A 72,089-nucleotide genomic window follows, 5' to 3' on the forward strand; every position below is an offset into this window, starting at 1 on the left:
TAGGAGTACAGATCTCCAATCGAGAATTCCAAATCTATCTCTGCCTCTTCACTGGGCGCCTTCCCATTCAGAGACATGATGCTTTAGAAGAGTTACTCAAAAATAGAATTCAAAAACTCAAAAACCAATAGTATGCAGTGGCGTAGTGGTCTGCACTCACTAGTGATGTACACCAATTACTGTGGGTCAAGTACAAATACAAGTTCAAATCCCACCGCCTGACCACCAATGTTAGAACTGGGGGTCTCTAGTTGGCAGAGGCAGGTACCACTGTCCAAATAGGGACCCTTGCTTCTAGTCAGGGCAAGGAGATAACCCTCTTAGATAACCCCTGCTCGCCCTCTAGGTAGCTTGGCCTGAGCAGTCTAGGCTAACCAGAGGCAATGCGTAAAGTATTTGTACCAACACTCACAGTAACACAGTGAAAACACCACAAACTGATTCCACAACAGTTTAGGAAAATAAAGATATTTATTCTAAACTACACAAGACCAAAACGACAAAAATCCAACATACACAGTTCAAGGATATGGTTTCAAAAGAGTTCTTCAGGTTGTAATGAAAGTTCTTTAAGTTGCGTTAAAATAATCCACAGACGCGTGAAAAGTTCACAGTTGCGTCACGTTTACTCACAGTACCTTTTAGATGCAACAAAGTTCCACAATCAGGAAGCTGGTGCGGTGGAAAACAAGCGATGTTTACTCCTGAGACCCTGGGGAGGCGATGCGACAGCCCCGCTGCAGCAGCGGGCGTGTTGCGACGAATCCGGTCTGTATGGGGAGGAAGGCTGCTTGCGTGGATTCCGGTGCGTAGGTTCCGTAGGAAGTCTGTTCTCACAAAGGCACGATGCGATGATCTCGTAGGGGCTGGGACGATCTCCGGGGCGACGATGCGCGGTCCAGCGGTGATCCTCTCTCTCGCAGCTCCTCGATGTGATGGTTCTGCGACGATGCTCGCAGCGACGTGATGCGGTCCGCAAGCAAGCGGTGCGGCGATCTCACCCAGCGACGACAGGCTCTGCGACGACACTCGCAGCGATGTTCGATTCTCCCGCACCGGTCTGGTGCGTCCCGCAAACGAAGGATGCGACGGCTCCGGCAGCGGCGTCAGGCGCTGCGCCGATCTCGACCTTCGTAGCGGCAGGAAACTTCTCGCACTGTCGGGGATGCGCTCCGCAAGCGAGCGATGCGACCCTTTTCAGCTTCAAAAGTCTCTCAAGCTTAGTTTCAAGCTTCCCAGCTCAGGTTCAACTTCCAGAGGCCCCACAACTGGATCAAGCACTCTAGGAAGGACAGAACTCTCTCAGCAGAGTTTAGGGAAACTGGCGGTGAAGTCCTTTTGTTCCTGGGACTTCAAAAACAGGGAGCCAGCTCTTCTCAGGCCCTTGGAGATTCCTTCAAGACAGGGGACACAGCTCACAGCAAAGTCCTTCCCTTCTCCTTGGCAGCAAAGCAACAGTAGGTCAGTCCAGCAGAGCAACAGCAGGACAGTCTTCCTTCTGCAGAGTCAGCTTTCTCCTTGGCAGAGGTTCCTTATTGATTTCCAGGATGATCTAATTTTCTGTTGTCAGGGGTCCTGTACTTATACCCCTAAAGTCTTTGTTCTCTCTGTGCATGTGGGCCCTGAGCCCGGTCTGAACCAGTTCTGGGTGGATCCTGAGCACTTTGTTTTGCTGGCTGCATCTTTCCGTTCAGAGTGAGGGGCAGGGTCCTCAGCCGCCCAGCAGGAGGTGGAGCCAGCATTGTGGAGGCAGGCACAGCCCTATTCAGCCCAGGTGCTAACTCCTTCCACCACTCAGGTTGCAATTGCATTCATTCAGCCTAGTGCTGACTCATCCAGCCTCTGGGGGAATTCCCCAGCCCCTGTCACTCACAAACCAGACAGTCAATACACACACAGGCCCAGGCACACAGAAGGGTCAGACAAGAGAACAGCAACTTTCTAAAAGTGCTGTTCTCAAACACAGGATTTAAAAACCACCTTTCCTAAAAGATGTATTATTAAATTCTGAGTTCAGGGATACTAGATACTTATGTCCTATCTTGTTCCTATGGGAAGAAATGCTGTTAACCACTGTAGCCAGCATCCCCCATGTTAACCTATGGAGCAAGATAGCCTTACAATAGTGAAAAATGAAAATGGCTGTGATTCACTACCAGAGCATGTCACCTGCACTAGTACATGCTCTACCTTTCACATACACGGCATCCTGCCCAGGGGGGTACCTTGGGCCTTCCATAGGGGTGACTGATGTGCACGAAAAGGGAAGGGTTAGGCCTGGTTAGCGGGGACGCGGACCAGGAGGACATGGCAGTTCTAAACTGCCCGTAGGCACTGCAGTGGCAGGCCCCAGACACCATTTTAGAGCTACTCCTGTGGGTGGCACAATCAGTGCTGCAGGCCCACTAGTAGCATTTGTCATCACCAGCCCTGGCACACCCAGTGCACTTTACTAGGGACTTCATGGTGATACAAATATGCCAAACATGTATATCCAATCAGAATAACAATTTACATAGGGAGCACTTACACTCTGGCACTGATCAGCAGTGGCAGAGTGTCCAAAGCATCTAAACCAGCAAAAACGAATCCAGCACAGCATCAAAAAATACAGGAGGCAGAGGCAAAAAGATAGGGGTAACCACGCCAAAGATGCCAGGTCTAACAGAGAGTATACGTTAATAACTGCAACCGTGGTAAAAAATCGCCTCTACTTCCCCGTCTCTATTTGCCACCCTCCCCCCCACCCCGCCATTGGTGTGCTGGTGCGTATATCAAGAGCTTGCGGTAGGAAACCCATCTCATCAGTAAGGAGAAGCATGGTGAAACAAAGTTATTGGGTTGGAAGCTGAACATCCTCATCGCTATCTGATTCATTGGAAGTGTTGTAATTGCGCAGGGCCTGCACCAGCGTCTCCCATTCCTGCGCCGCTTCTAACGCCTTCTCATTCTGTTTGCGTCTCGCCAATTGATACCTCAGGGTGCTCTCCCCAGTAGCCCATTTCAGAAGTTCAGTGCGCCATTTCGCGCTCGTAGGACCAACTCGTGCTTTCCAATGCCTGGTTATCTCCCTTTTTGCTAATAGAAGTCCCAGGTCGATAAATTTGCTGGAAAGTTTGTTTTTGGGAGTGTGGGGGAACCAATGAAGGATCCCGACCGCAGCATCGAACACCAGATCCCTTCCAGTGACCTCCTTGAGCGTATCCCCTATCATCGACCAATAGGAGAAAAGCGCCGGATAAGACCACAACATGTGTATGAGAGTAGCTGCAGGCGCTCGACATCTGGGGCAAGCCGCCGAGTCCGAGGCAAAGTATTCCTTTATTTTCTCCGGGGTCAGATAGGCCCGATGCAGTATGTAAAAATGTACCAGTTGAAACCGGGCATGGCGAGTGCCCTTCCAGGCGCGGCGCAACAACTGAATCCATGCAGTCTCCTGTATGTCCTTCCCTATGTCAGCCTCCCATCTGGTTCTGAGTATCTCTAGCGGGGGTAGCCCTTCAGTAATCAGCCTGGAATATAGGCATGTCACTACCTTGATCGTCCCTAATGACATCATCACATATTGGCACACCGCTGACGTCGGGGGTTCCTCCAGGCCGTTCCGCCAATACGCCTGAATCGCCCGCACAACCGCCGCGTGTAGGAGGAAATCTCCACGGGGAATATCAAAGCGGTCCAAGAGCGCTTGGAAAGGTAGCAGCACTCCGTCTTCATAGAGATCGCCCATCACTTGTAGACCCGCCTCTTCCCAATACCCCAACCGGGACCAGTCACCCCCATGGCGCAAGGCGGTAAGCATTCCCAATGGGATCTCTGGAGCATATGGGCGCTTCAGCTCTGCACGGTTGTGTATTCGGTCCCAGCACGACCTTATGGTGCGTTCCTCATGCGTGAGGTCCCGCAGGTGCAACCGTTGTCGTAATACAATGTAGGATATGACATGTCTGGGCATGCCGCACCCCCTCCCCTCCTCCGGACCTCGAAATTCATGCGCCACCTCCTGCGTGTAAGTCTGCAGTTGGGCAGCTAGATAGTATTTCTCAAATCCGGCACCGCTAGTACCCCGTCCGATTTTGGTCTCATCAGGGTCTTGAGCACCACCCTCCGGCGGCCCGATCCCCAGAGGAATTCCACTAACATGGAATTTAAGGTCCGGAAGGTGGTCGGACGGATCCAAACCGGGAGCGTCCGAAAGTAGTACAACAACCTTGGGAGTGCCACCATCTTCAGCAGCGCAATGCGGCCAGCCAACAAAAGTGGCAGGGTGGCCCAAAAGCCCACAGTCCCCCTCAGTGCCCGAATGCAACGAGCAATGTTGCCATCCAGGATATCCGCCTGATCATGATACACGTACACTCCTAGGTATTTGAGGCAGCTGGGCTTCCACCTGATCTGTCTAATGATGGTAGGCTGGGGCTTTCCCCGACGGACCGGTAACAGGCAGGTTTTCGCCCAGTTTACCTTTAGGCCGAGAGCTCCCCAAAGGACGTGAGCGCCGCGTCGGCCCCAGTCAAGGCCTCACCGGCATCCTCCAGAAATAGCAATAGGTCATCGGCATAGAGGGATATAAATTGCTGCCCTAACGAGGTCCGCAACCCCTGGAAGTAGGCCCCAGTCCGAATTGTTAACGCCAATGGTTCCACCGCGAGTGCAAAGAGCAGGGGGGACAGAGAGCACCCCTGTCTAGCGCCCCGTTCTACCGGGTATTGTCGGGAGACTAAAGGGCCCGATCGCACCCCGCCCGCTGCCGAGGCGTACAGCACCGCAGTCCACCGTAGAAACCCCTCTCCCAGGCCAAAATGCACCAGGACCCTGTGAAGGTCTGTCCACTCCAGGCTATCAAAAGCCTTTTCCAGGTCTATCGATAGAATCATAGGGCAAGGGGCTTCAGTGTGGGCCTCCCCTAATAGCCGGAGTAAGCGACGGATGTTCATTGTCGTATTACGTTTGGGTATGAATCCCGCCTGATCGACATGGACCAGGGAGCTCATGTGGCCCAGCAGTCTCGAGGCCAGAATGCTACTCAGTATTTTGTAATCAACCGTAAGCATCGAAAGCGGTCGGTAAGACGCTGGGTCATTGCCCTCTTTGTCCGGTTTGAGAAGGGGAACCACCAAGGCCTCACACATCGACCCGGGAAGGCGCCCCAAGCGTTTCGCCTCTCTATATACCACCAGCAACCTAGGGGCCAGAAGGTCCGCGTAGGTGGAGTAGAATTCCACCAGGAGGCCATTCAAGCCTGGAGATTTATTTCTCGACATCTTTTTTATGGCGCTACGGATTTCTCCTAGCTCTATTTCCCTCCCTAGCTCTTTCGCCTGTGCAGGCTCTAGAGTGGGGATCGGCAGTGAGTGTAAGTACTCGTCCACCGGGGCGGTGTCACATGTCGCCCTGCTATGGTATAAGTCCTCATAGTAGTGTAAATAACAATCAAGAATTTCGGGCTGGGTATATACCTCGTCACCCACCGCAGTGCGCATGGACATCGTGGGGGTAGTGCATCTTATGGGATTGGCCAGCCAGGCTAGGAGCGCTCCCGACCTGTCCCCCTCTACTAGTGATCTCGTTAAGTAAGCCTTGTGGTCGAAACAACTGAGTCGTTCTACCTCCACGGCTACCGCTTCCTTTGCTGCCAGGGTCTGCCCTTGCAGTTCAGGTTTGCCAGGTCGAGCAAGCTCCATCTCTCGAAGTTTCTGATCAGCCTTATCCAGGTCATCCAGAATAACCCTGCGCATTCCCACCTTCTTTGTGATACAGTACCCCCGAACCACCACCTTAAATGCATCCCACTCCGTAGCTCTCGACCCAGCCGTGCCCTCGTTTTCTACAAAGTACTCAGTAATTTTGCTCTCTAGTTCTGTCTTAAACACCAGGTCTTCCAGGATTTCGGGACGTAGCTTCCAGGTGGGCACACAGGGGGTGCCGGGGCAACCACCGGAAATCCGCCAATAGAGGATTGTGGTCGGAAATGGTCCTGGTCAGGTATTCAGTTCTCATTGCCGCGACCACAATTTCCGCCGAACCTAGCAGCCCATCCAGCCGTACAAGTAACTCGTGCATGCCGGAGAAGTGAGAATAGTCTCGGGTACTCGGGTGTTGCGCTCGCCAGATGTCCGTCAGGCCCCACTGGGCCTGCCTCTCCCGCCTGCCTTTGGCTACTCGACGAACTGGAGAATCCGGAAGGGGAGGGTGAGATCGGTCGAGATCGACGTCCAGCACCGAATTAAAGTCCCCCCCTAGTAAAATGGGTCCTGATAAACAATGGGCCAAGGAGCCCGACAACGCAGAGAGGAAAGAGAGTTGGTCCACATTAGGCGCGTAAATGCAGCAGATGCTCAAGGTTCTGCCCCCCAGGCTGCCGGTAACTGCTACAAATCGCTCCTCTGGATCTATCACGGTTTTAGCTACTTGCAAGGGCACTCCAGCTCTCACCCAAATCAGCGCACCTCTCGCATAAGCTGAGTATGACGTGTAGTACACTTGCCCTCGCCATCTACGCTGTAGCGCTAACCCCTCTGACTTAGTGAGATGCGTCTCCTGCAGCAGCGCTATTTGTACCCCCCTGCGCACTAGGTATGCATGGACTTTGTGACGTCTGGACATGGTGTGCAGGCCCCGCACATTCCAAGTGATGCATTTTAGGTTAGATATATCAGCCATTGTCCCATAATGTCCTATTCCGTTTCCCCCGATAGTGCTCAAGCATGATCAAGTTTTCAATGAAATCCACACCAATGGCAGTTGCCCCCCACAACATAAACAGAACTCCCCTGAATCCCCTATTCCTGCCCCACCCCCCAAGAACAGGTCCCAAATAGTACCATCCAGTTCCCATCCAAACCTTACCCTTCAAAATCCCTTCCCTCCCAACTAGCCTTACGGTAGCCACCGCAGGCATGCCTTAAGGGCTGGGTGGGGGCTGAGCGTCAATAGGGGGGACCCCACGCCTCTGTACTACCGAGACATAATCGAGCCCACCCTCATTTTAGACCTGGGAAAAGGTGCAACCCCAATTCACTCCCCCCATCAATGACCGATTCCACCCTCGACAGACCTCCCCACACCCACCATCGCCATCCGCATCCGCAATTGGAATCACCTCACCCGGGATCATTCCTGAGCATCCAGCAGGCCCTCCGCCGAACCCGGGGTTATCACAGGCATAGTCACACTGTCAGTTTCTGAGTCCTCCCTGTCCGACAAGGGCCCACCACCACCTGTCTCCGAGTCCTCTACAGTCGGCCCACCCTGGGGGCCAGATATGTTGGAGACCAGTTCCAGCACCCCTCGTCTCTCCATCGCCGTCTCCACTGTCGAGGGTCTGCCCGACCTGCCGCGGCGATTCCGGATCCTCTTCGATCTTCGTTGACAACCTGCTTCCGATGTAGATTGGAAAGTTGACCCAAAGCCATCTTTGCCTGCCCCATACAGTTCAAGCCAGCTGCAGACATCATCTGCATTGTCAAAAAATTTGGTTGTGTCGTCCAGGATGATGCGGAGTTTCGCCGGGAACAGCAGAGAATATTGGATGCCCTCACTCCTCAATTCCCGCTTGACCGCCAGGAAGGGTGTGCGCTTCCGTTGTGTTTCATAAGTGTAGTCCGGGAAAATGTTGACTTGGCCATTCTCCACCTGATATGGTCCGTTTTGCCGGGCGGCGTTTAGGAGATGGTCTCTGTCCCGAAAGTGTAGCAGTCGCGCCACCACCAGACGTGGGGAACGGCCCTGCTGCGGCGGCCTTGCCGGCACCCTGTGGGCTCGCTCCAGGGTGTAAAAAGGAGAGAGCCCTTCAGGCACCACCACAGTCCGGAGCCAATCCTCTAGGAAGGCCACCATGTTGCCCTTTTTGATTTTCTCTGGGAGGCCCACCACGCGGATGTTGTTTCTCCTATTGCGCCCGTCCGCGTCCTCCGCCCGTCTCTCCAGGTCATCAATGCGGGTCAAAGCGTCTTTCATAGTGGCGGCCAAGGTCTTTTGCGCGGGTTCCAAGGTCACAATCGAGCATTCCACTTCCTTAACCCTGTCTGAAAGCTTTCCGTGATCCGCTCGAAGAAGGCCCAGACTTGTCGCCACCTGAGCGATGTCTTGCTGGAGGGCCGATCGCGTGTCCGCAATTGCTTCTAGGATTCTATCGAACTGCTGTTGCAGTTGGGGGCCCCCTGTCTTCTCCGGATCCATCTTGTCTTCTTTGTCGGTGGCCTCCGTATCCGAGGCCTGGGCACCACCTTTAGGGCCTCTTGGTTTCCCCATTGTCACCGTGTCTGCCAGCTGGGGGTCAGAGGGTGTCGAGCCGGGGGGGGGGAAGAGAGGCCCTCCCCACACACCTCAGATTGCGAGCTCGCTGCCAGCCGGGTTCCGGTGAGGCCACACAGGGGGCCCAGAGCTTTCGCCCGTCCAGCGGGTGCCTCTTATCACTCCTGGCACCAACCAGCAGGAGGGGGAAGGTGAAGAGCAGTAGCCAGCGATGGGCAGCGTTCCCCTCCCGGTTAGCTAGTTTCCCAAGATGGCGCTGGTCCCTGACAGTTCCTCCGGACCCAGGGGGCTGTCTGGATTCGAAGTTGCCGCTCCCGGTGTCCTTTAATGCCTTGGGAGGGGGCCCGCACGTTTCCGCGCTCAAGGGCTCCGGGTATGTCCCACTGCGGGTGCGGGCACCATTCACCGCCGCGCAGGCCCTCTCTTAATGTCCTCCGCCTCCCAGGGCACTTGTGGTGCTGGCAGTGTGAGTTCCATCTCGGCGGGCATCTCTGCGCCGGTCTCGCAGTGTTCTCGGCTGATCCGGCCCACGGCCGCAGCTGCGCTGTCCCAGCGGGCGGAGTAGGGGGTTGGATTGGTCCGGAGTCGGCTGCCTCTTCGGGTCGCGATCCGACCCAGGACTACGAAGACGGAGCGGGTGCCATCTTGTGCTCCGCTCCGCTCTCCCCACGGACCCCCGTACCTCTGGCACCAGCCGTTCTCGGGGTTCGCCGATATCAGCTCCGGGTCGGGTGCGCCGGCCCCGTTGGCGCTCTCCGATGTGGGGAGGCTGAAGCACCCGGAACCCTCCGAAAACAGGATTAATTCAGGCTCTGTCTCGGAGCCGAGCGTTTAGGCGACCTCCGCCATCGACGCTCAAGCCACGCCCCTCATGTAAAGATAGCATTGATTGTACAATATTTCAAAATTATCTGCAAAAGTTGAACGAAGAAAACGTTCAAAGTGCATGTTATGAGCCTAACATGTATGTACTTGCAGGAAGTGTTTACCTCGCTTCTGCGGAGGAAGGACCGGAGGAAAGCGGAAGGAAGGGAAAAAACGTGCATTATGGGTGTTGTAGTCTTGATTTAATTCAGTTGACCCAATTAAACCAGCAATCCTAAAATCAGGTTGCCAAAGGAAAGTCCAAGACTGAACACATGTCCTTGGCGTCATCAGGTAACCATATTAGGTATCTATATACATTTAAAACAACACTTTATTTATTATTATATTCTTGCAGATTTATATAGCGCAAACATGACCCAAAAGTAGGGGAGCGCCTACATGAGCACCAGATACGTTACACAAGGATACTTTATATTTATGGTAGGCACGGGGAGATTGAGTGATTTGCCCTGAATCACAGGAGGTGGACGTGACCCTGAGGCTCGGTCCTTGGTCCCTGCTCCAAAGTCGGCAATCTAGCTGGCAGACCTTCCTTTTGTAGGAGGAAAAGCGGGCGTTCGGTACACAGAATAGTACCTGTTTTATTTACGCCACTTTCATAGCGAGAACGTGGCTAGGAGGGTTTGAATGCTTTTGAGTAGATAAAATTACATGTACAACTTTGCCAAATTATCAGTGAGAAGGATAGACACTTGCCATAGTTTTAAGGGCTTATTTAAAGAATTAGTAAGGCTAATACATAAAATATATCATAAGTAAAGTTAGCCGCTATGCATCCTGATCTTAAGTACAAAGAACTCAGTAAAGTTCAATAGTAAATCCAGCATAGATTTGCCTGCAAAGAGTGAGAAAGAGGGTTCTGCTAAAGTGAGAAAATACTGTCCTTTTATAGGACTGCAGACAAAGGATTTCACACATTACTACACAAGTACATAGTTCGCAGGCTATGCATCAATGATCAACAGGCGACAAGAACGACAGGCGACAAGAATCATTTTACTTTAAAATATATTCAAGGGTTTCCTCTCATAAGACCAATACATTGGATTCAGAGGTCCTCAGATGTATCCAGGTGACGTGAATTGTAACACTGTTTACGGAGCGGTCTGGGACTGATAGGTTGTCCTTGGTTAAGGACATCTTAGTTACAAAGACTAGGAAACCTTCAATCTTTCCATGGGAAGCTCACAGTATTAGAGCAATGGCAACAACAAAAATTATGCGGTGTATCGCGACGTCATTTTAAATTGAAAGACAGTACAATTTCAATTTCTGTTTATGTCAGCACAATCCTGATTTTGGACATTAGGAACATAAGAAAAATTAAAACAATGTTCACGCTGGCTTTTGGGTAAAAAGTAACACTCTCATGGCCCTTGTGCCACACAAAAGAGCTATCATCTCACCCGATTAATGCCTCTTCCATGTGGCTCTTAGAGAAAATGTGTCTGGCTGCATCGGCCTGTGAGGAAGTTCCTACTTCCATGCGGGCCAACCTGCAGCGTCTTTTAGGTTTGCCAATTTTAAAGAATAATTTTGCATAGCAATTTGAAAGAGTTTGTCTTTAGTTCACTGCTTTTTTCTGCCTTGGTGAACAGTGCTTGCTAATTTTCGCCTTCATGGTTAACTGAGTGAGATACTTTGGGATCTCTTACAGGGAACATGTTTCTTCTAAAGTAATATCTTTGTGCACAAACCCTAACAGTTCATTCCTTGGACGACCTAGTACCGTCACCATGATCACTAAAGTGTCACTGCTGAACCTTCTCTGTAATTGAAGGGCCAGATGTTTGAATTCCTTGTCACAAAATCTGGCAGGAATTTGTGAACAGGAATTTGCTGCAAGTAAAGAATCTAATAAATGTATTGTAAATGTAAATGTATTGCGACTTATATAGTGCACGTATCACCCGAAAGCATCAAGGCGCTTGCCTTGGGAACCCGTCCTGGCTTTTCCCTGTGAGATAACCCTTACTGGGCATCCCCAAGGTGAAAGCCAGGCATCCCGCAGCGGGTGGGCCACCGTAGTGGAGATTAAGCAAGCTATTGCCCAGAGTTGCAGCGTGGGACCCCTGAATAGAGTAGGCACCGAAGCGAGAATTATCAAGTCCGTGGACATTTTTGGGTTCAGGACCCTGTCGCGTCGGGAATTGAACCCTCGTCCCGGGCCAGACCTCTGCATCAGGGTCTGCCGCTCTAATCAGTGAGCCACACTCCTCCACTACCATGTACTAAAAGGGCAGTGCAAATAAGTGAGTACAGGTCAAAACACAATACGAGGCCAGTACATGGGCTTTCTTCTGTTAGTTACAAAGAACCTAAGCCCACACGTAGGAGTAACAGCAAGGATGACAATTCTGTCTCCACAGCTGACTATCATCCAATTCAACAATAGTCCTCTCAATTATAACACTCATACATTAAAAAACCTATCTAGAACACCGAGCATGTTACCTAACCCTAAGCAAGACACATACAGCCATATTCATCAATCCCCCGTTTTGCGAGGCCCTAATAGCGAATTATAGCGATTTGCTATTAAGGACTCGCAAAACGGGATTCATGTAGGATTAGCAAAAATTATTGCGATTCCTACTGATTCCTTATTTGCGATTAGCAAATTGCTAATCGCAAATAAGGAAAAACTCCCCATTCATTCCTATGGGCCAAAAGGCCCATAGGAATGAATGGGGAGTATTCCTTATTTGCGATTAGCAATTTGCTAATCGCAAATAAGATTGCGATTTGAAGGGTGCCAGGGGTGTCCAAAGGACACCCTGTAGCACCCCTCAAATGTACATTTGAACAGGTGTTCGCACACACATGTCCAGAGGACATGTGTGTGTGCAACATGCAAAAGAAAAAAATGCACAAAAGTGCTTTTTACTCGTTTATCGCAATTTACCACGAAGTCAGATTTCGTGGTAAATTGCTACCAAATATTGCGAATTCGCAATTTCTAATAGGGTGATGAATTGCATTTAGGGAATCTCTATTAGAGATTCCTTAAATTCAATTCCTCGCAAATATGCGAGTTCGCAAATAGCGATTTTTGCATTTGGGATGATGAATCCCAAATGCAAAAATCGCACTCGCAAACGGCCAGATTCTCAGAATCTGGCCATTTGCGAGCGCAATTCAGGTTCATGAATATGGCTGATTGTTAATGAATACATTATTAAATCTGGTACAGCATGTCCCTCCCTTTAGTTATTTACAAGACACATGCACATGGGAAGATTAAATGCTGCAATACATACTTAAGTGGTATAAAATAAATTCAGTAAACTTTTCTAGCACGTTGACACTCTTTGAAGTATTTTAAACATGTCTCCACCTGGCCTATCTAGTGTATTAGCATCCAGTCCATAATACCACCTCGCACCACCTTATCAGAAATTGCAACATCTGCTGGAATCTGTAAAGAAGATGTATAGTTTTCAGAATAAATAGAATTATTTATATTAATTTCTGGTCCACAATCGATGACCTGGGGCAGTATTTAAGGGGGGGTTAGTCGGTATCGAGAAGGAGAGCTTAGACAATGATTTTAGGTAGGGAAGGACGTAGGGGAAAAATAGTAGTGTCCCATAGCTGCCCAACATGGTATGGGCTCTTGGTTAGGGCAATTGCTTTAGCCACCTGGGTACAACGAGCGCCCCAACGGGGCGACGTGTGAGACATAATAGGTTAAGTTACGGTAGGGTAGACGAAGGGTGCTGGCTATGCGGGTCATACCAGCCTTTTCGCTTGAGGGGGACACTCACCGGCAGGACAGAAAAGGTGGTAATCCTGGTGTATAGGGATGGAGGCAGAGGGAGTCAGACTAGTCTGCTCGCACTAGCAAAAGTGGGATCCTCGCGACCTCCAGGTCAGGTTGCAGGCATGCACCAGAATTGGGTCCATCAAGGACAGACAAACACTCCAGTCCCTATCCAAGACACGGGCAGTAGCGGGCTGCCAGACATTTAGTGGGGCAGGGTGCTAGACTCTGAGGAGAGCATGGGGTCAGAGCACTCCTTGGCCTTAACGATGGACGTAGGAGTGTTTGGCAACACCTGCACTCAGGAATGGCTAACCTCGGTTTCGCCAGGACAGGAATAGCCTTTCTCACCATCTGGAGCAGGTAGAGGAGAGAAAGGTTAGAACCTCAGTCGGGGGGAGTTTGGGCCATGCTGCCTCTCGCTGGAGCCCCCGGGGATGATTTTAGATTCATATGGGCCCAGAGGGCAAGAGGCAACTGTTGAAGCAATGAGGGGGGACCTAAGGACATTAAGCAGTGAGCTGGATCGTGTGGCCTCTGGGGGTCAGAGATGACACCTAGACCCATGTGGCACGGGGCTAGATCCCAGGAAGCGTGGGAAGTAGAGCTCTAGAGACAGCCGGTGCAAATAGGAAGAGATCCAGGGAGCTAAGTGGTGGGGGCTGTGGAGGCCACACCCAGGGCTGTGGAGGAGTTACAGGGCGATCCCGATACAGGAAAGGCGCAGGAACAGGACCTGAAGCCTCCAGTGCTAAGCGCACCATGCATAAGTCATACATACTCCAAGGGGTCCTTCTTGGGAACTTGGAGTACGACGGCGCACCGTTAGTCCTTAGGGCAGTTGTAAACCTGAACAACCGGGGGCTTGCCTATTGGCTCACCCAGCTGGGGAAGGTGTGAGTCACTCTCCCTTGTTCAGAGGGCGGAGTTGGTGGACGATAGGTTCACTGGTGGGAGGAGTAGATCTTCTCCCAGGTACAACACCGGGCTATGGCCGCTGGTGTTTCTCTTGGCTGAACTTCAGGTGCCCTGCAACGAGGGGTTGCGGGGAGGACGGGATCGCCTGTAAGATAACCCACCTTTTTATTTGCATATCAAATAAACCTGCAGCTTCATCTTTTCAATATCATTGTGTCTGTGTATTATTGTGGAATATTGTGGGGCTGTGGGCGGCGGTGTACCAATGGAGATACTGAGGCATTGGTAAATTGCTGCTCAATGAAATTTTGAATAATTCAAACTCCAGGGTGCAGTGTTTTGTTTAAAAAAAAAAGAAGAAAACACGTACTTCTCCGTCCCTGTAAGCAGGCCCATCCAAAGGTGTAACAGTGATAATCCTTTATGTATGCAAACTTCTGGCATCCTGGCATAATGTGTTTCGACTCGTAGGAGTCTTAATCATATGCAGCTACTAACAGTGTACATCTGATTGCTCTTTTAAACAGATTTTCCTCAACAAAAAGGGAGGACTACGATGTTCCAGCATTTCCTGTCAATGTTAAAGGGGTAATGGGTCAGATAGTTCAAATATTCCATACGGATTTTAGCGTGAAAACAGTGTCATATTTCCATTAATCACTGCTGTTATTATTGCCAAAGATTCCTTACACTTTTAACACTCTTTTACACTGTCTTTATTTGACATGTTTGTGCTAGCATCACCAAGACTACAACACCCATAATGCTTTGTAATTGCCCATGTAAAGTGTACAAAGTACCTCAATATCTTGAAATCGATTAATGTATTTTCAGTTACATGTACGAAAATGTCCCACAGCATGACTTTAGAGGTTACAACTCCCCTATTTGCAGAGTCATTTGACCTCTCTGTAAAATCAAAGAAAATCACTTTCTTTCACAGTAAAGGACTTGCATGTGATAAATTGTCATCAACACGTCGTGCAAGGGTTGAATACCTACACAAACCCTGGCTGTTCTACAGTGCTTTCAAGTCAGGACAGACCTCTCCAAAGTGGCCCTGCCAACATCACTCCGTCAGCATCCTTAGATTCAGCCATGGGCAACTCTTCATCATTATATCCATCTTTTTTGACAAGTAATTTTCCTAAAAGAGCTATCTTAGAACGCTGTAGAAATATTTAGCTTTTTTAATTAATTTCACCTTCACACACACACATGCATATACATATTTTCTTGGACTTTATATGATACTATACCGAGTTTATTTTAGTTTACATGACATAAGTAGTGAGGGACTCATCTACAGCACATGACTACAGGGAGATATTTGTACCCACAAGTCATCATCATCGATTATTGCACCAGACACATGTCCTGTACACCCATATATTTGCACAGTCAATTGACTGGAATTGATACCTTAATAGATTCGAAGAGATTTTATTTATCTCATCAGTATTCTGGCCATCATTGATTTACAAAAAAGATTTTAAATGTACACACTTGTGTGATTACGTTTAGTACTTTGCAGGAAAAACATGAAATATACAGACTTGTGTAATTAATTGATTGTATATTGTATGCATTTTTCTATTTTTTTTTTATTCAGATGTCATGATTAATTTAATGCACTGAGCAAAGGAATCTGTTTTCTCCAACAGAGGTCTTGTAGTAACGAAATGAGTCCCGTCAGTCTCCCTTCTATATCTATATGTAATCACTGATGTGGGTGATTTGTTTTCAGTGGAAAAAGGACACTGTTTACTGCTTTCTGGCTTTGACAAAGACCGGGATGGTAGAAACGCGTTAGCCACATTAAGCTTTATTGAAACAGTTCTTGGAGTGAGGGCATTTCGTGCGCTTGCTGCGTGAGTGCTTTGTTCATTTTATACGAGTTCTGTACCTCGCTGCCCGTCAGCGATCGCTTGGTGGAAGCGATCGGGTTGAATCCAAAGCAGTGCATTCATGTGAGGGTTTTTTAATTATTATTTTTACTATTAATTATTTGCTGAAAAATGTTACCCCTTCTCCCTGTTCAGTTCGTAGGATCATGATGCAGGCTCTCATCCTGTCCCGCCTAGATTACGGGAATGCTCTGTATCTGGGTGCACCACTAAATGTAAATTGATACTTGTATAGCGCACTACTCACCCGCAACGGTCTTAAGGCACTTGTACGAATACCGCTGTGGAACCCATCCTGGCTTTCCCTGTGAGGCGTCCACTCCTGGGCGCCCCCAAGGTGGAGGCCAGGCATCTTTAGCGTTGTGGGGGCCGTTGTGGAGATTAAGCAAGCTATTGCTCAGAGTTGCAGAGTGGGACTCCGTGATTGGAATAGGCACTGAGGCGAGAATTATCAGGTCCGTGGAATTTTGAGCCCCAGACCCGCCGAGGCGAGAATTGAACCCTGGTCCCGGGCTAGACCTCTGCATCAGGGTCTGCCGCTCTAATCATTGAGACACACTTCTCCACTGGCCACTATCAACAAATTACAGGTGACCCAGAATTGCGCGGCCCGTCTTCTACTGGAGCTTCCTCGGAGGCTGTCGGCCAGCCCAGCCTTGAAGAAGCTACACTGGCTGCCAATTCAGACCAGAATTCAGTTTAGTTCGATTTGTATTGCTCACAGAGCCATGTAGAAATCAGGCCCTGCTATGATTTGTTCTTTAGTGACCCCCTACCAGCCCTCTAGAAGCTTCCGCTCCAGTACAGCCGTCCTTGCAGCTACATGCAAAGTATGGCGAGCCAGATGGGGAGGACGCTCCTTTTCGCAGAATGCTGCCTCTCTCTGGACCTCTCTGCCATACACTCTGCGCAGTGAATCCAACTTACTAACCTTTCGTAGAGTCCTGAAAACGTTTCTCTTCCACTAATCCGTATACTTCTGGTCTCATTTACTTGCCCGTCCGGTCCAAGCGCCACGAGGCCTCAGGGTAGAAGTGTGCTATATAAATCGAATTTCATTTCATTTCATTTTCCAGACTGGAATGCATTTCTTAAAACTAATGGTGATATTTCTTTCTTTTTCTAGAGCGCTCTGGCTAAGTTGGAATGCTAACTTCCAGTATTTAAGGTTATTTTTACTTTATTAAATAAGAATGCTAGAGATTTTGTGTTACATTTTCACTTTTTCCATTAACTATATTTAGTAAAGACTTACAGATCCTCCTGAATGCCGCCAGAAAATAGCATGTTGATTTTAATAATTTGGGACTGACAGCTGGCTTGATAAAAACCGATGAAATTTTGCAAGGATAGATAGTGCGGTAACCCTCATTATAAGTGCAGTATCAAACTGGCTATTTGACATTAGTTCCTGCATTAAACTGAGCGCGCAATATCCGGACGTTTGTCTCTAAAAGTTTACATTTTCACTATATGCCACGATTTCACCCCCAGCATTATTGTTGAGACGATTGAAACCGTGTGTTCCACCAGTCTCCTACATGGATATCTATGACAATATGCTTTTGAAATCCGGGAAGCTTGTCTCACTTTCCATTAGCATTCATTTAGATTGTATATAATTATTCTTTATCAGGATAAAGACATTAACATAATCTGATCATAACTTTTCAAGGTAGAAATGTAGAAACATACTGGAGAACCTTGGCCAAAGTAGCGATTTGGTCTATGCATTCCAGTGGGATAAACATGTTTTCTAAAGTGTTTTGATCGTATCATTTAAGTCACTCCTAATTTGGCCTCTACATAGATAAAATGATTAAAGACTTGCCAATTTATCTTAGTCTGATTCCTATCAGCAGAGCGTTAAATGCTCGAAAATCTGTCAGGAATATACAAATTGCCAGACTGCTATGTTTGTATTGGTGTCCATCATTGAATTTAAAGTAATGCTGGTGTCTGAATTTAATCCAGTTCAACGCTTTCAATAAACGTTGCAAATCCAGCTCAGCTCGGGTGACGTCAATTTATGTGAAATAACTGCTTAAAAGTTGAGAAAGTAAAGTTAAAATGGGAAGTAATGTATTTAAATTTAGAATCTGAAAAAATCGAGGCCCCTTTCTCATTTGCAGCCTCCGGTTGGGGGCCGAAAGGGTACCTATGGTGCCCCCGGTTGATCCCTGCACCGTCTGACAGGCACCCTGAGGTGCCTACCACATGGTGCAGGGATGAACCCAACCTCCCATTTCCCAATGGGAGCTCGCGCTACATGTGGTTTGCGACTGTAGCACAAGCTCCCATAGGGAAATGTGAGTATGCGACCTCAACATGTGCAGTCATATCGTAATTTGGCGGTCGGGACTGCCAACCGGAGGTCAGTCGGTCCCAATCGTGCCATTATGTTGGTTGGAGGCAACTCCGACCAACATCATAATTGGCACCTTTATGACAATCATTTCCATTTTCACAATTATCAAATTATTGTTTCAATAAATATTATTTACTGGCCTGAAATCAAGCACACTGCTTTCATATTGATAAACTTCCCTATGTTCCTTGTAAAATGTTATTCAATCAAATTAATAGATGCCCTCAATTTACAGGCAGGTGATTGTTGGTAAAGAGAACATAAAATTAATACTAGAAAGGAAACCTGCACGGTACAACACATAGTAGGAATTTAAGGAGCACACTTTTGATGCGAGTGAGGAACAATCTTTCCTCTGCTACACTGCTCACTCAATTAGTTATGCATGTCTGTTATGCCATGTTACATTATGTTATGTTATGTTTTTTGTAGAGCGTATAACTTACCCTGAATTTTGTTCTCGTGCAAATAGGATGGAGCAGGGCTAGCTGTATCTGGGGTTTTGGTAAATAACTATGTCTGCCCGTTTTTGTAGAATTCAGACTGAAGAGGTGGCTTTGATGTATTGAAGTAAGTTGTTCTAGGCTTTAGGATTGAAGTATGAAAACGCTTGACTGAGGGATCTGACTCCGAGTGTTGAGTGTTGGACTTTGCTGTCTCTGTAGGGCCACCCCCCAAAATTTCACCCCTCCTGTTTTCTGAGCCCGTTTCTGTTGGCTTTAGTACTCTGTGCTCTTTACTACAGCTAACCAGTGCTGAAGTGCTTGTGTTCTCTCCTCTAAACATGGTAAAATTGGCTTACATCCAGTTGGCACATTTAATTTTCACATAAGTCCCTAGTAAAGTGAATGTGCTACCTGTACCCAGGGCCTGTAAATAAACAATTACTACTGGGCCTGTTAAAGGATAGAAAAAAAGGTACAACAAATTGATGGATGGAATGCTTGAATTAATCACAGCCACCGGTAATTATTCTAGTTGCATCTCAATCTGTCATATTTTTTGTACACCATGTCACTTCAGTTTGGACCCAGCTATATGCAAATTAGTCTTCACCCAGCTCCAATTGGAACAGTCCAGCTGAGCTGGCAAACCAGGTCCTCCCTGAACTGGAAAACAGGCAACCCAGCTTCGGTTTAGCCCTAGCTATGGGCTCATCAGCTGGGTACATCTTGGTTCCAGTGGCACACAGTGCACAGGACCCATGCCTAGGCATACCGGCCTAACTTGGATGACATGCTAACATATATAAATAAAAACGTGATGGATCAAATGTTTGAAACAATCTCAGCCAATGGTAATTACTCGCGATGCATCACAATCCAATGCGATTTGGCATACCATGTCACCTCAGTTTGGACCCAGCTATATGCAATTCAGTCTTGACCCCGGTCCAGTCATATCAGTCCCACACTGCCGGCTGCTCTTATTGTTGCACCCACTTTGGTAGCTTTTTTAAACATGTCTCTAGTCTGCCATTGCAACCTGTGTACAAATTGCCAATTCAACCTGCCCTTGGGGTAGGGTATACTGTATTTACAAAGTTGGACAAGTACTTTTAAATTTTACATGTCTGGTAGTGAAAACGTTTAAATTCATATTTTCACTACTGCAAGGCCTACATCTGCCATATGATAACATTGGAAGTACCTTATTTTACTTAATACACTGTAATTTCCAAATGGGAGCAGGTATCTAGTTCATGTTTTCAGTCTTTGGAATTGCAATGAAAAATACTCTCTTATGATAAAGTTGTATTTAAAATTAGAATTTTGAAAATGCCACTTTTAGAAATTTGCATTTTCCTGTCTTAGCCATTTAGTGTCTGTAGCCTGCCCCTGGGTCTCATGACTGGCAGATAAGCATTGTGTATTTCTCCTAGACAGCCATACAAATAAGAGCCTGGATGGGCCATCACTGGCAGGATAGTAGGGTAGAGCTGGGCATAGACCTACTTACAATTAAATATGCTGTGTCCTGCCTTCACAAAAGGGCTGTATACCCCCAGTAGTTAGAGTGGATACAGTACAGGGAATGCAGGATGCCTGGGGACTAGAAGCCTCCCTCACTTCAAAGGTAGAACTGGATATAAATATTGTACCTCAGACACCAACTCTTCAGTAAACTTCTGGACCTATGGATACTGAATAAGGAATCCCGTGATACTGAAAATGCTGTCCATTTGCTGGACAGCTGCTTTGAAGGTCTGCTGCTCTGTTGTGATGGCCTGCTGCCTGCTGCCCTCTTGCCTGGGTGAGAAGGACTGGTTCTGAATCTGTTGAGCCCAGGACTTTAAAGTGACTCCAAGGGCTGGTTGGCTGGCCTCGTGAGTATAGCCACAGGGACAAAAAGCTCCAACAACCTTGAACCCAGCACCTGCACTCATCTGTGAATCTACCACTGAGAAAGTGGAGAAGATTATTGACCGAAGGCAGAGAGACAACATGACCTTACCACACCCTTCTACATCAGACAATTGGCTTTCTCCCATCCACTCCCTTGTCCCTCTCACAGTTCCCTCTAGGGAAGAAAGGTGGGATGAAACATAAAAGGATATGATGTACCAGTTCATAGGATTTGATCTGCCAACTTTGGAGTGCGTTTGGGTCCCAATCATAGCTCTGGAATGAGACTCTCCAGGGTGCAAGCAGTTCTCATTCCGGGGAATCTGACATAGACTTGGTGGGCCAGTAGAAGAGGCATGGCAGGATTCCAGCTCCACCACCATCATCGCTTGTTCTCTCACCACCTGTTTGTAAGTCGGTCTTCCCACAACACCTCTGCATAGTTGCTGCATAAAACCCTGGCGGCGCCCCTCTAGGTTCAGCCATATCCAGCCTTCAACAGAGGACAAGAAATTTAAATGGTAACATCAGAGAGTATCAAATGCTTATTTCTAGGATTTTCTCTTAGATACATATGAAAACACCCCTACATTTCTCTATAGCTGCTGTATAGTCTGGTTATGTATTAACTGAACTACTGCCTATTTACTAGGGGCCCTTCATTCTGACAGCCTGTAGTATATGGTCATGGTCTCCATAGTTGAATAAGTGCACAACCAATGGCCTTGGAGGTGTCCCCCATAAAGGAGTCCTGCAAGGTACCCTGTGCATGCTGCCTACTGAAAAAAGGTATCTCACTTGCCACCTAGCACAGTATCTAGTAACTAGCCTTTGAGGAAAAGTTCTACATCAGGGCCTTCCACTCCCTCTTGTAGATCCACCACATTAATATTATTGCAGGAGGATCGGTCCTCGGCATCCTCAGCCTTTGCCTGCAGCAGCAAGACCTCTAGTTGCAAGGCCCTAATATTACATTTAATATCTAGCACCGTTTGGCGCATGCCTGCCAATGTATATTCTGTCGCCCTTCCTCTCAATTTGGCCTGGTCCGCCCGCAGTAACCCCATAGCAATTGTCAGGGCATCTAGTTTAGGTTCTAAAGCTTTCTTCACATCTTTGATGACCTGAAACGGTTCAATTAACTCTCTTTTTTTCCTAGAACACTTTTAAGTGGGTTTTAAGAGAATGACCCTTCTTACATTCTCATGTTGGGGCCAGAGGCACCAGTCTCTCCCTTTGGCGGAGGTGGTGTAACAGTAGGGAACAGCTTATCACTCTCATCAGCAGTCCCCCCTTCAGGAAGGGCACGGTGGGAGCGTCATAGTGTGTAGGCAGGGGGCTGTAGCCTGGAACAATTTTGTCCAATGAATCACAAAAGACACATGCCCCTGTTTGGTGGTAGCACAAAGTAGAGGGGTTGTCCCAGCATCATAATTCCAGGGCATCCTGATTACAAAACAGCTAGGCCCTTCAATGGAGCAGTGAAGAAAGACAACATCATGGTGGATTCCATGCCCTGCTCCCCCAAACAGAAGAATACTACTTGCGACATGCACCCCCTCCACAAGAGTAGGTGAGGGGAAAGAAAAAAAAACAGGTTATCAAGTGCCTTCTTCACAGCAGGGCCCCAAGTGTTTATTGAGTTGGGCTACCCACTTCTGTTTTGTATGCAGTCCCAAGGTCATTGTAGCTGCATCCAGCAATGTCCCTTTGTGGCCAGCTTATGTTGTCACCAGTAGAAGGTGTGCTCGCACTATGTAGTGTCTGTGGAAGGGCTCCTCTCTACACAGGCCGCAGGGGCAACTTAGGTATGGGAATTCAGCAACATCTAGGCCCACAAAGTCAAGTTGCTCAGGTTGGGTGCCAAGAGTCGCCCCTACCAACTCAGTCCCCGGAAGTCAATGCAAGTGAGTCTTTAGCCTAACACGCGTGGCCATGATCGAAGTGCACTCACCTTACAGTGGTGCTCACAAGTCTCATATTTGCCCCAGAGGCACTGTGGAAAGAGCAATGCTTGCTGCGGTAATGAGAGGTATGAGTAATCTGGATGCAGGATGTCACTGGAAGAGCGCTCTGTGTGGACCTTCTTAATTCACAACCATATTGTCTGCCATCTTGGCCATGCCCTCTTCCAGGTGATTGTTGAGTTTGTTTAGGAGGATGAAGGAGTTGGAGTTAAGTTCCAGTGGTTCAATGAAGATTATAATGTTTGTGCTGATGCTGGACGAGGTATGGGAGGCTAGTAGATGAAGCCACCCCTTAGGGTGCAAGTGTACTGTGCTGTCACTGGAGTTTGCAGATGTGGTGGAGAAGTGAATGTTCTCTTTGAAGATGATGACAGGGAGGGATGGGAGCTGTGCGAGGGAGAATGTGCAGTGCATGGTGTGGGTGTTGGGAAGTGAGGGGGAGATGGGCATTGTGGCAAGGTGGAGGAGGGCACATGAATAGTGTCAGGTGACGCAGGAGTATGCAGCTTCGCTGCTGGCCCGATGGATTTAGGGAGTGGAGAGCTGCATCAGAGTAGCATCTGGGTATCTGGGTGGATGGAGGACTAGGGGTCCTTGCAGTGGGTGTGTGTGGGCACAGACAAGCTTGCCTTTGGGGTGCCTTTAGCATGTCTCTACTGCAGCAGCCAATAAGTAGTAGTGGGAATATTTTGAGACAGTGGTGGGGTTGAAGAGGTGGAAAGCAGGTTAGCGGGCATCATGGTGGAAAAGGTGGGAAGGCAACGGAGTGGAGAAAAGGGGGCAAAAGGAGGTGTATGGATCAGAAAACAACAGAAACAGGGGGGAAAGGAGGCAGAAAGCAGATGAAAAAGAGCAAGCAATGGAAAAAGGGAAACCGCTGAGAGAGCAACAGAGAGTGAAAGAGAAATGAGTAAAAGGAAACAAGCAGACAAAAAGCAGGATCCAAGTGAGAGACCAAATAGGGGACTATGGGCGAGAGAGCAGGAATGAGAGGAGAAAAGATCATAGGGGAAAAAATAAGAATGTGAGTGGGTGGGAAAAAGCAGAATACCTGTGGGAGAGCAAAAGTGAAATGAAGAAAATGGCCAAAGAGGAAAAAAGTAGAACAAGATGCCACAGTATCAGAGGAAAAACATCCTAGGAGAGAAAAAGAGTGCTGTGATAAGAATAGAAAGAAGGGCCAGATGAAGTAGAGAGGCAGGAGCACCAGGTTCAGAGCCTCACAACAGAGTTGCAGCTAGATCCACCAGGGCAAGCCCTATTTGGAGAACTGGACACAGATAGGTGGGGTAGATAGGTCAAGGCAGAGTCTGTTTAATGTAGAGTTCTGATGGTGAAAATGTCTAAGAAAGCAGTGGTCTTGATTGTGCTAGATATTTGTTTTATTGGAATCAGTGGGTGATCTTCCCTATGGATAGAAATTAAGACTGTGGAGAATCCTGCTCTGCACTGCCACTGGTAGTAGTCAATCAGGATCTAAGGAAAGTATTTTGTTCAGGATGTGTTGTTGGGAATGTAGGACAATATGTACATTTCTGTGAATCACAGTTAGGAAATTGCTATTCCTAATGTTTGACACCCATAAAGTTCCCTTTATTGATTCCAAATAGATGACACTCATGCATATTAATGAGATAGTTCACAGTTGGGACCCATTAGGAATAGCAGCCATCCACATGTCTGTGATTGATTTTTAATAAAGCAATCTTTGTTTTCTTAAATACAGCTTGTTTTCCTTAAAAAGAGAAAACAGGGTGCATTTAAAAAGAAACAATGAAACATTTAAGTTTAATTTTCTGAGAGTAGGCAGTGGTCCATAGAACCACTGCATTATCTTAAAAAATATGTGTATCCACCTTCAAAAAGTTGAAGTAAAAAATGAACATTTTGCAACCGTAATTTATTCGCAAAACATTCATGCAAACTATTGTGAGACGGTAATAGGAAGGGATGTCCTAAACACGCCCCATCCAAATACTGTGTAACAGGTTACTGAATTGCAATTTGGCTTTTGTAAATTTGAAAAGCCTTTTTGCCAGTCAAGAAAGGCCTGATTCTGCGAATTGAGCCATTTGCAACCCCAAAAAAGGTTTTGTAAATTCGGCTTATATTGTCACAATCCTTTTCAGGATGAACCACAAAAGTCACTGAGTTAACTTGTGCTTACCCTTTTGGCAGCTTGGCACAAAAGCAGTAATGCTTAACTTAGAGGCAATGTGCAACATATTTATTAATAAATAATGAGTGAAAGCACAAAACAAAAAGAATACCAAGCCAAAATAGACAACATTTTGAGAAACAAAATGACATAAAAATGGCAAAAATGGAATCAGTAGAACCAGAATTATGAGTTCTATGTACAAGCTGACCATGATGGAGCAAGGGCCAACTAAAGGACCAGGTTAAGCTGATTAGGAGTTGTACCTTCTGTCCTTTATGCCTCAGCTGTGCGGAGCTACGATAAAAGGGGAGCTTTGCAGCCACCAATCATAGCTGTGTGTTGCAAGTCCCAGCACTCACTCTGCATTGGAAATGGTGATAACTTTAGTTAGGTAGGGGGAAGTGACTCCACCCAAGGGCCCATGACCTTGAAGAAATTATTTGGGGGTCAGGACTAACTTCTACAGAGGCCAGCAGAGGGGACCAGGTGAGGTCCAGTTGGGTCTGATCAGCTGTAAGCATGAAAGCTCTCTGGACGCTTTTTGTGTCACTGTAGCTCAAATGAAAAGGAGGTCAACCAAATTACCCCTAGAGACACTTCTAGGGTCATACGTTCACAGCAATCAGGACCAGTATGCCTTCTTAAGACAGGAGGGTGGTCCCTCTCCTGAACCCAGTTCTAGCCTTTTGGTGGGTAACAGACCTTTGACTAACCCTAAAACTAGTTTTTTCATTCTTCTCTTCTTCTTGGTATGGCCAAAGTGTGGCTCCCCTGTATTTGTCAGGGCCAGATGTGAACTACATCTGTCAGTATTGGGTAAGACTTCTTCTAAAGTTAGGAAAGACTGAGGACAGCCTCACAGGCTACTCTTTGAAGCATAAATTAGACAGGGACCCAGCTCCTCCCCAACCATCCTGTCAAGAAGGGTGGCATCTCACCACAACCATGCCCATTTTCCCACTACCTGGGGGGAAATACACATCACCATAAGAGAGCCATTAACAGTCACTTTACGCTGTACTCTGACAGAAAGGCATATTTTGTTTATGCAGGAAAGTGCTAACTTTCAAAAAGTAGCATTCCAAAAATAATAATTTAAAATCTGGCTTTATCTATAAAGAGGATTTGAAATGATAATTAAAATGAATGGAGGAAATATTTTTTCTAGCTGTTCCCAAACTGAATCTAAAAGGTAAACCAGTTTTATTCTATGGTCGAACTTGTCTTGCTGCAGTGAAAAAACGTAAAATAATTTTCACTGCGAGGACATGTTGAACAGGAAACCTCCCACCCACCCTCTGCACTGTGAGGGCCTATATTAGCGTTATCTTATAACTATCAAAAAGGGAGGTTTCTTTCCAAATTGCTGTTTACAACTGAAAAATACACAAGATGATGGACGGAATGTTGCACAATGGCAACACATTCACCCCCAGTCACAGATCTGGGTTTAATCCATCGTTATTTTGCTCCCCAAGCCACCCCACTTTAGACATGGCCGTATGCAAATCAGTCTTGACCCTGTGCCTAATGGGAACAGTCCAGACCGAACTGCCAAGCCATGTCTTTCCTGGACCGGAATCAAGCATCCTAGGACCGGTTTCTGGCTTTCAGCCGTTTTCAGCCAGGATAGCTTGACTCCAGTGGCTTAGTGAGCACGGGACCCACGTCTGGGCATACCCTTACCACATAGGGTGAACAGCAAAATACACAAGATGATGGACGGAATGTTGCACAATGGCAAAACATTCACCCCCAGTCACAGATCTGGGTTTAATCCATTGTTATTTTCCTCACCAAGCCACCCCAGTTCAGACATGGCACAGGCTGAAATGTAGTGACAGGCCATGTATTCACGCATGCGTTTACAACACGGGCTATACAATAAACGTGTTGTTACCATGCATTCCATTAAAACGACTTGCTTTAGGGAAGAGCTGGAGTTTGGCACAGCATATTTTACTATTCCAACTCCAGTCTGTGCAACAATAGGGAAGGTGTTGAATTTAAAATCTAACACTGAGTTCCCTGAAGCAAGTCATTGTAATGACTTCGTTGTAATGGAACACATGGTAATGACGCGTTTGTTGTAGTGCCTGCGTTGTAATGGCACTGCGGTGTTTCAACAACGTTGTAAATGCAGTTTCTCACCATCAAGTGTCCTCCACGCCGACTGCTGTCCTGAGGACACAGTTCAGGGCAAGAAATATGAATGAGCCTCAGAATTGGATATGTTATCATCAGGCTTCTCTTGAAGCCTTTGGTTTTGGTGCCAAAAGTTCCAAGCAAGTCAAAGTCAGATTTCAGGGCCACAATACATATGTATATGTTCAAGTTTATTGTTTCAGTTAGTTAAAACCATACCGATTTCACAGAATAAAACTGTAATTCATTGCAATTTATAAACATCATAACAGATGCATCTAAAAATGAAATTTCAACAGACCATTCAGCTTGTTTCCTCTTAATATACATTTTAAAATGAATTAATACATTAAAAACGTGTACCGTGTTGTACAAAATAGGTAAACATTCACATGATGCATTCAGGGAAAAGGCTACAAATCATTCAATGTTGACCTTTCCATGCTTCCTGCTACTGAAAGTCTTAAAAAGAAATGATGGTTACGAGCTGGTGAGATATATGGACCCTTCTCAACCTTTAAACATTTACAGATAAAACTGACTACAGTGGGATTAAAATGAGTTAACAATGTGCCTTCATGGGCAGTCATTGTGTGGCAATCAATCAAGAAAATCATCAGCCATTAGTAGTACTGGAAGACCTAGGGCAAGTTTGAAAACTGTAGTAATGTTTTGTGCAAAATAAGCTGGACCACTGTGGACTACTTTTTGCTGTAGCTACAATCCAGGCCACTTTTATAAAATTTGACTTGATAAGTTTAGGCAAAATAAGCCAGACAGCTGTGGACTTCTTTTCACTGTGTATATGACCCGGGCCAGTTTTCTGTTATTTCAGTGACCTTAAGCTTCTCACTAAGGGCCATTTCCAAGAATGTAACCAATTTTCAGTTTAGCTGTGGGTCCCAGGGGTTAAGACATGCTATGATGTCTACCCTGCAGGTATGGATGCCTCTTTATTGAAGCTTCTCTTTATTAGTTGCAACCAAAGCTTATGCAGCTGAGGAAAGATGCAGATTAAGTAAATAAAGTCCCCCTCTTTCTCTTTGCAGAGTCTGCACGATGTTAGACCAGATTATTTCCATGCTGGTTTATTTGCTAGGGCCGTTATGTTGCCCCTGCATAGAGTCATAGGGCTGCGTTTGATGCAAACTGAAAATGGAATTGCAAAATAGGGTTCGGGTGATAGCGTGTCAAAATATTTGAGTACCATTTATGAGTGCGAGCAGGGACTGAATTTGGTTTTGTCTTCAAAGGAAGATTGTAGTTTTATGGCCCTGTTGGTTCCCTTTTTGAAGGCATGATATGATTAACCGTGGGTGTAGTTTGCGGAATTTTGCTACGCGGAACTCCACGAAGAGGCAAAAAAACTCCACAGAGTTCCGCAAGTGGTGGAGTGAAGTGCGGATTGCTGTTCGTGCTTGTTTTCCTGCCACTCAGGTAGAAATTCTGCGGTAGCTCGCGTTCGCAAACTTACTGTTCATGAGCACGAGCGGGGAAAAAACTGACACTACGCAAAACACAGTTTTTTGCACTATGCGAACTCCACGGACTGTAGAAAATTATGCAAACTCTGCAAATGGAGTGGAGTTCACTGCCCAGGCCTAGATATGACAGACTTGCCACTCATGGATCTATTAGCCCAATTATTTGATATAAATATTTAAATATTTATGAAGTTCTGCATGCTGGTCGTTTTGGAGAGCTGCCCATAAGGCACAATTTAATGTGACTCAGCTGAACATGCATCATCTTTTTACCACTGTTCCTCTTCTGGCTAGGTCTTTCTTTGTGATACTGTATTAAAGTCAGATTTATGCTGGAGATGAATTCTTGGGTAGATTGAACACTTGCCTGAAGGTGTTGATCTGTATTTTATTCACTATTGCCACATCCAGCCCTCTCATCGCCACACTAGCATTAGTGGTGATTGGTAATAACGTGTAGACAATCACTGTTAAGAGGGGTTCAAAAGACAGCCCATCCAATGTTTTGCTAGGGTGATAAAGGCATGGATTAATGCAGACCCCTTCTTATCAATTAATTGGTTTTGCTGCTCAAAGGTTCCTCTTGAATCAAGATGTAGCCCAAGATATTTGTAATTAGTTACTAACTCCAGAGGGACATTATTTTGAACCATCAATGGGGCGTGCCCAGGTCGGTTGCAGACGGAAACTGTTTTGGTTATGTTTGAGGAAAAGTGTCCTTCTTGTCCGCATTTATTTTGTGCCAGGACTCCATTATTTTTGCTTTGCCATTTTGTGTCAAACACCTCTGCACGACCCTCCTGGTCGTTTCTGCTGATGTCTGATGACATTATAACTGTCACAGCCACCCTACCCTTCCTGCTCCTTGTGGTTGAGCCAATTTCGAAAAAGGGAACAAAGAATTGGCCTCACCTCCATCGGACTGAACTCCCGCACACATCCACCCTGTTTCGCATGACTTGGTCACGCCACCATCCCAGAACTTCTTTCTTTCACATATCCTGTTGTTCAAGTCTGTCTGTTCTTTCACGTCGAAGTTTTGTTTTGCAAGAATTGTACGTAATCTTTTGTACCGTCTGTTGCAGCCCCCGTCCTGTCTGAACAAAGAATGGTGTAACTGCATTTTGACTCGGGCTCACAAGGCCCCCACCAAACTGGTTTCTTAAGGTGGGAAATGTGTATATAAGGCCTTTAAGCTGCAGAGTGAAGCAGCAGCTCTGTCTTGTCTCCGACGAGCTTGGGACTCTGTTCCATAGCCCTGGCTATTCAAATAAAGCTTGGTTCCTCCTGCAGACGAAGGCTCCTGTGTCTCCGTTTTCTATATAAGGAGGGTATGGAAGACTTGGGTGGTTCCCCCGCTGCCGAGACCCAGTAAGTGGGTATAAACGGTTCTTCAAATGGTGCCCGAACAGCGACTCCACAAGCATGAAGGTCATGCTCAGTGGATGTGAGGAGGTGCACGGAGAGACTCCGATGGTGGTACCCTACCTGAGGGATTCTTGCAGTCCGGTAGCCGAACGACTCGCCCGCTGTTCCTCCCTACCCGGTCTGGGCCATATGACTGCATCCTCGCTGGAGTCCCCTAACAAAGTGATTTCTGGAACAGGAGAAAGACCTACGTCTGCAGAAGAGAACTACCCCTGTCAGGTAATGGTGGACTGATCACCCACCGAGTCTGTATGATTCTGCTGTTATTGACTTTTGCAAAAGCCAAGCCAGGGAGGTGAGTTTTTTTAAACCTGCTGTTGTCTGTTATTTGTTTACAAGCATGCCGGCCAGTAGTAAGTTTAAGAAATTATGTTGTTGTATGTGTGTGCAGGACTCCCAGCTGGAGGTGGCCTGTCGGCTTCCTCCAGAGGGGACCCCTGGTCACACCATGTTTACTAAACATGGTCCTTCTGATATCAAGTTTTGTCCCTTTTTGGACCAAATACACTAAACAAAGTAACTCAGAATTACAATGGCTGCGTTATGGGTCTTTTGACCAGCAAGTTCTGGCAAATGTAGAGGAAAAGCTATTAAAATGGAAGATTGGTCCCTCCGTGTTTGAGTCTGTCAGGTTGTGGAGGAAGGAAATTGAGCAAAGAGCAAAGAAGAAAAAGGCACTAGAAAGGAAGTGGGAGCGGTTGTCAATGACTGACCATGTTAGGGAGCACTTACAGGACTGAATGAGAAAACCGGTAGAGATAGCTGATAGGGAACATAGGGCGCGGGTGCAGAAGTGCTACGTGACCAGTGAAGAGAAAGGAAAATGCTTTTTGGAAGGGGGAGAGGAGGGCGATTCCCTGCTCGATACGATGTTGGAAAGTCCTCCTGCTTATGCCCCCATGTCCCCTGCACTGACACATCCTGCCCTGCATGCAGCTGCACCAGCTGTGCTTTACAGTCCTGCCCCCTCCTACTGTTCGCCCGTCACACCGACCCCGCCCCCTATTTTGACGCCTATGACACCAACTGCGCACACTACCCCTGTCCTCGCCACAGGAATGACGAGTCCCCATCCACCCAATCCCTGCAGCTTTACCTATGCCCGCCCCTTCCCTTCTTCCCCGTGGTCTACAGTTAAGCAGGATTTATATAGATTGTTGAATTCCCCCCGACTGGCTTCCTTGCGCTCTGCAGTCAGCTTTTCGTCCCTTCAAGAAGATGACCTGCAAAATCAACATTGTGAATGTTGGATAAATAGCGGGAATATTTATCCATTTAAAGAAATATGGTCCACCTTTTCCCAATGGACGATTATGGAACAGGCAACCTGGTCTGAATACATGTGTAACTTGGTTATGCAGAGATTAGATAATTCATTTATGCTGATACCCGCCGGATTAGTGGACCTCAGGTCACAAATAAAAAGAGGCGATGTGCAGGGAGAGGGGATGTTTGGCGCTATGTCCGCTTTGATAGCTTACCGTGATATGACCGCCTTCCCCAAACCCCCTCTAGAGACAGCTATGGCAATGAGAGAGGCGGCCCCTGTCTTTGTTAATGCACTCACCAATGCCCAAAATAATGGCCGAGGGCCTGTTGAAGCCCACTGGCATAGGTTATGGGTTCATGTCCCTTGGAAAAGGTCAGAGGTAATGCAGTTGAAAGGGCAGTTACAAGATCCTCGAAGAAATCCGGCTGCCTTTTACATATCTGCTGGTACACTTATTCTTGAAGACAACGACTTGCTCTTTGGAACGGTCGTTCCTACTGAAATTTGGGATAAGATTCGACATACTGACCATGAAGAAGAGCTGGGAGGTAAATGGGCTAATCTGGAAGCTATGGAAGATGCAAGGGCAGGGGGGACTAAGCCGGAAACTGCCATCCTGACTTTGCCCAGTACAATAATAAAGCTTATGAAAACATTTTTGCCAGAAACAGTCATTAACTGGGATAAGATAAATGCCTGTAGGCAGCGAAAAGATAAAAGTGTTGCTGACTTCTTTACCCGTTTTGAAACAGAATACAAGGGACATAGTGGCTTGGACCCCCGGATCCCAGGCTCTAGCACAGTATTTGTCGATAAGTTTGTCAGCAACTTGCTTCCTGAGATTTCCGCCAGGCTCAAGAAGGTTGAGAGTACATGGTCTGCCCAGACTATGACTGGTATCTTAGCTATGGCACAGTATCACGAGAATAGGAAGAATGAAGATAGAGAAAAGGAAAGTAAGAGGGCTAGCGATCTTAAGACTAAGGTACTTCTATAGCAGGCTTACCCTCCCCGGGATTCCAGATGCCCGCAGGAATTTCAGACCACAGCCCCAACCCCCTCCGAGGGCTCGCCAGTGTACCCCCTCAGGCCCTCAACACACGGGAGCCCTCCAAACAGATTAGTGTGCTTATTGTAAAGGGTACGGCCATTGGATAGATGGGAGTCCCGCATTAGCTGAAAACATCCTAATAGGGAAGACTTGGCCTCGTGCTCCTAGGGAGGGGAGGACAACTAGGGACCATGGCCCGCCCCGTCTGCAGGACAAAGAGCATAGATCCAGGGATGACGCCCCTATCCGGCAATGCCCAGCCAATAGGTTTGATGGATACGAAGCAACGCGCACTTATTACAATGATGATTATGATGAAGTTGATGAGACAGGGTTCTATCAAGCATGGGATAGCCAGGAAAGGGGTAATACTAGAGTGCAAATTCCAGTGGATCAAAAGGGTCCGTATGTTCAAATGTCAGTTATGGGGAACAATCAGAATTTTCTTCTGGATACTGGGGCCACCAGGTCTTCTATTGCACGTCTGTCAGTCCCGGAGGCACCCCTTTCTGGCAACAGGAATGTGTCCGTGGGTTTTGCAGGAACACCCGTGACCAGCCCTGTCTCTGAACCCCTCCCTCTCGATATTGGCTCCGCACATGTTGGCGCTCTCTTGGTCCTCACTACAGGTTGCAGTGAAAACTTATTAGGCCTTGATTTACTGAAAGCTCTGTATGCAACCATATCATGTAGTCCCCAAGGTGTATCGCTAACAATTTCCCCACCACAGCCTCCTATATGTATCTGTCCAGTCCCCTCCCACCAGAGTTGCAGTCTTAACCTTCCTCCCTCTGGGCATCATCAGACACTGATGTCGGCTGCCTCAATATATCCCCTAATGTGGTACGTATTCAGCCCGGCGCCATCCTTCCACGCCTTTGACAGTATTGACTGCCCACGGAAAGAGAAGCGGCCCTTTTAACAATAATATTTGAATTGATGGACAAGGACGTAGTGGAGGACACACATGGTAATATCTATAACAGTCCCATTATTCCAGTTCTTAAAAGGACCAATAAAGATGCTCTCTCCCCTAAAATATACAGATTTGTGATTGACCTGAGAGCCCTTAACAAAATAGCGATCTCCCAATACCCTGTTGTCCCCAACATTACAGCCCTCTTGACGATGGTCCCTTCTGATGTCACACACTTTTCTGTTATAAACCTGAAGAATGCCTATTTCAGTATTCCTATACATCCTGACAGCAGACATTTTTTGGGTTTCTCCCTTGGTGGGCGGAGGTTTAGATCTTGCCGCGCCCCTCAAGGCTTCACCGAGAGCCCCAGTATCTATAGTCAAGCTCTCAAAAGTCAACTAGATTCCTTGGAACTCCCTGATAATTCCACACTGCTGCAGTATGTTGATGACCTCCTCATTACTGCAAATTCCGCCCGACATGTAAAGAGGCTACTCTCTTTTTGTTACGCCACCTTGCCCTCCATAACCACAAGGTCTCTTTAAAAAAGCTTACATTTTGTCAAGAGAAAGACCTATTTAGGTCATCTCCTCTAGAAGGAGGGAAGGCAGTTCACCGCTGATCGTGTAGCCGTTATCAATGCTATGGCAGCCCCTTGACACAAAAGCAGGTGCGAGCCTTCATAGGTCTAACCTCATACTGCAGACAGTGGATTTCCAATTATTCAGCCATGGTAAAACCTCTTCTTGCCCTCACCACTAAAGACAAATCAGACAGTCCCTGATCCTGATTATAGCAAACAATTTTTTCTTTTTGTACATGAGACAGACAGCTGTGCATGTGCTGTCTTGACCCAGATATTCGGAGATCACCATCAGACATGTGCCTATTTTTCAGCCACCGTAGATCCTGTTGCGAAGGCTTTCTCAGGAAGCCTACGGGCGGCAGCTGCGGCCGCACTCATGGTCCATCAGAGTGCGGGGATCGTCAAGAACTCCCCCTTGACTCTGATGGCTCCCCATTCTGTGGATACCCTCTTTAATAACACCAAGACACAGTACCTCACTAGCGCACCACTCACAGGATATGAATTGACACTCTTTTCCAGCCACATTAACATCAAGAGATGCACTGTACTGAATCCCGACACCTTACTCCCATTGAACACTCCGGATGCTTGTCTAGATCCACATGACTGTATATTGAGGACAGAGGAGAAGACGAAGGTTCGAGTTGACATACAGTATACCCCGATAGCAGACCCGAAAGGTACACTGTATGTGGATGGATCATATCTCAGAGGGCCAGATGGTAACACATCAGCCGCCTACACCCTCACGACATTGAGCAAGTAGTAGAAACAGTTCAGATCCCGCAGTGTTCTGCTCAGGCAGCAGAATTAGTGGCCCTCACTAGAGCCTTTGAGTTAAACAAAGGAATAACGGTTAATATCTACACTGACAGTCAGTATGCTTTTGGGGTGGCTCACAACTTTGGGAGACTGCAGAAAGAAAGGAATTTCCTTACCTCACATGGGACAAAAATTCAACATGGCCCCCTAATTCAAAGATTATTAGACTCCCTGACATTTCCCAGAAAGGTAGCTATTATAAAATGTAAAGCGCATAAGAAAGTGACAGATTATGTTGGAAAAGGCAATTCCCTGGCTGACCAGATAGCCAGACAGACAGCTCTTAAGAAAAAGGAAGGAATATTTGTGGGAGGTCCCGCCAGGTGGGTGGCAGAGGGGGGCATGTTTGAAGATACAGAATAGAGTGTGATCGATATTCAATCCCATGCTACCCCTGTGGAGCTGAGGATGTGGACGGAGCATTTAGCGGTAAAAAAAATAGATGGTTGTTGGGCCTGTATCACTATGGAGAGACAATGGATGTTGCCCTACAGTCATGTGCTACCGGTAGTAACGATGGCCCTTGGCCTTGCTCACAATAGCGCGAAAGGGATATGTAAGTTGCTGGAACCCACCTGGTATAACTCAAAGATACCAGCATATGCTGAGAGGATGGTCAAAACATGCATGATTTGCCTTATGTACAACCCAGGAAAAGGTGCAGTGACCCCTGGAGGAGGATTCTCTCCCCCTACCTTTCCTTTCAAAGCCCCCCAGATGGATTATATCCAGATGCACAGATGTAACAATTTAAAATACGTCCTGGTCTGTACCTTCAGCCGATGGGTGGAGGCCTATCCTATCAAAGACAGCACCGCTATCACTACCGCCAAAGTACTATTGAAAGAATACTTCCCACGATTTGGTTTGCCTCATTTGGTCTGGAGTGACAACGGGACACGCTTTACGGCTCAAATAATGGAGTATGTCTGTTCAGCACTGGGTATGAAACAAATATTTCATGCAGCTAACCACTCTCAGTCAGCAGGTCTAGTGGAGGTGTACAATGGCGTCCTAAAGATTAAAATGGCCAAGATTGTAGCCGAGACAGGTGTCACTTGGGTTCATGCTCTGCCCTTGGCTCTGCTGTCTGTCAGGACAATGGCCCATACCAGGATAGGACTGTCTCCCCACGAAATTGTGTACGCGAGACCTGCCAATGTGTGGGGTGTTCCACGGCCCCTGATGTTGAATACCCTGTGTTGACTGATTATCTGTACAGTTTGACTAACTCCTTTCATACTCTATACCACCAGGTGCATGAGGCCATACCTGATAAAAGCGAGGGCCGAGGACACATTATCCAACCTGGCGACTGGGTTCTGATTCGCAACTTTCAACGTACGAAGAGCCTCGAGCCCCACTGGAAGCGGCGCCGTCAGGTGTTACTGGCCACCCGCACTGCCGTAAAAGTTGAAGGTCGGAAGAGCTGAATCCACGCGACGCACTGCTGGCGAGTGCCTCAGCCTCTCCCCTATGATCAGTGGGTGAGAGAAGGACGAGGAGACTCAGAGACAGAAATAGTCCCAACGTTTGTTCCATTCAGCGACGCAAGATTACATTTTACATCTACGGAAGCATAGAGTGACAGTATACTAAAGGTAAAGGTGGAATACTCCCCTCACTACTTCTACCCAATATAATTTGCGTTCCAGAAGGAAGGCTTGCCCTTGACTTCGTTCCGGTACCTATAGGCTGTAGGGCTGTGATCTCCCGACTACGACCGGTGCTGGTATGTCAGACTAAGGTACACCCCTAGGGCTCTTGGCACCTGCATCCAGTGAAGCAACCACCAATCACAGACAGCCGCTACTGGTCCCTGGCTTAGTACAATGGCAGCCGTCCAATACACCCAAGTCCAGAAACGATATGTCAGTCTACTATATGGCAAGGGCTTCGTGGCCCCCGTGGTGACGCTGTTTGTCTCAATCATCTTGTCTATTATTGGTTGGATGTAACTGATCTACTATCCTGATACCCCACCAACTACTATCCCAACTCCTGCAGAGCATCAGTATTTCACGTTACCCGCCCACAAATTACCCCGCCGTGCAGAATTTTTCAATAACACCTTTGTCCAGATGCTACATCATCATCAGCTGATCATAAATACTTCCAATTGTTGGGTATGTGGACTGATGCTGCATGCTATGACAAAACCTGTCCCATCCTTTCCTTATTCTTTTTCCATTTATGGGTCCTGTCTTGCATGGTGGATGTTGACGCAGGAGGCCTATACTATCAATGGTACTGCCAATTCTGTCCTAGGAACATTTCGAGATGACTTCTGGCGAAACAGGTCTGGCAATACCAACACCCCTTTTTGCTCGACCGGCTCATCAACATTGCTATTACCAACGAATGAACTCGGTGGGATGGTAGTATTTAACTCAACTTCTCGACAAACATTTATCAAATTTCGTGCCTGATGTACGAAACACTCTGAATGTTATAAATGTGCAGGCCCGTGTCTGCATCCATGGCTTGGGAACTAAGAAAGTTGGTACTTGTATCTGTGACATCATTAAAACTTTAAACTCTCTGTCTCCTCCAAAGTTGGTGTCGTCCCCCAACACTTATTTTGTCTGTGGCACAGCAGCCTACACTTGGTTCCTCCGTAACTGGTCTGGTACCTGCTATCTGGCCTTGCTCCTTCCGGCTGAGGATACAGTAGGCCAGGAAGCCGGAGGCTTCTTTAAGGGTTTCCTCCCATTCTGGAGCCCCATGACAAACAGTTGGGCTATGCGAGGACTGACCAGGGTCCTTGAGGCCACCATCACAGAAACAGCTGGTGCCCTCTACAACATCACTGCAGAGCTGCAGGCAAAACGCCTTGCAACACTTCAAAATCTTATGGTCCTTGACATCATTCTCGCTGATCGTGGTGGTTTATGTAAATTGATTAGCTCTAGCTGCTGTGTGTATATTCCAGATCACACACCCAAGGTATATGATGCCATTCAACGTCTGTGTTGGGGTTCAGGGGAAGCGGGTGCCTTCTGCCTAGAGACCCGGTCACTGGTTTTAGCGAGTTGTGCCAAGTGCATGTGCGAATTTATGGACGCTCTCTTGGGCTCGCTTTAAAAAGGGCTTGCCCGCAGGAAACCGGTGCTTGGTTTCTTTGATGGTCCCTTGCTGGGTGTTTCCAGTTCCTGTTTCCCTACCTTGTTCCCTCTCTATTGCGGTCCACATCTGTGGGCCTTTTTAGAGGGCTGGTTTTTTGGTTCCCTTTTTTCCCTACGATTCCTGTCTACCTAACCTTTGGGGTATTTTTGAACCTTTAGTGGGGACCTGTTTTGTAACTGGTGACACTACGGGATACGCGGCTGCGTTTCCCTTGAGAGCTAGGCGTCCCGTTTCCCTCATTTTGTATTTAAACCATCTTGTTGTGTATCTTTTGGGTGGTTTCATGAAGGAGCTGAATAACGGCCGTTTTTTGAGCTACCTTCGTGTCCTTTTAGTAACAGGGTTTTTTTTTGGGTGTCTCCTTTGTCCTTTGACACCTTTTTTCCCCTATCCCTTCCCTGTCCTCTTTTTGTTACTTGCTGATTCCACCCCCTTTGTTATTCTCGGTGTTTCCCGAGGGGGCGTGGTTGGTCTGGGGTTACGGAAGAAAGATCCAAAACGAAAGCAGACGATTGTTTCCTGTTTCGTCTAAGCTACTCCCGAGTGTAACTGGGGTAAGCGGAGAGGTCGGTGGGTTCGTGTATGTACTTGGCACGTGTTCGGTAGTAGGGTGTTTCTAATCTTATTCCCCTTTTCTTTTTTAGTGGTCTCGACTGGGGGTCAAGCAGTCCGCTACCAGGGGATTGGAAGAGACACGCTGTATTCCCCAAGACCTTGGGTTCCCTTGTTTTGTTTACCCACCTTCTCCCGGTGTCGTGTTCTCCATCACCCAGAATATTTCTGTGGGTGTTTAGGGTTGTCATGGCGAGGGTGGGGGATTGGGACGTTCTTCTCTCCTGCGGGGTTTGGCTGGTTGGCAGGCGCAACAGTCTGCATTACCTTTCCTCTGAAATTCATCAGGATGAAGGCAACTGGTCCCTCACAGGCTGGATATGGGGCCTCCTTTCCCAATGGGGATGGGAGTCCTCATCTTCCTTGCCTTCAGAGTGGCTGCCCTAGTCTCCTGCTGCACTCAGTGCCTGCCAAAGCTCTGTGCAACGTGTGTTCAGGCTCTCAAGCCTGAACCCTCTAACATTCACGACACCAATATGAAGCTGATGCTCCAACAAGAAACAAATGATCTCATGAATATAGACGTTTCCTAGGGTATTTGCCACTCAGTGGCAAAAGGAGGGTCTGTGGAAAAGTGTCCTTCTTGTCGGCATTTATTTTGTGTCAGGACTCCATTATTTTTGCATTGCCATTTCGTATCAAACACCTCTGCACGACCCTCCTGGTCATTTCTGCTGATGTCTGATGAAATTCTAACTGTCACAACCACCCTGCCCTTCCTGCTCCTTGTTGTTGAGCCAATTTCGAAAAAGGGAACAAAGAATTGGCCTCACCACCATCAGACTGAACTCCTGCACACATCCACCCTGTTTCGCAAGACTTGGTCACGCCACCGTCCCAGAACTTGTTTCTTTCACATGTCCTGTTGTTCAAGATCTGTCTGTTCTATCACGTACATATCCTGTTTTGCATGACCTGTCCGTAATCTTTTGTACCATCTGTTGCAGCCCCCGTCCTGCCTGAACAAAGATTGGTGTAACTGCATTTTGCCTCGGGGGAACCAGGCCCCCACCATAACTGGTTTCTTAAGGTAGGAAATGTGTATATAAGGCCTGTAAGCTGCAGAGTGAAGCAGCAGCCTCCTCTGTCTTGTTTCTGACAAGCTTGGGACTCTGTTCCATAGCTCGGGTAATTCGAATACACTTTGGTTCCTCCTGCAGACAAAGGCTCCTGTGTCTCCTTTTTCTATATAAGGAGGGTATGGAAGACTTGGGCGGTTCCCCAGCCGTCGAGACCCAGTAAGTGGGTATAAATAGTTCTTCATGTTTATCTCCAAGATGTTGGTTCTACCATGTTTTGCAAGGATGTTCAGTGATCTTTGAAGGCCTACTTTGGTTAGACTAATTTGTACAATGTCGTCTACATATGATATGTGAGTAAGGTGAAGGGGACCTAGGTGGGAGATGGGACTTTTCCTGATGCACAGCAAGTGAAAAGTCTCCGATAAAAATATTAAAAATGTAGGGCGCTAACACACACCCCTGCTTTAGTCCTTGGCAAGTTGGGATTTTTCTGGATATACTCATGCCATCTCCACTTTTTATTTCAAATTAAGTTTTTTAATACAGTGATTAGATCAATCAGAGTATCTGGTAGACCCCATTGCTTCAGCTTATTTCACAATAACTTCCTATTCACACAGTCAAAAGTGGATTTAAAATGTATAAAGCTTAGGTGTAGTGTTTACTAAAGCTGCTTACATTGATTGATCAGGAGAGCTGTAGCTAATATGTTTATTGTGGTGCCCACATATTTTCGGAAATCACTCTGGTTTAACGGGATAATGCGGTTTTTATTTGACCATGCCATTAGATCTGAGAATAGCGAAGATGCATTATGTTAAGCCTCTAAGTTGAGGAGGGCAATTAGCCTGTAACTGATTCGGTTTGTTCTGTTACCTCTGTTGAATAGTGGATTTAGGAATACCACCACTTAACTGAACTTACTTAAGTATTAGGCCAGTACCCCTGATCAAAATTCTAATGGCCTGCAGTTGAATGTTTGGCCCTGGCACACCATCTTGCTGCCCCTTCAGGAGGACGTTTTGGACTTGGGATGGGATGTATGTGGTTTCATCTCTAGTTGGAGCAGAAGTTTTGATTGCTGGCCACCTTCCCAATTGATTGCATGTAGAGCGTTCAGCACTAGACGGTTGCTGATTTATAGAAAAAGCACCTGCCTGGCGGATGGAGGAGGGCCACTAACATGGTGGTGGTGCCTAGCACACACTGTCCCCCATATAAGGATGAGTGTGGCCAGGCGCCTTTCCATGGCGGTGATGCCACCATGGAAAGGCTAGTGGGGAATGGGTTTGGGGTCCAGTTGTGGGCCCCCCTTGTTGGGGGGTGTAACTGCCCACAATGTTAAAACCCTTGATGCCGCTGCGACGGTGGCAATCGCATCTTAATTTGGAGTGCGGGGCCGCTGCCTTAATGGCAGGCGGTCCCATTACAGCTAGGATGGCCATCCTAATGACCCCCTAAGTTTGAGTTGTGGTTACCAGTGAATATTATGTCCCTTGAAGGTTGAGCTTGCTGGTAACTGAATATTATGAATATAAATGTTTCTATGAAGGCTTTTTTCTTGGGTGCCTTGGGGTGAATGTAGACACTGAACAATAGACGGAGTTTGATGATTTGGAGGCTGGGTTCTACGTGGGGTAGTTTGTCGATAATGATGTTTAAACTAAGCAATACCAAAAGGCCCCCTTTGGGTCTTCCCTAGTGCCTGGATTTTGCGGCCCTGGTTTGTTATAGCATAAAGCATTCTACTGATAGAGCCACCACTGACCAGGATTCTTGGAGAGCCATTATGTCTATGTTTGCCCAGTTCTTTGGAAGGGAACCATCTTAGAACAACAATGTTGTCCCTGCATATTGTAGGATACAAAGTGCAGGATCATACACTCCGGTGGTGGTATGCTTGTGATTGAAATTCACATGGGGTGTGATTCATTCAGGGCTGCAGGGATCCAATGCCATTGGGAACCAATATGATTGGTAGGCACTTTTTTTAGACTTTGGTTATCTGATTGGTCAATTGAGGTGGTTCTTGCATCACTCAATACCGATTGGATGTTTTTTGCTATTTGGGGCAGCAACCAGTTTTTTTGTTTCAGTGGAAATGAGTATCTAGGAGGGTGGAATCTTTTTAATGTGATACTCCAACTTTCAAAGACTTTTACGAAGGTAAGAAGTAACTTTACTATTTCATTTGACACCAGGTTGTTAAAATGGGTTCTGGCTAGTGGCAGTTGTCAGTTGCCAGGAATTCTAGTGCTAATAGATCTGCTGAAGTTATTTTTTTTAATTCAGGTATCTCTCCAAATAGCCATATGATGTTTCCTATATTGAGCATATTCTGTTGATCTCAGGTGGTATATTCTAGTTTGAATAACAGTTTTTTTTGCCTACCTTCAGTTTTAATTGATGGTTCCTGTTGGAAAAGGGTCGTTGTGCTATATCATGAATGAGCTGGCTTGTCTGAGGTCAGGGATGAACTGCTTTGATTTCCTACGGTGTTGTTTGTTTTCCACACTTTTGATGGACCTGTTTTCCAAGCAGGGTGTACATCTTTTGGGGAGCTAAGTTTATCCCTCAGTGACACTGTGGGTTCTAGTGAGATGGTTTGAACACCACCAACGGTAACAATGGATATTAGACATGGCTTAGGTGTGCGTTCTTAACTTGTTATGTTACCCGTAGTGTGTGTTATTTCTGACTCAAGGGGGGCAGTTTCACAGGGCCCTCCAGTTGGGTGAAGAGGTGATTTTGATTTGTGGCTTGAGTTGGTAAGCTGCTTTGGGATATTTCATCCTGTTTTGTGTGATCTCCAGCAAATTCCCCTATGATTAATTTCCCTGACTGATGATGCATTTGTCCGGCACAAGTGTATTGTATTGTTTGGCCCTGTAGTTGTGTTGATTCATAGATGTGATTGCTATTGTTTGCTGCTTTAGTTTACTCCTGTCTATATGATTGGGTTTTAGTGCTGACATTTTGTACAGGACTTTCCTCAAGAAAAGTTGTTGAAATGGTGTACCGACTGTCATGTGTCATTCAGGTGACAGATACATGAATGAGTGGGGACGCTGCGTGCATCAACTTTATTACTTTGTCTGAAAACTGGGTAAATTTGTTTAGGAATTCTTTTCTTAGACTGTAAGTTTGTATATGTTGCCTTCCTTGTTCATTTCTGCTGCCTTTTGGTTAGTTTATTGGATGAGTGACTTTTGTTGATCATAGTGTAAGCTTGTACCTGATTTGCTTGAGGTCTTCTAGGTTGATGGAATTTCATCATGTCCTTCTAGGTGTTCTAATTCCACACTTAGTATTTCCTGTTTTAAACTTCTGGTATGCATCTGATTAGTGGTAGTTAGATCACTTCTGGTGGCTGTCCTTTCTATAGTTAAAACAGTTGCCAAAACATAATGGAACAAGGACAATTTATCTATTTTCAGATCACATGTACATTTCTTCAGTGATGGTGAGTACACACCTTATTCCCTAGAAACTAAAGATGTTAAGAATTCCAGTTTTAGGTTAATACCTGAGATGTGTAGAGCCATCAGGTTCATTAACTCGATCTGTACCTCTATTTGTCTGAATGAAATTTAGGACTTTGATTGAAGTTTGTAGCTTAGTTAAGTAACATTTTCCACCAGTAAGGAGCATGTTGTGTTTACTTGCCTGTGGTTGTTGGGGACTCACTCCCTACTGTTGATGAAACCATGTGAGGAGACTTTGCCTTCTGTTTAAGCGGGCACTTTCCTCTCTTTTGTGGTGAGCTTGTGGTGTGTTTAAAGCTGATCATAGATTTGAACGGACCTTTGGAATGTTCTTCCAAAGGAGGATTCGGAGAGCAGTTTTGGTCACACTAATTTGGGCATTGGAATTTTACTGTTGATGGGTGTTGCTTTGCAGTTACCCTATCGTTCCCTAGCATCATTTTTTTGCTTTGTCCCAGGGGTTCTGATTGTGCCTGAACCTGAAGGGAGAGTCTGTAAACTTGTTATCATCTAATCATAATGTTTTGACTTCCAGGATTTACATGACGTCTGTATTTTTTAGGATTGAGAGCAAGTGTGACCATGAACCTTCCTGTAAGACAGCATGTCCAACATTATTGGCATGCGTACTAGGATCAGAGTTGCATTTGTTTTCTGAAATTGAATCAATTGCTGCAATTTAGTTTGGGGTCGTGGGGGTCTGTTCAAAGCATGGAGCCGCATGACATGACTACCTGTAAGAGTTATTGATTGGAACTATAAGCACTGGGGAAGTGGACTTTCCCAAGTGTTCACAAATGTCTGTAACATCAGCTTCTGCGGTGAGCTTGCATTCGGTGCCATCATTAGAGCTGGTTATTTTGGAGGACAGAATGAGTGGAATTCAGTGCCTTTACCCGGTTTTTGTGGAGTTATGAGGCAGGGCAAGGCAGGTACCTGAAGGATGTTTCATAGGATTGTCTTTGCTATAGCTTTTTCATTCATTTTAATAGAATGGTGTTTTAGAGAGTAGAAATGTTGGATTTGAATTTTATCATCTCTGGTTGAGGAGTCTACCGCTGCTTTCTCACTAGCCCTTAGTACGTAAATTAGATAGAGCACTTGTGTTTGAGCACGTTTTGCCCTGACTTGTCTTTCTTCTGTGGAGCCTGAACCGCAGTCGTACAGCCCTAGGTCGCTGCTTTTCAGACTCTGGGGCTTATTACAATGGCGCACCGTATTGGTAATCTGGACAGCCCGCTAGGGGTGTGGCGGTCTCACCATGCAGATTAAGATGCGACTGCCACACTGGGGGTCACATCCAGCATATTATGCATTATGGAGGGCGGTGCTGTCAGCAGCATCCTCCGCAATGTACAATATGTATGTTGTGCATTTGCAAGTACAACGTGGCAGGCACTGTGCGGTCCCTGCCTGCTTGTTCATGCAAATGGAGGGGGTACCATAGGTACCCCCCATGTGCACCCCCACAGACAAATCGACTGGCGGAAAAGCTTCCGTCTGCCGCGGTACCCCCCCACCATCATAATATGGTGGAGGGTAAATGGCATGCGGGCGGTGTATTATGGCGTTTGGATCCACCCGCCATGGTAATGACCCCTCAGTTGTGTTAGCTGATTAGTTAGAGCATGAGAGGCCCAATGGGGAGGGGAGCTCACCCAGTTGAAAGCGACATCCTGAATTATCTTGAGTGCTTCCGCGGATACGGGTCTCTACCAACACTCCCCAGTGACCTAAATCCAACTGCTTCTGAGTCCGTGGCTGTGACATGAATAGCACCTTTGATTGGCGGACAGTAAGACTAATAAAAAAGGTGGAGAGAGTTATGCAACACCCACCTCCTTGCTTTATCCTGTAATACTTGTACTGTGCATCTGGCAGGGCAGGGACTGACGCGGGGAGGGCAGTGCTTGCGGGTTGTAGTGAAAGCAGGCATGGGGATTGCCAAGAAAGGTGCATCGGAGCCAGGAGTTGGAAGCAAAGCAGGGCTATGTGGTGGGACACAGCACAGGACACGGGATGGGTTGAGCCAGCCACCAGCTGGCACAATAGCTATACTGGAGCCATGCTGCTTGAACAGCTACAGTTTCCTCACTGCTCAGTTTCCTGGCTGCTCTCCCCTGTTTCCTGGCTGCTCTCCCCTGCTTCCTAGCTGCTCCTCTCAGGCCCCACCCCACTGCAGCAGCACACTTTCACGCTTCCTTTCGCTGTGCTTCACTGTCAGCAGTGCATCCTGACAACGACAACTTCTCACTGTGCAAAGCGTAACTGTACAACAGTTAACAAACCGAATAGATTTGCCTCCTCATCCTGGTTTAATGGTTTACTTTGGAATTTACTCACTTTATTGAAAGTCAAAATCTCCTATTGGGCAAGGCTGAAAGTCATATCCAGGCAGAGCTGTACGAGGCAGGTTACCTTTAGCTGTTTTGTGATTTTGGAAGGCTCTCCATTGGTTGAGTGTGGGCAATCCCACAAACCCACCCATTGATTTTTTTCGCAATCCCAGGCTTACTAAGTGAAGTAGACCTTGCATTGTTTCAAAATGCTGCACCATCCCAATAGAGGCTTAACAAGAAGAAATATGTTATTTCTCCTTGTTATTTCCTCGTTCTATGTGTTCCGCTTTCTGCAGTATATGCAGAAAAAAGAGGTAAATGCCTCTGAGGACAGTTTTTGTGCAGCAAGGCATACTTTTCTGCACAAAAACAAACCTGCCTATAACGGAAGCACCCTTGCACCATGGCGCAAAGGTACTTGCATCAAAATAGGCAGCACTCAGTGCACCAGCACAATGAAGGAGCAGGAATGTGCAATATCATTGTAAATATGGCCCAATTCCGCTCTCTCCGTTTTATGCAGCGCAGCAAGTTATGTTTTTTGCGGTGCATCGGATATTATTAAATCTAGCCCTGTGTTTGCAACCAGTCTTTAAAAAATTCTTTTTTTATAAGGTTAATACATTTAATAGGACATATTTCTTCTGTAGTCTTTTGTGTGCATTCAACGTATATTTAGTGATGCAAATTATGAAGAGACGTGTAGGATAGCCCACTTTGAAAATCACCCTGAAGCATTTTAAACAAAACTGCAAAGAAGATAAAGACCATAGAATGTTGTTCTAAGTAATTTATACATTTTAAACGCTGTTTACATTGTTTTGTTAAGTGTTGTTAAGTGCTGAAATTACATTTTGGAGAAGAGGAGCAAAGCTTAGACTTGGGAGTATACGACTGGTATTCACAATACTCAAAAACTGAAGATTCTCGAAAAAAAAATATTTCATGTTCCTCTTAGAAGTGACTTATGAAACTTGCCAAAGAAGTCAAAGTAATCTCACAACTTCCACTGATGCACATTTCAATAGCTGTTTCCCATTATAATGAAAAAGCTTTGCACTGTTAGACCAACTGGGGAAGGTAATATTGTCTGCCTGTGAACAATCCCCTTAGCTCTCAAATAGATTTTTCACAAGTCAGAGAATGGTGCTAAGAAGCTTCTAAAAGGAGATTGTGAATCCTGCTGTAGCAATTACCTCCTGCACGCATCTCCTTTCTCCGCTCAAGGGACATCTGCAAGTGCTTATTAGCAGGCCTACAAAGGCTGGGGAGATGCTAAATCTTTAAAGCAGATGTAGGGATATTTCTCAGTAGAGTAAAGAAGGTTGAATAGAACTAAAGAACTTTTTCAATTATGCATTTATATGAATATACAAGTGCGAATTTAGCAGTCATATCAAAAGGCATTGCATAGAAAACAATGACCGCAGTTGTCACAATAGGCCAGCCCCATCAATGTTAGTGTATTTGTAAACTAACTTGCAACATAGATTTCATAAACAGATCTGCTAGGTGCTGCTGCTCACATGTAATAAGTGAGGATTTGCATAAGTTTACCTTGGTGATGTTATAGTCATCTTCTTCCTGTCTATTGTGCAAAAAACTAAGCAATCATATCTAAGGAGGAGGATACACAAAGGTAGTTATTGACCAGTGTGGAATCGTTAGGCCCACAGTAATGCCGAGGGCCCTGCTCCATCCGGATCAGTAACTACCTCACAGTGCCACCATCTTGGATAATATGGCTATTGTGGATCAGACCCTTACAATTTGGGGTGGAATATTTGTCATATGGTGTTTGTTTTTGAAAATTGCATTGTTTTTTTCATGATTATTAGTGGAAGGCTATTAGAAGAGGATTACAGCAAACATACCTAACTGTGATTATATATACTGTCTTTGAGAGATAATGGTTTTCTCATGACAATTATGGTTAGTGCTTCGTAAGCTAAGTTGGGATGAGGTTCTGATAATTTTGTTCTATTGAATTTCAGTAGGGTCCCCCTCCCCTAGACCATTTTTGGGCTTAAGCACAGCCAGAGATAACAAAACACAGGTGACTCTCTCGCTAAACAAGGTATTTTTGTAATCGATAATATCAAGTCTCCACATTAGGTTTTGGGCCATTTCCTGTCGCTGGCACAAGGCCTACCCAGACAAGTGAGGTACCATTTGTATCAGGAGACTTGGGGGAAAGCGAGATGGGTAGAAGTTTGTGGCTCCACCCACTTTTCAGATATTTCAATCACATAAATGTGAGGAAAATGTTTTTTTCACATGGTTTGAGGTTTGCAAGGGATTCTGGGGAACAGAACCTGGTGAGAGTCACACAAGTCACCCCATCCTTGATTCCTCTTAGCGTCTAATTTTAAAAAATGCATAGATTTTCTAGATTTCCTTATGTTCCATCTGCGCTAAGGCCCAAAATAGACAGTTAGGCGCATTGCGAAAAAAGGATCAGTTTTCTGTGGAAAATTGTGATATGCCTATGTTGCGTTTTGGGCCATCACGGGCACTAGTCCTGTTCACAGAAGTGAGATACCATTTTCATCAGGAGACTTGGGGAAATGCTGGGTGGGTGGAAGTTTGTGGCTCCCTGCAGATTCCAGTACATTCCCTCACAGAAATGTGAGGAAAGTGTGTTTTTTTTAACAAAGATTGCATCTGGTGAGAGCCACACAAATCATCCCATCCTCGAATTCCCTGGATGTCTTGTTTTCAAAAATGTATGCATTTACTAGGTTTCCTTAGGTGCCGGCAGAGCTAAGTTCCTAAATCCACAGCTAGTCACATTGCGAAAAAGGGTTAGTTTCCACTAGAAAAATGTGATGTGTTCACATTGCGTTTTGGACCGTTTCCTGATGCGGGTACTAGGCCTACCCGCACTTGTGAGGTACCATTTTTATCGGGTGATTTTGTAAAATGCTGGGTAATGTGGAAGTTTGTGGCTCCCTGCAGATTCCAGAACTTTCCATCACAGAATGCCAGGTAGGTAGAAGTGTGTGGCTCCACGCAGTTTCCAGAAATTTCAATCACAGGAAAATTTGTTGTTTTTTTTACAAAGTTTGAGGTTTGCAAAGGATTCTGGGTAACATAACCTAATGAGAGCAACAGAAGTAACCTCATCCTGGATTTCTCTGGGTCTTTAGATTTTCAGACATGTTTAGGTTTGCGACAGAATAGTAGAATAAGTGTTATTAACAATTGACTTTTCTTGCATTTCTGCCTTCCAAATATAAAACAATGTGTAAAAATAAAGCCGTTTTGAAAAATGTCCACTAATTCATATGCTTGTATGGGTATCCACAATTTCAGAGCTGTGCAAATTACCACTGCTTCTACCCTCTATATTTTGTTCCCATTTTGGAAATATGTAGGTTTCTGTTAAAAGATGGAAGCCTGAGGCGTCTGACAGAAAACTGCCTTTATTCACTGCTCCGCTCTCCAGCAATGACAATCACCTCACATGAACATTCTAAGAGCAGCTTCACAGGAAGCTACCAAGTGCGCTATCACATGGGGGTGGCTGGAACATACCAAGGTGGACACGTTGTAAATAGGTGTATATAATAATGACATCACGTTGTAAATAGGTGAAATATAATAACATAAGATTGTAACACATCTTCCCCCCTTATAACCATTGCAATAAATAACTTCCCTCAATACAGTCTAACATAACATATCTCCCGGAGGAAGTTCATTTGTAAACAATAAAGTCTTTATGCCAACCAGGTGTTTTGCGTGTTCTTTGGGTAGGGGTGGCATCGGATAAGTGCTCAGAACTGGGAAGGTTTTGGGTCTGACTATTTTGTTCTTGTTGAGCCCTTACTAGTCTGTCCATGGTCCACATTTGGTCATCATCTAAAATTACTGTGTTTCTTTTGATTACTGTTATGCACCTAGGTTTGGAAAACTTGCTTTCAGGATTGCTACATCTTGGATTTTTTATGCAAACCCATTCACCCACCTTCCATTCTGGGTTCTTAGTACCATGTTTGGAGTCATAACGCTCTTTGTATTTGTTTTGATGGTCTTGAACTCTGTCAGTGAAAGCACCCCTGTCCCTGGTGATGAGTGTTCCTCCCCCTAACCAATTTGGGAAGAACTTGGTACAGGATTTTCTCCCTCTTAATGCTGAGAAAGGAGAGACACCTGTATTTTGGTTGGGTGTGGTGTGGTAGGCCCATAACATCTCCTGAAGACCTTGCTCAATGGGAATGTTGTTATTACTGGCTAGTTGAATTCCACCTTTAACCATGCGGTTCATCCTTTCCACCAACCCGTTGGCCCTGGGACAGTACAGTGGTGAGGTGATGTGTTTTATATTTAGGTTGTTGAGAAACTCTGTCATGCTATGGGAAACAAATTGGACCCTTTGTCAGTGACTATGGATGCAGGTACGCCTTCCGTAACAAAGGTGTCTCTCAGGAACTGAATTACAGATGCGGTGGTTATCTGGTTGACCATTTTAACCACTGTCCAACGCGAGTGGTAGTCAGTTAGGACTATGGCATATTTTTTAACTACTCTCGGTAGATTAAGTGGACCAATTATGTCGAGAGCAATCTTTTCCCATGGTTTACTTGGGACGGGAAGCGGGAAAATTGGGACCTTCCTAGGTATCTTTGACTTGTCACTACTACTGCATGCTTGGCAAAGCTTTACTTTCTCTTCTACTAGAGTGTCCATGTTGGGGAACCAGTAGCTTTCACGTAACCTCGCCTTAGTTAAGCTTCTCCCCAAATGACCTTCGTGTACAAGGTCTATAACTTTGCTTCTTAACGCTTCAGGTGGGATTAGTTTGTCCTTTCTAAATAATAATTCTTTGTCTATGCAAAGTTCATTGCGAACCTCTCAAAATCTCCTTGTGTCAGCGTTCAATTGTTCTTGTGACTCAGGCCATCCCTGTAACGTGTATGACTTGAGTTGTGTCATTGTTCTATCAGAGCTCATGTGGTCCAACCATTCTTTTGAAGTAATGGTTGAAAGCTCAATCTGAAGGATGGGGTATTCGCCTACCTCAATTTGCTCTTCCTTATTGTGCTTTGCACGCGTGGGTTCGGATCCCATCCTCGTCGCCACTGTTAAAAGATGGAAGCCTGAGGCGTCTGATAGAAAACTGCCTTTATTCACTGCTCCGCTCTCCAGCAATGACAATCACCTCACATGAACATTCTAAGAGCAGCTTCACAGGAAGCTACCAAGTGCACTATCACATGGGGGTGGCTGGAACATACCAAGGTGGACACGTTGTAAATAGGTGTATATAATAATGACATCACATTGTAAATAGGTGAAATATAATAACATACGATTGTAACAGTTTCCTTGGTACTTATAATTCACTCTATATATTTTACAAAATAAGTGCTATATACCTAGCACACAATGATAAATTATTGCAAGATGCAGCTCAGTTATTGGCTCTGGGTATCTCGGTTTCTTGGTGAACCAAGAAGTCCTATATACCCCCACAACCAGAGGGGTCGAGCAGACGTAATGGCATATTGCTTTAAAACATCTGCTATACTTAAAAGAAGTTACACTTGAAATCGCTGGCACACATGGTTGTTTTTAACTCTATTTTAATACATTTTTATTTCAATTGTTAGATTTTATGGAAAAACCTTGAAAGATCTACATAAATGACCCTTGCAGAATACAGTATTTTATCTACTATCCAGAAATGTATAGTTTTCTAGGACCCATTATTGCTTTCACACCTATTTCCACCACTAACTGGAAGGAGGTTGAAAGCACAACAAATAGGAAAAATAGGATATGCTCCAGTAAAATGTCAAAACTGTGTTTAACAGTTTAGTTTTCTGAAAAAAGTCTGCCTGTTCCTGAAATCTGGGAAGATGGTGATTTGAGCAACACAAACCCTTTGTTGATTCATTTTGCAGGGAAAAAAGACACTTTCTTCTGTAGCACTTTTTTCCTCCCAAAAAACCCCAAAACTAGATGTATTTTGGCCAATTTCTCAGTGCTCTCCTGGGGAATCCACAAACCCTGGGCACATTTAGAATCCTGAAGATGTTGGAAGATAAGGACGCAAATTTGGTGTGGATACATTATGTGGATAAAACATTACTAGGGCCTAAGCGTGAACAACCCCAAACAGCCAAAAAAGGCTTAGCTTGGGGGGAAAGGCCTAGCACCGAATGGGTTAATGCCAGCACACATACAACCCCCTTAGGTGACCATATACCTTACTCTTATGTGGAGCTGAGCTGATGTTGACACTCAATAACACACAGATGGGTAGCCTCTAATGCATACAATGTTCAATCTGTGAACTTTTTTTCAGAGAAAAGCAACTTTTTACAGACACAAAATACCTGTTTTATATCTAATTTCTTACTAAGGACAGCCTTTAGCCATATCAAATGCTTCACAGTTCGCGAATCTCTCATGGGATATGAAGCTGACATGAGTAGAACAATGCGTGAAATTCATATGAGAAATACACCACAGAGCATTATAAATCATCTACTAAGAATCATATTCACGCTATGCAAAACGTCTGCAAAGAGACACTATTCACTAAGAATACCATGTCTGAAGGTGCTAAAGATCGTAAGTCCTGCAGACTTCATACTGTGGTGAAAAATTTACAGATTGCCCATCTCATCAAGCTAATCAAGCACATGTACATAGTGTACACCAGCTTCTATCGTATGAGGAAAATTGTCATGCTGGGACGTTTCTGTCTAAATACTCCAGGCTGCTTATTATACTTAGTATCTACTACATAGAAAGTCCGCCCTCGTGGAAACATTTTCTGTAAAACCAAAAAACATGAATGGAACACAATCAACACAGTCATCAGCTGTCACCTAAACACAGACGTATTACTGAATACATAGATATATATCGTTTTCAATACTTCTAAATACCGATGATATATTAAGGCACATGTGTTTTGTAAACACTTACACCTATTAGTTCAACACAGGCTGTACAAAATTAGGCAGATAAGTGATGTAGTAGTTACCCACCACTTTGTAAAGATGTGGTGCAATTCTTTGTTTCAAGTACCAGTCATGGCCGATATGCCTGACTTCTCGTAATTTGCTTTTTGCTTTGTCGTGCTATCTAACCTAAATACAGCTTTTCTTTGTGTCATTGTCCTCAACTCTTTTGTGAATAGTGGTGGAGATCGATGTGGTTAAGCCTTGAAATGTTGTTATTGAACCATGTATTCCATTATCTTATCCATGAAGCAGTCATAGATTTCAAATGTTAGCTTTCAAGAATCAATAAGAAGCCAGGGAAGGTTAGGGTTTTATGGACTTGATTGGGGCACCCCTCATATAAATTAGATCTATACTGTGTCATTATGTTTAGAAATGTTTAGAAATGCTCAATGACCTTGTGGATTATTTCCAACTTGACAAATGCTGCATGAAGTATTTGACATCAGGATCTAATGACAGAAATAATAGTGATTAATTTCCTCTAGTAAATGTCCGTACACCCATACCATAAGTGGTTGTTGTCACTCAGGCACCTCAGTGGTTTAAATGTTTCTATTTCCTCCCCCATATACATTTTCAAGAACAATTATGCGGTCCACCTTAAAACTGAGAATATAACAGCTTATCAAAACATTGGAATCTTGGAAGCTCCAGTGAAGAAAATTGTGTGCTCCAGGTTCTAATTGCTGGTAGAAGCCCGGAGCATCAACATACCAATGTTGCTGTTGCTGCGAACAAAAGCCTCATGGAGCCCGACAGGTCTGTGAGGCCTTTGCTTTACAAATTAGAACATTCTGCCCTCTAGGGGCGGCATGGTCTAAAAGCATTTTTTTTAAAACAGATTTTTATTAAGCTTGGGTGTAAAATCCGTTTGACGGGCGAATTTGCATATTGTTGCTGATGTTGCGATCCGCAAATCACGCAATGTATGCCCCAAAATCCGCAAATTCGCAAGCTGCGAATTATTTTGCTTGGGCGTGCTTGAAAAATACAATAACGCGTGTGCGGCGCTGACTTACCGTGATTCTGAGTCCGCCGAGTTGTTTTTCTTCCGGTTTTCGCGTGCTGCGCCATTTTCGATCTTGCTGCGTGATCGTGCGAGAGTTTTTCGAACGCAATTACTTTATCGCGGCTCGCCATTTTGCACAGCGAGAGACACGACCACGCATTGTGGGAAATGCTAATCTAACTAGAACAGAAGAAGAGACATTGAGGTCACTAAAGAACAACAATGCCCTAACCATCAAACCCTGTGATAAGGGTGGGGGCATTGTGATCTTTGACACTCCTACCTATATTGAAAAGATGAATACATTACTAGCCTCCCCTGAATACTATCGAAAGATCACAAGAAACCCTGAGCCGGCCCTCAAAAATCGTATTCTACGTATGGTGGAGAGAGCTGTTGAAGAAGGATTCATCTGTGATAAGGAGGCTGAATTCCTGACTCCTACCTTCACCAGAATGCCCATCATATATGGGGTCCCGAAAACTCATAAGAACCAACTGGATCCGCCCCTGAGACCTATCGTGTCCACGATAGGATCCGCTACTGAACCGCTGTCTAAATATATTGACCAATTTCTCAAACCTTTGGTCTCCTCTTTGGACTCATTCATCAAAGACACTGGTCACTTCATAGCAAAGATTGAGGGAACTCCATATAACCCCAACAGAGAACTCCTGGTTACTTTGGATGTGGAGTCTTTATACTCCAACATTCCCCAGGATGGAGCTATTGAAGTTCTACAGGAAGTGCTTACCTCCAACCCTGAGATTGAGGATTCTAGATTTATCATGCAGTGTCTGGATATTGTCCTACAAGAGAACTATTTTGAGTTCAACAATGATTTCTTCCATCAGGTTGGCGGAGTCAGCATGGGTGCGGCCTGTGCCCCCAGCATTGCCTGCCTTTATATGGGTGCATTTGAGCGAACCCATATCTATAATGAAATGGCCCCCATCCATGAAAAAATGTGCGAGCCTGGTCTCGCTTTATTGATGATGTTTTCTTCATCTGGGAGGGGGACCCAATCACTCTGGTGGAACATGTAGCCTGGCTCAATGCAGCGGATACCTATTTAAGATTCACCAGTCACTCTAGCAATGACAAAACTGCATTTATGGACATCTGGGTAGAACACCACAACAATGAAATCTTTGTTTCCCTGTTCACGAAACCCACCGCTCGGAACACCCTCCTACAATACAGCAGCTACCATCTGCGCTGTCAAAGGGACAGCATCCCCTTCAGCCAATTCCTCCGCATCAGGAGGAATTATACTGAAATGCAAGAGTTCCTTACCCAGGTAGATATTCTGAGGGACAAATTAGTAGTACAGGGATACCCTTACCGGCTGGTTAAGGATGCCCTTAAACGAGCCCGCTACTATAATCAAGACTCTATGTTCCAACCCAAGGAGAGCAACACCAAGGAAAGCATTGTTTGCATTACCAAACACTCCAGTCTTAACAACAAACTGCGGCAGGCCATTAACTCTAGTTGGTTCTTACTCAACCTGAACCAACAACAGAACCCTCTACCTAAACCCATCTTCGCGTTCAGAAGGAATAGAAATCTTAAAAACCTTCTGGTTAAAGGTAAACTGCCTGAGAAAGGATCCCCCATCCAAAGTTCCTTAACAGGACCTGATCCGGTGACTGGCAACCACCAGTGCGGTTCCTGCCATGCCTGCCCTAATGCCATTATAGACCCTACCATCGCCATCCCACCCCGTATGATCAATCTTACTAAAATGACCAACTGTCGCTCCTCCAATCTCGTGTACATTATTCTCTGCCACTGCAACCTCCCATATGTTGGAGAGACAGGTAGGGAGATCCGACTTCGCATTGGGGAACATAAGTCCAATATTAGAACTGGCAGGAGGGGTGCCCCCTTGGTGCAACATTGGGTAACTAAAAATCATCTGGAAAAAGACCTAAAGTGGTCTGTCCTGGAGAGAATACTAGCTGATCCTGGGGTCAATCCTACTTCATTAAGGAAAAAGAGAGAATAATTCTGGATTTTTTATATCGATAGTGTCACCAAGGGTCTGAATAAGGAATGCCCTTGGACCAATGCCCTCCCTTTGACACCAGTTCCCCCCTGCCCCTACCTTCCTTTGGTGAGCTCTGATCTTCCTGTGTATCCTGCCCACTGGAATCGCCCTCTCTGTTCAATATAAGGGCCCTGAGACCCCCTGTCACCTATCCTGTTTACTGTGAACTTTAACTGATTTAGTCTCCCCCGACCCTGAGGACTCGGATTCTCCCGTCCTTATGAGCCGGTCGAGGCTCCCCAGATTGACTGGGCCCTCGGCTATCCTGTCTTCAGTTACCCGTTGCTGGTATTTCTTCACATTTTTTAACTCCTTCCATGCTCATGACGAGCTCAGCTCGTCATGAGGCACAGCGGAGCTGCACTCATGACGAGCTGAGCTCGTCATGAACAATGGAAAATCTGGGATCCCAGCACCGGGGGGAAAACCGTTCTAATGCACTTATCCATTTTTGGCTAATTATAGAATAGATCTTGTGCTAATTTCCCATTGGGAGCTGTTCTACCTTTTATCACCCGTTCCAATATGGCTGCGCCACTAGAATCTTCCGCAGTATCCGCAGTCTCATGGTGCTTATCTGCTCTTCATGACCCTTCCCTAATCTCGCGATGTCTCACCCGGGTCACACTTCCGGTGACCGTATTAATAGATCCCCCGAAACGATCCCAGCTACCTGTCTCGTCCTGAGTGTGCGTCCTGCACGGCCAGCCGGAGAAGCATGTTGTCGCATTGTGAACTGGTAAGAGAACTTCCACCTAACCTCTGCCCCCGCTTATGACGGCCTTTGATCGCCGTATCTTTAACTAGGCGTTAGGACCCTTGAGAGCTTTACCCAGCCCTATTTTTCTATTTTTTCCAATTTTAGGAGACATAACTCTCACACTTACCGCTCCCCGCCGGGTGCTTCTGGGGGGAACATGCACCCTTCCCGTCGCCTCCGCCTATCCGGTGTCTCCGCTTTCGACCCCTTTGACGTCGATCATAAAAGGAAGCCTACGCAGAGCCTAGTGCTGTCCTCTAAATTTGTGAGTTCTGAAATATATCTTGAATTGCCCGACTCATTATTTTTCTGATCCGTTGACCCCTTAGCGGAAAACAGCGCCATTTAAACTATCTCCGCTAGACACCCCATCTAGCTGGGCTACACACTCTGCTAGCCATCCCCATGATGCCCCCCCTTTTTTTGGATGATATGCCCCTCCCTACCCATTTAACCCTTGAAGAGACCTAAGTGGATATATTGAATTCTCCATTCTGTCCGCCCCATTTTTCAAACTGACTTTGTTGTCCCTTTGTTTGTAGCACTACCTATCTACATCCTAAAATTTGGAACCTGAACCTGAACTCACCTCGTGGACTCCCGACCTCCTGAAGCCTTTTAGGCATGTTATGGTATGAGTATATTCCCTATGTTTATAGGTTGTAAGAATCGAAATTGGACCCCATTCCTAACCCTTAGGTATCTATCCTATACCTTCTAGCCAAACCTTCTGGTGAATCGGACCACCTAGCGAGCAGGGGATTACAGCTTGCCCTGCCTTCTACCTCTTCCTTAAGGTATAATCTTCGCTAAAATTGGTCCCCTTATTTATCTGGAATGTGCGAGCTTCTTGTGTAAATGTTATGTTATTGTAGTCCTAATTTAATGTGTGTTTTGGCCCTACCGATCACTGGAACCCCTGGTTGTCGTTGTTATGCTTTTGTATATCACCCTTCAAATGTAATTGTTTGAAATTTTGTAACTCTGAACCCCTCTTCGGATATTCTCTAAACAAATGTTATTTTAAATGTGTCATCCTTACAGAGAACATCTTTCATCTGTAGACCTCGTTTCCCTCCACTTCACCTCCGCCCTGATGAAGGTGTAGCCCGTTCCGGGCTAGATACCGAAACGCGCGTCAGCGTTTGTTCCACTCCTGGAACCCACATAACCTTTTGGGACTCCATGCCATCTGTCCCATATTCATCGTGTACATCTGTGGCAACTGTCTGAAGCGAAGTGTGAATGACTGTGTTTGTGTTATGAATAAGCATGAGCGAATTTTGCGAATCTGGCGTTCGTGAATTTTGCGAATTTGCGAACTCGCAATCCGGAAAATCCGCGAATTCTCGCAAATTTGCAATTTTCTTTTGTGTTCGCAAGGATTTCTGCCAGTTCTCGAGGGTTTTGTACCAGTTCGCAATTGCGAACTTACATGTCGGCTCGCAACGGTCGCGATTATGTTGTTTCTACGTCTGGTTCATCATCACAGGTTCCCAGCACCCTCTGTTTCACCCCTGCCACCCTCTGTTTCACCCATGCCACCCTCTGGTACATCAATGCCACCCTCTGGTTCATCATCACTGTAGATTATGGGGGGAAAAAGCAAGCACACCTGCCCTGCTTCAACTGACATGAATTAATTTGGGGTTGATTTATTAATGTGTCACTGTTTTAAAATTCCAGTCTGGACAGACCATAACCTGATCCTGTTCTTCATCAGAACCCCGCGCCCTATAAACTCAATTAAACCCAGCCCACTTCCAGAGAACCACGTCAACTGGAAAACGGTAGAAGACATCTTCAAAGTCAAGCCTACCATCGAGACTCAGATCCCTAGCCTGACGGGTAACGTAGAACAGGACTCCAAACTCTTCCATAACTGGATTCAACATGAAATCAGAGTACGCGCCCCACCTAAACGCACCAGGAAAGCAGATAAAAAAGGCAAAATAAATGCCCCCTGGTTCACGCCAGAATTAGCTAAAGCCCATCTACTCTGCAAAAAAGGGGAACGCAAATGGCGTAAAACATACGACAGTACGGACAGAAACTCCTATGTCCAACTAAGGAAAAGCTACCACTCCATTATAAAAAGCGCCAAAAAAGATTTCTACATCAAAGCCATCAATGAGGCTAAGCAAAAACAAAAAACTCTGTTCGCAATAGTTAAAACCTTCACTCATCCCAAAGCGTTACAGCCCGAAATACCTCCCTCCCAAGATTTCTGCGATCAAATAGCAGACTTCTTTGAAGAGAAAATCAACCTCATTCAGAAAGACTTTCCCCCATACAAAATCTCCCAGTCCCCCACCCTCTCGGAACAAGCAGGAAAAATAACTGGAATTCTAAAAACGTTCTCACAGGTCAGTCTAGCCCAAACCCGGGAAGTAATTCTAGCGTGCAAGTCAGGTGCCCCCTCCGACTCCTGCCCTCCTAGAATTCTTCACCAGCTGATTGAAGTTGTTAATCCCATCATAAACAAAATAGTAAATACCTCCCTCAGCACAGGCATTGTTCCTAGAGAATGGAAACAAGGCATCGGAAAGACCTTAATGAAAAAACCGAATAAATCCCCCTCAGACCTTACCAATCTCCGCCCAATCTCACTTCTCCCAGTTCTGGGAAAAATTACGGAACAGATAGTCTACAGGGAACTCAAAAACCATCTAGAAACTAACAATATCCTCCACCCCCAACAATCAGGTTTTCGCCCCCAGCACTCGACGGAAACTGCTCTGATTGAATTGACTGATTCCATAAAACTACTACAGGACCAAAGAAAGAACGCCGTGCTGATTTTATTGGACCTCACAGCAACGTTCGACACAATCTCTCACTCTATACTCCTGGACAGACTTAAGGACATTGGTATCTCCGACCTGGCATTGGACTGGATAACATCCTTCCTAACAGAAAGATCACAATCCATCACACTAGGACCTTTCAGCTATGCAGAGAAAAAGATTCGATCTGGAGTACCACAAGGCTCCATTTTAAGCCCCCTGCTTTTTAACATCTACCTTATCCCCCTCATTTCCCTGATCGAATCATTCGGCATTACTGTTACATCATACGCCGACGACACCCAACTCATAGTCCCGTTAGATGATAACTCAACGAATGCCGAACAAAATCTTAAAAACTGCTTGAAAGACGTCTTCCTGTGGATGGAAACAAACCACCTGAAGTGCAATACAAGCAAGACAGAAATCCTCCCCATGGGGAAAAATGTCAACTTCTGTCCTAATCTTTGGTGGCCAGAGGACTCCACTGCTCCCCCCCAGACCATTACAACAGCAAGAAACCTCAGAGTCATATTCGATACTGACCTATCCTTTGACCAACACGTCAGGAATGTGGCAGGAAGCTGCTTCGGGATTATCAAATCCCTTAAAAAAATCTTTGATTTCCTACCAACGGATGCTAGAAAGGCGGTAGCGGTCGCGCTAATCCTCTCGCGCCTTGACTATTGCAACGGTCTAATGGCAGGTGTGAAAAAAACCACACTCAAAAAACTGCAGAGCGTCCAGCATTCCGCCGCCAGATTGGTGCTCAAACTCCCCAGGAGGTCCTCAGCATCAACTGCTCTAAGAACCCTCCACTGGTTGCCTCTGCACAAAAGGATTCTTTTTAAGATCCTAATCGTTGCCTTCCGGGCATTTAACTACACTGGGCCCAAATACCTAATTAAACGCTACCCACACTACAACCACCAGAGGACCCTGAGATCCTCCAACAACAACCTGCTAAAACTCGCCAATTTCAACTTAAAAACCAAAGGGGGTAAAACCCTGACCCATCTATCCTCCAGAGCATGGAACTCCATGCCCCACCACCTGAGGTCACAGACCAAAGAAACTCATTTTAGGAAACAACTAAAAACATGGATCTTCAGTCTCTCAGACGAGTATGTCTTGGCCGCCATCTAATCCTGCCTCTGTAACTACAACTGTATGCACACTTTCCAGCTAGCGCCAGGATGCTCCTTCCGGAGCGATAGTTGCGCTCTACAAATACCAAATACCAATACCAATACCTGCTTCCTTATCTGTAATTTGCTTTCTGTTGCAGTGCAATTTTTTTTCCCAGGACCTTTGTGGCCTACTTGTAGCTATTCTATGAGCCTGCTGTGAGGGTCAGAGCAGGGTCATACAATTGTTGCAACTAGCAACTGAACTCTGGAGGGGCCCCAGTCAGGAAGCACTACAGGGAATGGTTACTAATGATGAGTTTGAACTTTTGAACCTGCTGAATGCTTTCACTTTAGCAAAACTCGTTTTTCTGCAGAACAGCATTACAGCAACTGTAATGCCCCAAACAAGCTTACTTGCGAACGTTGATTTCTAATCCAAAAGTGATCCAAAGAAAGTCAAAAGGCCTCAAATCCAAAAAAGTGCAGGCAAATGTCAACCTGAGGAGTTATTCTGATAAAAATCATCATTTTCAGAAGGTCTATGCTGCTTGCTAGTGGATTTCTTGTGCAGAATTGCAATTTTAGTAATTTCGCGAGTGCGAGATTGTTGCTGCCCGCCGCACCTACATATTCGCAATTGCGAACTTACACCGCACGCCGCAAAATTGTATCACCGAGAAAAAAAAATCTGCTGCGTGCAAATTTGCGGATTTTCGTTAAATTCGCAAGTGTTTGCGGATTACCAATTTACCGAAAATCCGCAAAATTCGCGAGTGGAACGGATTTTCCGCCCATGCTTAGTTATGAATTGTGGAAATATGGGCTTTGATTAGGAAATAATCCTCCTTTCTAATTTTTTCTTGTATATTTATATTTGTTCTCTTTGAATATGCTTGTCTATACCTATGAAATACTAAATGAAAATGAATAAAAAATGAACCGAAATCATTTATAATTAACTGTTTTCATAAAATATATGTTTTGATGTATTTATGAGATATCCTTGTAGGGTTCAGAGTGGTATATAATCATCCGGACCTCTCGTAGGCCAACCGTTAAAATCAGAGGGCAGGTTCTTTTCCCTGTTTTGATACCTTAACTTTCCCCGTCTACCTGCCTTATATTGATGTAGGGTCCCCCGTTCCTTTGAAGAAGCCCGGAGCATCAACATACCAATGTTGCTGTTGCTGTGAACAAAAGCCCTATGGAGCCCAACAGGTCTGTGAGGCCTTTGCTTTACAAATTAAAACATTCTGCCCTCTAGGGGCAGCATGTTCTAATAGCATTTTTTTTAAAACAGATTTTTATTAAGCTTGGGTGTAAAATCCGTTTTGCGGGCGAATTTGCGTATTTTTGTTGATTTTGCGATACGCAATTTATGCCCCAAAATCCGCAAATTCGAAAGCTGCAAATTATTTTGCTTGGTCGCGCTTGAAAAATACAATAACGCATGCGCGGCGTTGACTTACCATGATTCTGAGTCCGCCGAGTTGTTTTTCTCCCGGTTTGCGTGTGCTGCGCCATTTTCGATCTTGCTGCGTGATCGTGCAAGAGTTTTTCGAACGCAATTACTTTATCGCGGCTCGCCATTTTGCAAAGCGAGAGTTTGACAACGCGAGTACGTCATAAAGGCCCACGACCACGCATTGTGGGAGTAAACAATGCCGAACACGTAGAAGCTGCGCGCAGCTGACTTTCGGTGGGAGATTTAAACAGCTTGCGTTCCCAAAATTGCAAAAATTGCAATTCTGCACAAGAAATCCACCGCAGGAAGCATAAACCTTGTGAAAATGATGATTTTGATCACAATAACTCCTCAGATTGACATTTGGCTGCACTTTTTGGTGCAAGGAGTCCATTCTTGGGGGGGTGGGAGGAAGGAAGAGCCCCAGAGTCTCCAACTTCCTGTTTTTGTCCAGCGGGCTCCTCCCAGTGCTTTGTCCATGTCCTGGTCACTTTTGATTTGGATCTGGAGCTGGAAGGATTACTTTTTGTGGCTGCTGCTGGATATTTGTATTTGAGGACTTTTTGAACTTTGGAGTTTGGATCACTTTTGGACTTGAGATTTTACAAGTAAGTCGGTGTTGTTTGTTTGGGGCATTGCAGTGGAGGCAGCTACAGTCCTAAAACTTTTTTCACAACTTTAACAAAATATATATTATGGGTTGCCACAGTATCCAGTAGGCCCGGGGTTAGTCATGGGTGCATGATACTACTGTTTCTGTGATATTTTTTAAACTTTATTCTCATTTATATCATGGAATTTTAGCTCACTGTTATATGTTGATTTAAAAAAAAATGTGGGGTGCCTGTAAAGCCTCACTAGCCAGTAGGCCCAGGTGTAGTAAATGGTGCATGGACCTAGTCTTTCTGTGGGGTGTCTTGAATTTATCATTGAGGGCATGGATGGCATTGGATTGTGGTGATTTTTGTGTATTTTTATTACTTTTTGGGGTGTTGTTGGGGCCTGGCCATGTGGGTGGGGGCCATTTTGAGGCCTGGGACAGGCAGGGCCTGGTCATGTGTTGGGGGTCAAGGCAGGGGCCATTTTGAAGCCAGGCAGTGTGCTCAGGCCTGCACCCAGTTTGCCTTGCTTTCAACCATTATGCCCAGGGGTACTCAGTGGTGCATAGGCCTAGTCTTTCTGTGGGGTGTCTTGAATTTAAACATCATTGAGGGCATGGATGGCATTGGATTTTGGTGATTTTAGTGTGTTTTTTTACTTTTTGGGGTGTTGTTGGGGCCTGGCCATGTGGGTGGGGGCCATTTTGAGACCTGGGACAGGCAGGGCCTGGCCATGTTGTAGGGGTCAAGGGGCCATTTTGAAGCCAGGCAGTGTGCTCAGGCCTGCACTCAGTTTGCCTTGCTTTCAACCATTATGCCCAGGGGTACTCAGTGGTGCATGGGGCTAGTTATGTTATGTTATATTATGATTAGGGCTCCCTGTTTTCCGTTTTTACTGATTTTTACATATAAATACAGACAGAAAAACATGTATTTTCTTGTCTGTGTTTATTTGTAAATGTGGATAAAAACGGAAAATAGGTTGCTTTTTCAGAAATTCTAAATACTGCCTGCCATGCCTGTTAGTCCAATAGATGTATGGATTGATGGGTAAGACGATTAAAAAAGAAAGGAATTTTAGTAATGAGGCTTTACCAGCAAGAGTTATGCACAAGATTGATACTGAAATGTGCATATTTTCATATAAGTGCATTGATTTATCTTCTGCAAGTGTTCACAGCATTGAAACTTGACAGGCATTCAAGAATAAGTGTATATTTATTGGTTAAATAAATGTGGAAATATACTAATTTCAGCTTAATTTTTCAACAAAACCTAAAATAAATATGGATAAATACAGATAAAATAAACAAAAAATAAATATGGTTAAATACAGACGGAAATGTAAAAAAATATATACCATAAAACCGGGAGTCCTAATTATGATATATCCTTTTGTATAGAGAACGAATCACCGTGAGGCATCTCAGCGCTAACTCAGAACCCTACCTAAGGGAGGAAAGAGAAGCAAAAGAGAGGGAAGCCTTTAATACAGGAAAGCCTTTAGACGTTTCCTAAAGGTTTGATAGGATGTAATTTCTCGGATGGAAATAGGGAGACTGTTCCAGTATTTAGGAGCTAGGTAGGAGTAGACCTTGCCTCCTGACCTGTGGCCTCTAGTTAGGGGTACAGGTAGCAGTAGTTGTGAACTAGATCTCAGTGGCCGGCTAGGTATATGTTTCACCAGCTTGCTCTGCAAGTATTTTGGGGCTCGCCCCTGGAGGGCATTGAATGTCAGACAGCAGACTTTAAAGATGGATCTTTGCTTTACAGGTAGCCAGTGCAGCTTTCTCAACAGTGGCATCAAAGGTGATCTAGCAGGCATATTCAAGACCAGCCTGGCTGATGTATTTTGGATCACCTGTAATTTTTTGAGAAATGTTGGCCCAGCTTCTGCTAATCCAAACGGCTGATAACCATGGCCTGGGTCAAAGTTCGACGATGTTCTAATGGGATAAAGGGGAAGATCTTCCTCAGCAGCCTTAACCTGAAATAGCAGGACCCCGCAACAGCCGCTACATGATCTTGCATTCAGAGCGAATGGTTGATCTTAATACCAAGGTTGTTAACACACTCTTTTGGTGCGGGAGGGGCACCCAGCTGTGAAGGCCACCACTCCTTGGACCAGATTTCTGCCGCCTTTCCCAGCAGCAGGACTTCCGTCTTCCCAGGATTCAACTGGAGAAAGTTATTGGTCATCCAGTTAGAGATTTCCAGGATGCCTGTGGAAAAACGTAGTCTGTCCGCCTCCTGGTTGGGACCGATGTTAAACAACAGTTGGGTGTCATCGGCGTATGAAATAGTTTCGAAACCCAGAGCTTCCACTCCCTTAGCCAGTGGTGCCATATAGATGTTAAAGAGGATGTGGCTAAGGCAGGAGCCCTGGGGAACGCCTTTGTCCAACAGGGTTTTCTCTGCCTGATACGAGCCCATGATAACTGTTTGGGATCTATCTGTCAGGAAGTTCAGTAGCCATTTTAAGGCCAGTCCCTGGATACCAATGGCTCTTAACTTCTCTGCCAGCCTAGCATGTGAGATGGTATCGAAGGCCGCGGAGAGGTCAAGAAGAATCAAAATTGCCGATCCTCCAGCATCCACCGTCATCCGCAGGGAGTCAGTTACCGCTAAAAGCGCTGTTTCTCTGCTGAAACCCCTGCGGAAGCCAGATTGCGAGGCATCCAAAATACAATTTGACTCGAGGTAGATGTTCAGTTGCTGATTTATCATACTTTCAAGTGTTTTTTCCAGAAGAGGGAGCAACGAGATCGGCGGGTAGTTGCCCAGCTCCAGTGGGTTAGCAGCTGATTTTTTTAATATAGGGTGGACAAATGCTTACTTCCAGGAGACCGGGATTTCGCCCTGTGAAATAGATAAGTAAAAAAAATTCTGAATAGAAGGCGCCAATGAATGGAACAAGAGTGCCATTACTTTTGGAGGGCATAGATCCGCCGGGGAGCCCGATTTCGCAGTCTCCAGGGCTTTAAGAGTTTCAAGTAAAGTGATCGATCTAAAGGCTTCAAGGGAGCAGTCCGTATGTGTGAGTTGGCTACCTAAGTTGGGGGGGGGGGGTGAGAAAGTGCAAACTTGGAGTAAATAGTTTCAGTTTTCTCCTGGAAAAACCTAGCCAGTGAGTCACATAAATCCTGGGACTCAATGGACGGTTGCTTACATGCCACCGGGGATATAAAATCATTTACTATGTAAAATAATGATTTAGAAGAATTTGTAGAGTTCTCGATTTGATGTGCTATAAACACACATCTCGCTACCCTTAAATTATGATGGTAGGTTTTTAGTGAGACTTTCAAAAGTGTCTTTGACTGGGGGGATTTGCTTTGTCACCAGAGTCTCTCCAGTCTTTTACAGGTGTATTTTTCCTGCTTTAATTCAGAGGTATACCATTGTGCTGTGCTAGTCTTTCTGCGGGGTGTCTTGAATTTAGCCCCTTCGATGCTCATGACGAGCTCAGCTCGTCATGAGGTATACCTCTAGGGTGCTCATGACGAGCTGAGCTTGTCATGACCACATCCATTGACATTGAGTCCCAGCACAGGGTAAAAATCTGCCAGGCAGTCAAGGTGTTAAACATCCTTGAGGGCATGGATGGCATTGGATTATGGTGATTTGTGTGTGTTTTTTTCGACTTTTTGTGGTGTTGTTGGGGCCTGGCCATGTGGGTGTGGGCCATTTTGAGGCCTGGGACAGGCAGGGCCTGGCCATGTGGTGGGGGTCAAGGCAGGGGCCATTTTGAAGCCAGGTAGTGTGTTCAGGCCTGCACCAAGATTGCCTTGCTTTCAACCATTATGCCCAGGGGTACTCAGTGGTGTATGGGCCTAGTCTTTCTGTGGGGTGTCTCTAATTTAAACATCATTAAGGGCATGGATGGCATTGGATTGTGGTGATTTGTGTGTGTTTTTCGACTTTTGGGGTGTTGTTGGGGCCTGGCCATGTGGGTGGGGGCCATTTTGAGGCCTGGGACAGGCAGGGCCTGGCCATGTGGTGGGGTCAAGGAGCCATTTTGAAGCCAGGCAGTGTGCTCAGGCCTGCACCCAGTTTGCCTTGCTTTTAACCATTATGCCCAGGGGTACTCAGTGGTGAATGGGCCTAGTCTTTCTCTGGGGTGTCTTGAATTTAAACATCATTGAGGGCATGAATGGCATTGGACTGTGGTGATTTTTGTGTGTTTTTTGACTTTTTGGGGTGTTGTTGGGGCCTGGCCATGTGGGTAGTGGCCATTTTGAGGCCTGGGACAGGCAGGGCCTGGCCATGTGTTGGGGGTCAATGCAGGGGCCATTTTGAAGCCAGGCAGTGTGCTTAGGCCTGCACCCAGTTTGCCTTGCTTTCAACCATTATGCCCAGGGGTACTCAGTGGTGCATGGGCCTAGTCTTTCTGTGGGGTGTCTTGAATTTAAACATCATTGAGGGCATGGATGGCATTGGATTGTGGTGATTTTTGTGTGTTTTTCGACTTTTTGGGGTGTTGTTGGGGCCTGGCCATGTGGGTGGGGGCCATTTTGAGGCCTGGGACAGGCAGGGCCCGGCCATGTGGTGGGGGTCAAGGCAGGGGTCATTTTGAAGCCAGGCAGTGTGCTCAGGCCTGTACCCAGTTTGCCTAGCTTTCAACCATTATGCCCAGGGGTACTCAGTGGTGCATGGGCCTAGACTTTCTGTGGTGTGTCTCAAATTTAAACATCATTGAGGGCATGGATGGCATTGGATTGTGGTGATTGTTGTGTGCTTTTTGACTTTTTGGGGTGTTGTTGGGGCCTGGCCATGTGGGTGGGGGCCATTTGGAGGCCTGGGAGAGGCAGGGCCTGGCCATGTGGTGGGGGTCAAGAGGTCATTTTGAAGCCATGCAGTGTGCTCAGGCCGGCACCCAGTCTGCCTTGCTTTTAACCATTATGCCCAGGGGTACTCAGTGGTGCATGGGCCTAGTCTTTCTGTGGGGTGTCTTGAATTTAAACATCCTTGAGGGCATGGATGGCATTGGATTTTTGTGATTTTTGTGTGTTTTTTCGACTTTTTGGGGTTTTGTTGGGGCATGGCCATGTGGTTGGGGGCTATTTTGAGGCCTGGGACAGGCAGGGCCTGGCCATGTGGTGGGGGTCAAGGCAGGGGCCATTTTGAAGCCAGGCATTGTGCTCAGGCCTGCACCCAGTTTGCCTTGCTTTCAACCATTATGCCCAGGGGTACTCAGTGTTGCATGGGCCTAGACTTTCTGTGGGGTGTCTTGAATTTAAACATCATTTAGGGCATGGATTGGATTGGATTGTGGTGATTGTTGTGTGTTTTTTTACTTTTTGGGGTATTGTTGGGGCCTGGCCATGTGAATGGGGGCCATTTTGAGGCATGGGACAGGCAGGGCCTGGCCATGTGGTGGGGGTCAAGGTGCCATTTTGAAGCCAGGCAGTGTGCTCAGGCCTGCGCCCAGTCTGCCTTGCTTTCACCATTATGCCCAGGGGTACCTAGTGGTGCATGGGCCTAGTCTTTCTGTGGTGTGTCTTGAATTTAAACATCCTTGAGGGTATGGATGGCATTGGATTGTGGTGATTTCTAAGTGTTTTTCGACTTTTTGGGGTGTTGTTGGGGCCTGGCCATGTGGGTGGGAGTCTTTTTGAGGCCTGGGACAGGCAGGGCCTGGCCATGTGTTGGGGGTCAAGGCAGGGGCCATTTTGAAGCCAGGCAGTGTTCTCAGGCCTGCACCCAGTTTGCCTATCTTTCAACCGTTATGCCCAGGGGTACTCAGTAGTGCATGGGCCTAGTCTTTCAGTGGGGTATCTTGAATTTAAACATCATTGAGGGCATGGATGCCATTGGATTGTGGTGATTTTTGTGTGTTTTTCGACTTTTGGGGGTGTTGTTGGGGCCTGGCCATGTGGGTGGGGGCCATTTTGAGGCCTGGGACAGGCAGGGCCTGGCCATGTGGTGGGGGTCAAGGGGCCATTTTGAAGCTAGGCAGTGTGCTCAGGCCTGCACCCAGTTTGCCTTGCTTTCAACCATTATGCCCAGGGGTACTCAGTGGTGCATGGGCCTAGTTATGTTATGTTGTATTATGACATATCCTTTTGTATAGCGCACAAATCACCGTGAGGCATCTCTGCGCTTACTCAGAACCCTACCCAAGGGAGGAGGGAGAAACAAAAGAGAGGAGAACAGGAAAGCCTTTAGACGTTTCCTAAAAGTTTGATAGGATAACATTTCTAGGGTGGAAATAGGGAGGCTGTTCCAGTATTTAGGAGCTAGGTAGGATTAGACCTTGCCTCCTGACCTGTGGCATCTAATTCGGGGTACATGTAGCAGTAGTTGTGAACTAGATCTCAGTGGCCGGCTTGGTATATGTTTTACCAGTTTGCTCTGCAAGTACTTTGGGCCTCGCCCCTGGAGGGCATAGAATGTCAGACAGCAGTCTTTAAAGATGGATCTTTGCTTTATAGGCAGCCAGTGCAGATTTCTCAACAGTGGCATCGAAGGTGATCTAACAGGCATATTCAAGACCAGCCTGGCTGATGTATTTTGGATCACCTGTAATTTTTTGAGAAATGTTGGCCCAGCTTCTGATAAAAGGGTATTACCGTAATCCAAACGGCTGATAACCATGGCTTTGGTCAAAGTTTGACGATGCTCTAATGGGATAAAGGGGAAGATCTTCCTCAGCAGCCTTAACCTGAAATAGCAGGACCCCACAACGGCCACTACATGATCTTGCATTGAGAGGGAAGGGTTGATCTTAATACCAAGGTTGTTAACACACTCTTTTGGTGCGGGAGGGGCATCCAGCTGTGAAGGCCACCACTCCTTGGACCAGATTTCTGCCGCCTTTCTCAGCAGCAGGACTTCCGTCTACCCAGGATTCAACTGGAGAAAGTTATTGGTCATCCAGTTAGAGATTTCCAGGATGCCTGTGGAAAAACGTAGTCTGTCCGCCTCCTGGTTGGGACCAATGTTAAACAACAGTTGGGTGTCATTGGCGTATTAAATAGTTTTGAACCCCAGAGCTTCCGCTACCTTAGCCAGTGGTGCCATATAGATGTTAAAGAGGGTGGGGCTAAGGCAGGAGCCATGGGGAATGCCTTTGTCCAACGCGGTTTTCTCTGCCCGATACAAGCCCATGATAACTGTTTGGGATCTATCCGTCAGGATGTTCAGTAGCCATTTTAAGGCCAGTCCCTGGATACCAATGGCTCTTAACCTCTCCGCCAGCCTAGCATGTGAGATGGTATTGAAGGCTGCGGAGAGGTCAAGATGAATCAAAATTGCCGATCCTTCAGCATCCACCGTCATCCACAGAGAGTCAGTTACCACTGAAAGCGCTGTTTCTGTGCTGAAACCCCTGCGGAAGCCGGATTGCGAGGCGTCCAAAATACAATTTGATTCGAGGTAGATGTTCAATTGCTGATTTATCCTACTTATAAGTGTTTTACCCAGAAGAGGGAGCAACAAGATCGGCCGGTAGTTGCCCAGCACTAGTGGGTTAGCAGCTGTTTTTTTTAATAGAGGGTGGACAAACACTTCCTTCCTGGAGACCGGGATTTCGCCTTCTGAAATAGATAAGTTAAAAAATGTCTGAATAGAAGGTGCCAATGAATGGAACAAGAGTGCCATTACTTTTGGAGGGCATAGATCCGCTGGGGAGCCCGATTTCGCAGTCTCCAGGGCTTTAAGAGTTTCAAGTAAAGTGATCGATTTAAAGGCTTCAAGGGAGCAGTCCGTATGTGTGAGTTGGGTACCTAAGTTGGGGGGGCAGAAAGTGCAAACTTGGAGTAAATAGTTTCGATTTTCTCCTGGAAAAACCTAGCCAGTGAGTCACATAAATCCTGGGACTCAATGTACGGTTGCTTACATGCCACCGGGGATACAAAATCATTTACTATGTCAAATAATGCTTTAAAAGAATTAGTAGAGTTCTCAATTTGATGTGCTATAAACACACATCTCACTACCCTTAAATTATTCCAGCGCCCTGTCCGCTGTAGGTAAAAAAAAAAGCGCTGGGACACTCCTCAGATTAGCTGAGCAATATACAAAACACCCCCCTAACATTAACATTAACATTAAAAGGAAGGCTCCCGCAAGGCTTTGACTTATGGGTGATGACGACGAACAAGAAGTGGTGTCTTCTGCTGCTGATGAACAGTCTGACGATGACCCAGTCATCGCAGTCGTCACTCCAGCCCCAGCGGGCATGCAGCATACAGACATTTGGACCCTATCCCGAATGGCTGCTAGGCGGGATGTGGGCGGCGTGGCAGTGGTCCCACCACCAACGCAGTCAACTACAACACCAACACGACCCACAGCTTCCATATTTTTTAGTCAGAAGGGCCGGCAGGGACCTCCATCCAGCTCGACCTCAAGTAGTGGTGCTTTAAGTGAACAACAGAAACTAATTTAGCCACGCCCATCCTCCACTTAATCCGGCATTGAAAGTCAAAGTAGCACCTCCACCACCAGCAAACATTTCCAGTTCCTAGTTTGGGACTTCTTTACTGTTAGCCAAAGTGCGGAAAACATGGTTGTTTGTTCCATTTGTAAAACATCAGTTAGTCGGGGTAAGCTTGGTGCCAACTATGGTACCGGAGGCCAGAGAGGTCATCTCAAGATACACCACACTATCATTTGGGAAGCATACATAAGGAAGATCGAGGAAGGCAAAAGAAAAACAAATCCAAATGTATCCCTTGATATTGCATCTGATGATGATGAGAGGCTGGTCGTGCAGGGGGGAAGTGAAGAAGTGACAGACATTTTTTCTGGTACACCCAGTACCGCTGGCAGCAGCACTGCAGTGGTATCGCCCACACCCTTTACCCCTACAACATGTATGAGGGACACTAAGAGTCTGGGAGAGACACTAATGCGAAAAACTACATCACTGGGCCTAACTGGTTTGAAGAGGTCATCATCATCATTACGTAAAATGATCCAGCCCACCATTCGCGGAATGTTGCGGTCGGAGGCGCCATTTGAACGCAACCACCCAACGGTACGTCTGTATAACGCAAAGCTGGCTAAAATGCTAGCGCTGGACCTTCTCCCTTTTTCTTTCGTTGAAGGGGTGGGGTTTCTGAATTAGTGGCAACAGTCTGCCCTAAATGGAAGGTTCCTAGCCGGTCCTATTTTGCCAGAGTTGCGGTTCCAGCACTACATCAAGATGTACTGGACGAGATTGGGGCAGCTTTGCAGAAGCCACTTGACAACAGACATGTGGACCAGTTGCCAACCCCTTGATTACATGTGCATCACTGCACACTGGGTCTCTTTTGCAGGGGTTAGAGACAAGTCAAGTGCAGGTGTTGACCCGGACACACTTTTTCAAGCTACTCGGAAACATGCAACATTAGCCATGTTTGCCATGGAGAAATCTCATACTGTAAAAAACATTTTGGAGGAGCTGAACAGTAAGGTCTCTGAATGGCTGCATCCAAGAAATCGCATAGTTGGTTATGTTTCCACAGATAATGGCAGTAATATAGTTAAGGCCATGCAGCAAGGTGAATATTTCAGAGTGCCGTGTTTGGCGCACAGTATTAACATTGTGGTGCAAGATTTCTTGAAAAATGAAAACACAGCCAGGAAGTTACTGAACACCTGCTGAAGAATCTGCACACATTTCAGCCATTCTTTTAAGGCCCGGAAGCAGCTGAGGGGCATTCAATATGAATGTAAAGTGCCAGTCAAAGGACTCATCCAGGAGGTGGCAACACGTTGGAACTTAAACTTCTACATGCTTGAGCGTCTGTCTGAGCAGTGCATGGTAATCAATGAGTATGTCTTTCAACGGGGTTCTACTATGAAAGACATGAGGCAAGACTTTGGGGAATGGAAGCTAGTTAAAAGCCTGACAGACATGTTTCGTCTTTTTGAGGTCTTCACGCGTGAAGTCAGCAGGGAGGACTATTCTTTGGGCAAAGCTATCCCATTGTTGGTCATGCTAGAGCACCAACTGAAGGCTGCGTCTTCAACGTTCAGAGATGATGGTGAAAAGCAAGATGCATATCAGTTGGCAGAGAGTTTATTAAACCGCCTAGTTGTCAATGAAAGGCTTAAAAACATACATACAGAACAACATTACATTTGTACTACTATTCTGGATCCACGGTACAAAAAGGCAGTGGCCAGCAAATCATTCATTCCTTTTGATGTAGCAGATGTTTCAAAGTGCAAACATTGGCTAGCTGTGTCAGCCACTCGGTTCGAAAAAGATCAGCAGAAAATTCGAGGAGCCGGCAGAAGACCAACTGAATCAGCAGGCCATTAGTCACTCACTGGGATGGATGGATCATCAGCGTCGGTTTACGGAACAACTATGGCCAATTCGTGAGTGGCAAACAGGTAAACCAGTCTACAACAACTACTACTGCAAAACTACATGTCTGTCTATTCGTGGTATGTACTGGTAGAGGGTGAGGCAGTGTATTGTTGTTGTTATGCCAGGCAAA

This window comes from Lissotriton vulgaris, chromosome 1_1, assembly GCF_964263255.1.
Source record: "Lissotriton vulgaris chromosome 1_1, aLisVul1.2, whole genome shotgun sequence".
Taxonomy (NCBI): Eukaryota; Metazoa; Chordata; class Amphibia; order Caudata; family Salamandridae; genus Lissotriton; species Lissotriton vulgaris.